Source organism: Tachypleus tridentatus, chromosome 2, assembly GCF_004210375.1.
Source record: "Tachypleus tridentatus isolate NWPU-2018 chromosome 2, ASM421037v1, whole genome shotgun sequence".
In the NCBI taxonomy this organism is placed as follows: Eukaryota; Metazoa; Arthropoda; class Merostomata; order Xiphosura; family Limulidae; genus Tachypleus; species Tachypleus tridentatus.
Window position 1 is genome coordinate 81,455,546 of NC_134826.1, and position 72,089 is coordinate 81,527,634.

At 34.8% G+C, this 72,089-nt stretch overlaps 5 protein-coding genes across 5 annotated transcripts; 4 read left to right on the forward strand and 1 right to left on the reverse strand.

Annotated features, from left to right (window-relative positions):
* The first annotated feature begins 7,646 nt into the window (after window positions 1–7,646).
* LOC143245542 (protein FAM200B-like) lies at window positions 7,647–7,958 on the forward strand. The gene has a single exon (XM_076491907.1). The coding sequence runs from the start codon at window positions 7,647–7,649 to the stop codon at window positions 7,956–7,958; it is 312 nt and encodes a 103-aa protein (XP_076348022.1).
* A 145-nt stretch (window positions 7,959–8,103) lies between these two features.
* LOC143245543 (protein FAM200C-like) lies at window positions 8,104–8,682 on the forward strand. Its single transcript, XM_076491908.1, has one exon. The coding sequence runs from the start codon at window positions 8,104–8,106 to the stop codon at window positions 8,680–8,682; it is 579 nt and encodes a 192-aa protein (XP_076348023.1).
* A 2-nt stretch (window positions 8,683–8,684) lies between these two features.
* LOC143245544 (protein FAM200A-like) lies at window positions 8,685–11,336 on the forward strand. The gene is made up of 2 exons (XM_076491909.1): window positions 8,685–9,389; window positions 11,130–11,336. Exons 1-2 carry the CDS (start codon window positions 8,685–8,687, stop codon window positions 11,334–11,336), a joined length of 912 nt encoding a protein of 303 aa, XP_076348024.1.
* Window positions 11,337–19,028: 7,692 nt separating this feature from the next.
* LOC143244348 (uncharacterized) lies at window positions 19,029–23,966 on the reverse strand. Its single transcript, XM_076488846.1, has 6 exons — window positions 23,837–23,966; window positions 22,995–23,062; window positions 22,472–22,573; window positions 21,081–21,107; window positions 19,737–19,850; window positions 19,029–19,152 (listed from the first exon to the last, which is right to left on the reverse strand). The coding sequence occupies exons 1-6, from the start codon at window positions 23,940–23,942 to the stop codon at window positions 19,105–19,107; spliced, it is 465 nt and encodes a 154-aa protein (XP_076344961.1). The 5' UTR covers window positions 23,943–23,966; the 3' UTR covers window positions 19,029–19,104.
* Window positions 23,967–37,299: 13,333 nt separating this feature from the next.
* LOC143236044 (uncharacterized) lies at window positions 37,300–39,116 on the forward strand. The gene is made up of 3 exons (XM_076474282.1): window positions 37,300–37,364; window positions 38,284–38,748; window positions 38,979–39,116. The coding sequence occupies exons 2-3, from the start codon at window positions 38,287–38,289 to the stop codon at window positions 38,991–38,993; spliced, it is 477 nt and encodes a 158-aa protein (XP_076330397.1). The 5' UTR covers window positions 37,300–37,364; window positions 38,284–38,286; the 3' UTR covers window positions 38,994–39,116.
* Window positions 39,117–72,089: the final 32,973 nt, after the last annotated feature.

The following is a 72,089-nucleotide window of genomic DNA, read 5'->3' on the forward strand; positions in this document are numbered from 1 at the left end:
GTTGCGAATGTCTAAATCGGCGATTTTAAATATAACAACTAGACCATGCCATAACTTTGTTAATTCGCACAGAGCTTATTTGTGTACTTTTTGAAAATTAAATTGATTTTTTAAACTTTTGTTTTATTTAGATTATCTATTTTATTGGCAAATTGGATAATAACTTTTTGTTTTTCTTTTATTTTAATTAATTACTGTAGTATCTCACATTAATTCCCGTTTGATGTTAGTAAGGTTTCGTGAGATCTACAAGGCCTAAACTTGGAGGTGTCCTTGCAGGTATACTTATCTATATTGTTTGTCCTCCTACCTATTTCTATTTTTCGCAATATAAGAAAATAGATTATTCTTGGTTATTGTGAACCAGCTATTCTTAATGCATATGTAATTTTAAATCAAAGAGCCCGAAATTCTTTCTGACAGGAATTCTCTAGAAACTAAGACTTCGCAATTTTTTTCTCAACAAACAGCATTTTCTTGATGACAGAATGATGAATCGAAAAGTTGGTTGCTATGATCTATATTGAACAGATTCAGCTTATAATAGAGACTGAACCAAAATACTGATTATCATTAGCGATATCGGACAGGTTAACTTCATAACTGAAGATCAAACCAAAATATTGATCACATAGTAATGCTAAATCTCTTAATGACCTAGTTTATATAAGCTACAATAATGAACTAGACCAAACTGAAATACACATTTTTTAAAAAAAATATTATACAGAATGTAACTTTGAAAGAATGTTTTATTTGATATCTGTTACTACAAAATATTTTTACAAACCTTTTCAGTTGCCAATACCCGTCGCACCAAACATGCTCTCCCTTTCAGCCGTGGGGGCGTTATAATGTGACGATCAATCCTAATATTTGTTAGTAAAAGAGTAGCCTAAGAGTTGGCGTTGGGTGGTGATGACTAGTTGCCTTCTCTTTAGTCTTACATTAAATTAGGAATGGCTAGCGCATACAGCCCTCGAGTAGCTTTGCGCGAAATTAAAAACAAAACAAAACAGCTGCCAATAAACTTCGCAGGTACCCAAGGTTACTAGTGCTCAACAATTTCTCGTAAACTACAGGTATTATCTCTGGGGGTTGACCAAAGAAATGAGGTAGCGAATGTCCTTAATTTTTTTATAACGAGTTGAAATTGAGCATTAGAATATTTCAGCCCCAGTTTTAATCTACGTATAATTAGTGTGTTGAAGATCTCTCAATGACAGGAATGAGGAAGACGAATATATAAAAAGGTACTTTTAAGAAAAAATATGCATTTTGCGTTGTTAGACTCAACCATTTATTTGAGTAGAGCTTCGAAAGATGAAAATAAAAGAAAGGAAAATAAAAAACCTTTTTAGCATTTAATTGGGAAAATGTGAACATTATGAAGTTAACCTAAATACCAGCTGGTCAAAAGTTTAAGACAGTACTGAAACGAAGCATTAATCGGTAAACAAGTAACAAAATTTAGTCATTTGTGTCCAAGCATTAGCGTTGTCAATATCTCCCACTGACATCTCCTGTGTTACATTGGGTAAAAACATAGCAAAGGCTAAAAGGTTGACAGAGTTTGAACGTGGCAGAATTGTCGAGCTGCAAAAGCAAGGTCTCTCTCAGCGTGCCATCGTTGGTGAGATTAGGCGAAGTGAAACTGCTGTTGCAAATTTCTTAAAAGACCCTGAGGAATACGTAACGAGAATTTCGACCCAAGAAAATTTCGCCGGCGTTGAGCAAGACGATTCGACGGGTTGTCCGGCAAGATACCAGCCGATCGTCGAACAAGATTAAGGCCCTTATGGACGCAGAATGCAGCTCAAGAACAATAAGACGTCATCTACGAGAGAAAGACTTTAAAAATCGTAAACGTTTTCAAAGGCCACGCCTCCTTTCACACCATGAAACAGCTCGGTTAAACTTTGCTGAGAAGCACCAAACATGGGACGTAAAAAAGTGAAAGAAGGTTTTGCTCTCTGATGAGAAAACATTTAACCTGGATGGTCCAGATGGCTTCAAAAGTTACTGGCACGATAAGGATATCCCACCGGAGACATTTACTACACGACACAGTGGAGGAGGTTCCATCATGATCTGGGATGCTTTCTCCTTCCATGGAACAATGGAGCTTCAGGTTATACAGGGGCGTCAAACAGCAGCTGGCTACATTGTATGTTGGAGACAACATCCTTATTGACTGAAGGCCCTCGCTTGTGTGGAAATAACTGAATCTTTCAGCAGGACAACGCTGCAATCCACAATGCCCGCAGGACAAAGAACTTTTTCATGGCGAATAACGTGATTCCTTTGGACCATCCAGCGTGTTCTCCCGAACTGAACCCCATGGAAAATGTTTGTAGGTGGATGGCAAGGGAAGTCTATAGAAATGGACGTTTATTCCAAACAGTGCATGATCTTTGTGAAGCCATCTTCACCACTTGGAATAACATTCCAGCCAGCCTTTTGCAAACGCTTATATCGACCATGCCAAAGCGAATGTTTGCAGTTATTCGCAATGACGGCCGTGCAACTTAGAACTGAGACTTCTTGTTGGATATTTCCTTCCCTGTTTAGGACTTCTTTTTGGTATGATCTTAAACTTTTGACCAGCTAGTATTTAGGCTAATTTCATAGTGTTAATATTTTCTCTATTAAATGCTAAAAAAGTTTATTTTTATTTTCCCTTTTCTTATTTTCATCTTTCAAAGCTCTACTCAAATAAGTGGTTGAGTCTAACAACGCAAAAATGCATATTTTTTTCTTTATGTTCATTGGCCTTAAGATTTTGGCCAGCAGTGTATGTAAAGAACAAAATAAACAGACAGATAACAAAATAGGGAAATCCTCTAAGTTTTTTTGATCATTCCTTATCATCTTATGATATGACATTTCCACATTAATTGTAAATCTGTTATTTAAAATACATCTTATCGTTGTTTTGAGATGCGAAAAAAAATTAAGCCTAAAAGTAAGCTTCTTTTTTCCCCTCAAAAACTTCAGTTTATTTTTCGGCTTTTTTTTTCTTCATTTTAATACTGTGTTTTGTTGTATGATATCTGTTACTTCACATACCTGATCGCATATATCTGTACTATTAGACTATCGTTTACTTAATTCACGATGTCAACTACATAAACTGCATAACCTTTCGAGGTTCCATGGTACGTTTCCTTTTACCACTCTCTTTCTCCTTACCCACACTAAAAACATGGTCCACGTTTATGGACTGTAGATGTGTTACACGTGCGACAGAAATTGGTTTCTTTCAGAGACGGTTAGCGTAAATTACTTCTGATCACGTTGCACTGCTTGTAAATCAATACACATCATTAATAAAATTACGTATATTGTAAAAGACTAGTGAGACTTCTTTAAATATCTTCTAAAATAGTATTAAAGGTCACTGTATGTTTTAATGAGGAACTTCAGCCAATCTTCCGAACCATGTTTGTTTTTCGTTCAATACGTACGTCAGGCTTTTTTAGTTACATGTTCCTGGAAAATAGTAAATCAGAAGTGTATAACAAAGTAGTGCTATTTAAATAGTTGATAGTCACATTTTCTTGCCAATGTCGTCAACTATATCAAAGACAAGCTTATAAAGATAAGTTAACTTAATTCTGTTTTAAAACCGGTTACAGAAGAAAAAAACACGTATGCTAATTAAAACTGTATCGAGAAATGACATTTTTTTTTAGTTTTAGCCCTATTCTTGTGTTGTTCAACTATTGTCAGGGCTTTCTGTAATATGGTAAAATTCAGGGGTCTCGTGCAAAATTTTAATTTTTGTGCTTAAAATGATAAAAAGCAAGATCCCTCGAAAACAAACCAAAAAATTTAAAATGAACACACTTACACAAATAATCTAGTGACATTTATCCATTGGATGAAAGTATGAGTATGGTCGTAACAGTAAGTACCTTAACTGTAATGTAATACGTTCGTGAGACAAACACTTTAAATGATTAGCTGCTTTAGCAAATAACATGTTTATCATGAATACCTCGGTATTTTCAACTATTTGTGAGTCATTTGTAAGGAATACTTAGACGTTAATTTTTTTTCCCACCTGTCAATATTTTATAAAGAAAGTATTAGAAATAGAATAGCTTTACATTGATACATAGTTTATCAGAATGTGCTTTACTGAGATATAAAACTAACAAAGTATGAATATTGATTCATAACAATTATCCCTCCTATAAATGTCGTTATAATAATAATTCACTACTCGAACGTATTTTCGTTTTGTTTTGACGAACAAACTCAAAGTAGAAAGGACTGAATGCATGAAATGATTCGTACTAATTACGGTGATTTTGCGAATTTCATGATAATGAATGAACAAAATTAACAAATATATTTATATGCCAAATACTTGTTTGTTTTTTTAAATAAATTAATTTGCAACCAGATAATTTGATGACTTACAATTATTTTCTCGAGTAAATAAAGGAGTTGAATATGCCATATGGTCAAAAAAACTAAATTCGATTCAGTGTTCCTCTTATTTTATGTCAAATTTAAGTGTATAAAAACTGTGTTAAGCACCTGATTTCTGGGCGTTATAAACACGTTATTTTTTGCAATATTACAAAAAAGTAACAACTGAGAATGTATTACGAAATATTGTGAACTTATCATAAGGTTTAGTTTACTTTGGGGCCCGGCATAGCCAAGCGTGTTAAGGCGTGCGACTCGTATTCTGAGGGTCGCGGGTTTGCATCCCGGTCGCCCAAACATGCTCGCCCTTTCATCCGTGGGGGCGTTATAATGTGACGGTCAATCCCACTCTTCGTTGGTAAAAGAGTAGCCCAAGAGTTGGCAGTGGGTGGTGATGACTAGCTGCCTTCCCTCTAGTCTTACACTGCTAAATTAGGGACGGCTAGCACAGATATCCCTCGAGTAGCTTTGTGCAAAATTCCAAAACAAACAAAAAAGTTTACTTTGGAAATCCGGACTACTAGGCAATTTCAAGGAAGCTCGTAGTGAGGATGTTGAATTAATGTGTAGAGTTAGCAGGTTGAAAACTGGCCTAGCTAAAGCTGAGGAAATAAAGAAATATAGTGTGGGAAATGACAGCATGACCTCAAGAGGAGCTTAAGCTTTTACCTACAATTAAGGAATCAACTCAGCTTAACAATGACATTCGGGAAGTTAGAATTGTTTGTTTTTTGAATTTCGCACAAAGCTACTCGAGGGCTATCTGTGCTAGCCATCCCTAATTTTGCAGTGTAAGACAAGAGGGCAGGCAACTAGTCATCACCACCCACCGCCAACTCTTGGGCTACTCTTTTACCAACGAATAGTGGGATTGATCGTCACATTATAACGCCCCCACGGATGAAAGGGCGAGCATGTTTGGCGCGACCGGGATGCGAACCCGCGACCCTCAGAATACGAGTCGCACGCCTTAACACGTTTGGCCATGCCAGGCCGGAAGTTAGAAAGGGTAGTATTAGGGTTAAGAATGGTGAAATTAATTGTAAAGACCCTACTGACCAACACATTCAAACCCCTGGCTTATGTAAAAGAGGAACTATTTTGAGGGAAGAAAAGGAATAGGAAGCATATGAATTATGAACTTAAATATGTTATAGGTGATTCCTTGACGCGGCAAGTGCGTAGAATAATCTGTGGAATAAATATGGAGAAAAAGAGTTAAATTATGTCACTCTGGGTCACAGGAGTAAGACATAACTGCCAGAACACGAGAGGACTGGCAATTATGCACTCTTTGTTTTATGCGTAGGGACTAACAACATAAGAAATATAAATAGTTGATAAGAGCATTTAAATATATTAAAATATCAGTTCTGTCGATCGTACAAACTCCAGATAGAAGCTTTATTTCAGCACTGAAATATTATACTATCGATAAATGTCTTACTTATTTTCTTCTGAGGAACAGGACAATGAAATTTACATCTTACCTGTTGTCGAAAAGGCCATGTTGTAAGTAGATATAAATAATAAATAAATGTTATGCTAAATAAATCTCTTGAGTCACTATTTATTTTGGAATGATACCACTAACAGGGTACTTTCCTACATATAATAAGTAAATTTTGATTTAAAAACAATTACGAACCCTTCAGAGAAGGCTTCATATCATGTTGGAATGTGTATTGTACGAGTGGTGTGAAGAAAGGTTTTATACTTCTTCACCAACACAATATCTGTATAGGAAATTTATGGATATGTGTGTATGAGCAACGGAATTACTTTTAGTGTATTAATTATATACATAAGGTATGCCACTGTCCAACAAATAAACGTATGGAATAGTGTATTATTTATATACATAAGGTATGCCACTGTCCAACAAATAAAAGTATGGAATAGTGTATTATTTATATACATAAGGTATGCCACTGTCCAACAAATAAACGTATGGAATAGTGTATTATTTATATACATAAGGTATGCCACTATCCAACAAATAAACGTATGGAATAGTGTATTATTTATATACATAAGGTATGCCACTGTCCAACAAATAAACGTATGGAATAGTGTATTATTTATATACATAAGGTATGCCACTGTCCAACAAATAAACGTATGGAATAGTGTATTATTTATATACATAAGGTATGCCACTGTCCAACAAATAAACGTATGGAATAGTGTATTATTTATATACGTAAGGTGTGCCACTCTCCAAGAAATAAACTCTCCAGTTTACAGCTTTATGCCGAGATGTGCTTGTTTCGGAATTTATCAACTTTCGTTACTGATCTCGTAGAATATGTGAAATATATATATCTACTTATGTATAATAGTCGTTCTTAACCTGGGGGTCGTTTGAAGTTTCTTGGGGGATCACAGAAGGTTTGGGAATTATTGGGGAAATCACAGAGCAGTTTGTAATTTTTGTGGCAAGTGCTTGTAACTGCCCACCAATGAGAAACACGCTGAAGTGCGGCACTTGAATCGCGTCGAGATGCTAGTTGCGCAACCACCTGTCTAATTTTGAGTAAACATTTTCATATATTACAACGTTTTGAATTGCCTACATTTGTTAACTATATAATATTAATACATCGAACTTAAAATTTAAATATCAAAATTTCCATCGTATTTAGTATGTTTTCTCTTTATATACATATATATACTTGAAACGTAAAATGTTTGGCAAGATAATTTGGCCTCTGAACCATTCGTCTCAAGGGAATTCGTCCTCAAGATAATTAGGTCTTGAAATAATTGAATATCAGGATATTTCTGCATTAATTCACTTGACCATCAAAAATTTGCCTGATAAACCTCAGCAATTAAAAAGAGAATTAATTTGTCCACAAAGAAAGATAAAATTTTACCATATTATATATATAATGTATATATATTGACTTTTTATTTAATTTATAAAAATAAAATATATTTCGTAAATATATATATATATATTTCAAGTCTTTGACTGATTAGTGAAATATCGACTCCAACTCCTATAAAATTGTCTCGACTCCATGACTCCGACTCGAAGCACAAACTTTTACTTCTGTGAAGTCAACTGTCACTTCAATATTTTATTAAATACCACTTGTATATTTTTGACGTCACAACCTTTTTCTCACTGTTTTATATTTTTTTATCTGAAACGAAATTTTATTTTCTTTGCAGATACACTTCTGATTTCTGTTCGCAATATGTCTGCAAAGAAGCGTACATACAATGAAGCCTTTCTCAAGATGGGTTTCACAAGTATAGTTCAGAACTCTGTGGTCAAGCCGCAATGCGTCGTTTGCGGAAAGGTTTTGAGTCATGAAAGTATGAAACCAAGCAAACTGAAGGTGCGTTTTGAGTCTCTTCACAGCCAACTGGTGGACAAAAGATTGGAATATTTCAAGCGAAAAGAAACTTCTCTAAAGACCATTTGCATGGACTCCACTGGTCACTTCGCTAGTCGGAACAAAGCAGCGTTGGAGGCTTCATACAGAATTGCTCCAGAAATTGCGTAGACCAAGAAGCCTCATACCATTGGTGAAGATCTGGCTTAAGTCTTGCATTCTGGAAGCAACGAAGGCAATTCTTGGAGAACAGCAGGCACTTCAGTTGAGGGCAATTTCCCTATCGAATGATACAGTCAAAAGTCGGATCTCGGACATGAATGAGGATATTCTGTTGCAAGTTGTGACTGCTGTGAAGAGTAGTCCTGTGTATTCATTGCAACTGGATGAGTCAACAGATTTTGCCTCGTGTTCCCAACTGATTGTTTATGTTCATTATCGTGACAGAGAAGTTATGAAGGAGGGGTACTTGTTCTCTGAGCCAGTGGCCACAACAACTCGTAGAGAAGACATTTTCAAAATCCTAGAAACCTTTCTTCTTAAACATGGGCTGAGTTGGGAAGCACTTGTTGGTCTATGTACAGCTGGGGCTCCTTCCATGATTGGTTGCAAATCCGGCTTCAAAGCCTTTGTGAAGAATGTCGCTCCGTATGTCATGTTCACTCATTACATGATTCACCGTTATGCTTTGGCAATGAAGACTCTCCCACTCGGACTTCAAGAAGTGCTTACAGACGTTGTGAAGGTTGTGGACTATATCCGAGGGAGTGCAACAACTTCAAGAGTTTTCATATTGCTTTGTGAAGAAATAGACGCTGACTTCTCTGTTCTTCTGTTTCACACGGAGGTACGTGGCAAGGTTCTGAATCGGTGCGACAACTTCGAGAGGAAATAGCAATGCTGTTGGAACAAGGTCGTATCTCGAAAGAGAATCTTCTTCATGAAAAGATGCAAGATGACCATTTCGTAACAAAGTTTGCCTACCTGGCTTATTTCTTCTTTGAGGTGAATTCCTTGAACATTTCACTCCAAGGAAATCTTACAATGCTGTACACGGTTCGTGACAAAGTGGCAGCGTTCAAGTGTAAGATTCAACTTTATCAGAAACGAATTCAGGACGGTGACACAACGTTCTTCCCTCAGATGAAAACTCTCTTGGCTTCTATGCCAGAAGCTGAATGCAGTTTCCGTAAAGAGATCTCAGCTCATCTTCTGGCAGTGAATAACGCCATCGAAGGTTACTTCCCAGGATTTGATGACTGCTGTACTGATGTGTGGATCTTCAGACCATTTTCAGTGAAGGAGAGTACCATCAGTGATACTGATGTTGCTGCCAAGGTAGAATTTCTTCAAATTCGTGAGGATACTCAGATGAAAGTCGATTTTTCTGAACAAGAGCTTCCTATATTTTGGGCAAAACTGAAGTACGACTATCCTCTTCTTTCGATGCGTGTACTGACTATGCTGTTCCAGTCCCCCTCGACCTATCGCTACGAAGCTGGATTCTCAGCAATGATGACTCTGAAAACAACGGCATGCAATAGGCTAGTGATTGACGCCGACATGAGATGTTGTCTGTCGAGCACTACTCCTCGCTTTGATGTACTTTTGGCTGCAAAACAATATCAATCCTCACACTGAGTGAATAAGTAGGCTTTGTATGATGTTCAGTAATTCCATGGATTTTGCATTTGTTTAGCACTTGTAGCATTTCTCAAGGTAATTTATTTGTAACATTTTCAATAAATTAGGATCTTTATATAGTTTTGTTTTATTCTACCTTTATGCAAAGTTCATCATTAAAAAAATTATTATAGGGGTCACGGTAATACCCTGGAGAGTCTCAGTGGGTAAGATGATGGAAAAGGTTAAGAACCACTGATGTATGAAATAAAATACACACAGGATGTCATATTTCTCTTACTTACATGTTGTTTTTGAATCAGATTTTGTTTAAATATCTGTAATTCTTTTAAATAATATTTGTATCATTTTAATTTGAGTTGGTTTCAAAATTATATATCTTTATAAAAAGTACTGCTGTTTATAGCTTACGTTATTCGTGAATTTAAGGATTTTTAACAGTAGGTGAAAATGATCGTTAAAATTTACCTCGTAACGACATTTCGATCTTCACAAGTAAAGATGCTTTAAATTGTATAGATAACCAAACTTACTGTTGAGAATAACTTTAATATAAAAATTTAATTTCTACCATTCGTAGAAATGACAGGTCGAAATGAAATGCTCATGTCAAGTACTTGGACATCAAATCATTCCGAAATCTCAGACTAGTTTTCCACAATGAAATGGTGCAATGAACGTTACACGCTCGAGAAACTTGAGTTACTGTTGACACAAGTTTAACAACGCAAAGAGAAGGCCTCATTAACTGTTAGAGTAATTGCGGGATTAAACTTTTTTACGCTTATAAACGCATAATTTGCAGCACATCAGCCTATCATTATGTTGAAAACGGTTTACACATCACGTGAACAGTTCTACCCTTGTTGTGATAATGGTACAATATTTCAACCTTTCATATAACAATCCTTTTATTACTGACGTCCAATGTATGTCGATCTTTTCTAGTTTCAGATGTTCACAATAAATGAAAATTCAAATTGTCGTGCACCCCTTAAATGAATGTACATAGTTCAAAGCTCACAAAGAGACCACGTGGTACGATGAAACCGAAATAAAAGTACAGCATTTACGCCACAAAAAACAGTAAATGAGAAACAGCTGTTTTTAATTTTCACAACGTTTCGGGCTGTCTTTCCTGATAACGTTAATCTTTTTTTTTAAGACAAACAACTTTAGGAATTCATGTTTGTTTAAAATTATTGAAAGAAAAATTTCTAGGCGCGAATCGTTCTAAACACTGAAGATATCTGTTTATTATCAGCCAGTATACATAGAACGTATTTAATAAATTTGCTTTCACCTTCGTGACAAAGTTTATGTAAATAAATAACATAAACAAATTAAGTTTTCTTAGGTTCTAATAAAAAGTTAACTAACAAGCTAAACTCTGCAATAAATTTTGGAAAAAGAACCAAATTTAATTTAACAGTTATAAATATAAAATTTACAAACGAATAAAATATTTAATTGTATAAGTAAAACAAGCCGTAACACATATACTTTGATGTAATACTTGAATTATGTATATATATATATATGTATATATAACACGTTTTTAAACTGTAGGACATAAAATCACATACGAAAACCGTTTTCAGTATGTTGTAATAATTAGAAAATTTGAACACTACGATAAGGCTTTAGAATGGAAAGTTAAACAGCTTAGAACTCGATTTGTCGTTTTTGCTGGTAAAGGAAAACGAAAATTCACCATTATCTTTGTGTGCTTGTGAAGAACCAAGTGAAGCGTTTCCACTTCCAAACAAATCCAGCACCAAGGATGACTGGTTTGTGGAACCAAAAATATTAAACTTCTTGGTTGTTTCTGAACTTCCGAAATCAAAAAACAAAGATGGGTTTGGTGAAGATGGGAAAAAGGAAGTCGAAGGTGTGTCTTCATAGTTCTGGTGTTGAAACATCACAGCTCTGAATTAATCTGGCTCATAAGGCGACTCAGCATCATTCGCAGGTCTGTTTTGTTGAGAAAATATTGGTGAATCTGTTACAGCGCTGCTTCGTTTTTGTGGAAAGGTGGCTTTATTTGTAACAGAAAGGGTTTCTTTTGCAGTAGTTAGGTTTAATGATTGACAATCAGTGATGAAATGCGATCCTGAAAGTTTCCCAGTTTCTTCTTGTGCTGTTGAAACACTTCCTAATTTATCGGAGGATCGTTGGTAACTTTCTTCAAACCTATCAGATGGTTTCAAATCCAACTGACGAACTTCCGTTTGAAACTGGTTAATTCCATCTAAAGTGTTAACAAATGAAGATGGAACTTTTTGAATGTTTTGTGTTTTACACTTTTCATCCTGTTGAATCATGCTTCTACTTTTGTATACAAAACCTGGTGACTTTTTCAACTGATTCAAGATTTCCTGGCATTTCATAAAATTTAAAGGAGAGTGAGGACTCGATGTCATGTCTCCTTTTGCTTTGATAACTTGTTCTTCATTATCTTGAGTTTCATGTATCATATCAGCTGTATTCTTTGTACATTTAGGTGTTTCATAATTGTTAAAATTTAAAAATGGTGTAAGGTAGGTGTTGATTATTTTAGAAATGTTATCTCTATTTTTACACGATTCACTTAATCAAACTTCATATTCATCCACCTTGGAGCTTGAGAACCTCCCATCAGAAACTTCCTTGAACTCCTGTTCTTGTGGAAGACTTTTTATGGAATAGGTTTTCGTCTTGGTCTCCTGTAATAGAGGTAACTGTGGAATAAATAGCTGAAAAATGTTCTCTTTAGTAAGCTTTGGTTTGTTTACACGTGGAGTGTATGACAATGACTGACACTGTTTTGTTCCTGTTGTATCAATACATTTCCCGTTGTCGATAAAAACAGAAGATTGCCCTATCTCTTTCTCTTCATTCATGGCCTTTAATTCACAGTCTTTAGCGAATTCCATTTGACCAATTAAATTGTCTTTAACTATTTCCATATAAAAGGGTTCGTTATTTGTAATGATTTCCATTTGGGAAACTACGTTGTTTTTAATTATTTCTATATGAGAAGGTTCGTTATCTGTAACGATTTCCATTTGAGAAGATGGTATTAGAACCTTATAATTTTCTCGAGTGTGTTTATGTGAATTAATGACCTGAGTAATATGTCCAACTTCCTGTTTAGTTAATGCAATGTCAGCCAAACACTTCTTTGTTTCTACTTTAATTGAAGCTAACGTTAAAACAAATTTTTCAAGATGTTGGAAAACGTTTTCACTGTTTCTTATAGTTCGTTCGCATTTCATACGAAAAAGATCGGCCTGACTTTGTCTCAGCTCAGATTGGTAGATTTTAAGTTGCTCTTCCACTTCCTTTTTTTTCTCAGCTAATTTTTGTGCCAGTGGGTGTCTTTCATATCTCACATAATACTCATTCCATTTCAGCTGATAATGATCCACATTTGTTTTCATGTTTGCAGTCTCTTCAATTATTTCGATTTTTGTCTTTCAAGTTTATCTTTTAAACTGTTAACATGGTTCCGAAGGAATTCGTTTGATCTTCGAAATGCTTCGCAAGTTTCTCTTGATTGGTAAAAGTTTTGTAAGTGTTTCTCGTATCTTCATCTAGTTGAGAGATGGACTGTTGTAGTTCCGCTGTTTCGTGGTTTAGTTTTTCGTATTCTTTTCTTAATATTTCTTGTTTCTGTATTTCCTGTTGAAGTTTCATTCTTATTTGTTTAGTAGAATCGGTAACAGCCGTTTCAAACGACGAAAGACATGTTTCAATGTCGGTAGGCATTTTTATATCTTTACAATATAGCCTATACGGTTAACACTAGAGGAAACTGAAAAATAATAGAGCAAAATATCTTATTCTTTTCAAACCAGAATAATTAACAAGATACAATTTTTGTTTTTTACATGACAATATTGAATTACCATAGGAATGGTGCAAGTTTAAATATCAGTAGCACGTTTACTGAACAAGTAACCTCATTACTCCACTGGCACGACTTTTAACATTTTGTACAAATGCAAAAATACACAGTTTTCTTACTTTTAAATTTAGAAACTTTATGATTGTTTATTCATCATTTGTTATCAATTGTCTTTGTTTTCTGATTAATTGTTGTATTTATCAATGTAGTCTTGTCTCTTGTGAGGTGGACTTACCAAAACAGTAAATGAAGTTTCTACCTGTCAGATATTGAATTAATTAATATTATTTAAAATATAAATAATTCATTACAGTCTTCATTTAAGTAAAACTACTTTCTTTTTGTTTCGATTCAGAATTAATAAAGTGACTAAAGAGTATCTGTGTGTGCGTTTTCTTATAACAAAGCCACATTGGGCTATCTGCTGAGCCCTTTCTTATAACAGAGCCACATTGGGCTACCTTCTGAGCCCTTTCTTATAGCAGAGCCACATTGGGCTATCTGCTGAGCCCTTTCTTATAACAAAGCCACATTGGGCTATCTGCTGAGCCCTTTCTTATAACAAAGCCACATTGGGCTATCTGCTGAGCCCTTTCTTACAACAAAGCCACATTGGGCTATCTGCTGAACCCTTTCTTATAACAAAGCCACATTGAGCTATCTGCTGAGCCCACCGAGGGGAATGGAACTGCTGATTTTAGCGTTGTAAATCCGTACACATACAGCTGTACTAACGGGAGGCGAGAGTCTAGGATAAAACTAAGTATCATTGCATTTCCTACAGTTTACTTAATATATATGGTGACACAAACTATCAAAAATTGTTCCTCAAGATACAAATAATGTCTGAAGAAAAATTAAAAAATACATTTTCAGAGCATATAAACCAACTTTGTATGATGAAAAAGTTTATTTTGTTTGAATTTATATGAAAGATGTGTTAGTACGTCTTAATAAGACCCATTCACTGAAATTGTTTGATTCTGCGGTACAAAAGTAAGAAAAGAGTCTATAAACAGTTAAACATTACTAATGCAATTCAATAATGGTATAATAACTTGAATTAGCTATGTGTGGTGTTAAGTCATAGTTTTGACAATGTGATCAATATCTTTATCCTAACACCATGTACCAAAACTTACAGTATTATACAAAGTGAACTAAAAGTTGGGTTGTTGCAACTTTTCTAAGTTTCCAAGCTTGGTTGAATGGCATCTTCCTCGGATATTGACAAACGTGGCCCTCAGAAATGGGTTCTCAAATTTTCAGATTTGATTTCTATGAATTTATTTTAGGGGGTGTGGACAGTGTTAAAATAGAAGATCAGGGACACATAACACCTGAAACAACAAATTCGTGACGAGTGTCGGACTGCTAACAATGACAACATTCAATAGAGAATTGAAATACCGTCTACAAACTTGTTTCGAATTGTTAAGACAGCACGTGCAACACATTCTGTAAATTTGATTGAAATGTTCATGGTTCCAGACTTGTTAGACACTATATATATACAGTTTAATCCTTTTTGAAAAGTTAACTCGTGATAATAAGGTTGGAAAATATTTAAGTATTAGCATTATGTAACCAGTTAAATCATGATAACAAGGGTGTAAAATACGTGACTTCAATTACAAGTATTATATAAACAGTTAAATCATGTAACAGGATTGAAAAAATTGCGACTTCGGTTAAAAGCTTTATATAAACATTTAAATAATTATAAAAAAGGATGTAAGTTTGTGACTTCAAGTAACAAAATATGTAACACGTGGATATTATGTTTAATAGTTTTTAGGTATTCAAAGTATTACTGAATGTTTTACCTGAACTGGGCGTGATAGCGGCAAAAATATAACATCAAACAATTAGTTATTAGTCACTAAGGGATCCGATGACGATGTGTATGTAGTTTGATTTTATTACAAAATATATGTTGAACATTCTAATAAATGAATTTTGTTTAGTATCTTTGTGGATGAATGTGTGTATGGAGTAACTACCTTTTCCTACTGTCATGCAACTAAGAAAATTCAGTGAAAATTTCTAATTCGTACATTTTGGTTCAGATAGTTTATTGTACAGTTTTACGCTTAACAATAAAAACGTGCATAATTAGTTGGAACTTTTGTTTTTCAGTACACAGATGGCCCCTTTTAATCGAAATTATCTAATGTTTGGTCATTCGAGACATTTAATGTAACACAAACCAACCTAACGTCAAGCGTTTGAGATAATATGATATATAGTAATCCCCTCTTAATGTCAATATATGTATTAAATTAGCTTGTATTCGTTCTGTTGTTTTTAAATATAGGGCAAGCATGGATGCAATTTCATTTTGGATTGCCATTTCTCCTAACAGCATTTCGATGCTAGGTTTCAGGGGCGTAGATTTTTTTCACCCGATGGGGGGGGGATGATTTTTGCAACCACTTATGTGGACTGTTCAATTTGCAAATTGGTAATCTCTGATTACGTGAACCTGAAAGCTGTAAACATGCGGTCACAGAGTAATCTTGTTGCCACGATACTTGCATGTATACTTAGGCCTACTGACTGATACTTAAGAACTATTGCTTAGATCGAAAAGCTTAGAAGCACGCTCATATTAAAGATGTACATTTCGGCTACTGAAAAAGCCTACATCTAGGACTAATTATGTAATTCGACTGGTAAGAACACAAGAATCACAAGAACAAACACACAATTTGTAGGCTTGTGATACAATAAAACAATTCAACAGACCAAACTGTAGGGGGGGGGGAGATTGTATGCACCATACCTCCCATCTAAAATAAAAGGGGTGTAACCGCAATCCCCCCAGGATCTACGCCCCTGGTAGAATAGGATTTGGCGGTAAATCGTCACATTATTAACAGTCAAAACTCAAAGTAGACCTAGCTTATACTTATATATATATTTAATCGTAAAACTATGCATATTCCTTCTCTTATCATAATTTGCATAAAATCATAATTCTAACTAGTTAAAAAAAACTAATGTTATATTGCTACTGCTAACATTGGTTACAATGTAGCCCTAATGAACTGGGAACCTTTTTTCTTTAATTCGCTGAAACTTTCTTTTAATAGTAAGTATATATTCACTTTAACGTAACCTTTATTGTAATAAATTTAGGATATTTACTTCTAATCTCCAGGCCTAACTTAAACCATAACATAATGTAATTGAGCATACTTTAGCCTTTTTATGCCTAGTACAATAAACATACCGTTGTATATTTAGAACCATGAAATAGACCATTAGTGTTATTTTTCATAGCCATTATGTTTAGAAATATTTCTTAAGTTAGATTTCAGGATATTTCATAAATATATTTCTTGAAATTAAGTTACAAACGTGTATGAATAATATGCATACTACCTTACTGATAGTCGAAGCCAAGGCCTACTAAATATATTTCCAAATGTGAATGTCACATAAATTTGTATAGAAATATATATATACATTCTTGAAGTGTTTTGTTTTCTTGTGTTTGGTTAACTCTGAGTACCAAGCAATCATCATGATCATTTTTAGTCGTTTGATAAAATGTGATACCTAAAATTCGAAGGATTTTGAGTTGATTTAATCTAAATTCGTCAACTGTATTATGATGTTTTTTATTAACTTGTTGCTGAAAATTAAAGTGATCAAAAGTACTATTTCCATAGCAAAATATTTTTTCACCAAAAAATGACATTTAAAGTAAATTACGTTTTGATTATTTTTTTTTTAATTTCGCGCAAAGCTACTTGGGGGCTATTTGCGCTAACCGTCCCTAATTTAGAAGACTAGAGGAGAGACAGCTAGTCATCACCACCCATCGCCACCTCTTGGGCTACTATTTTACCAACGAATAGTCGGATTGACCGTCACATTATACTTCTCCACGGCTGAAAGGGTGAGCATGTTTAGTGTGACGGGGATTTGAACCCGTGACCCTCAAATTACAAGTTGAGTGCCTTAATCTACCATAAGAAGAATAATTAGAACTTCTCTATGTTTTGGTTGAAATATTTTAAACATGTTCTACGCTTATTTTCTATATTATATAAAAATATCATGATCGACTACCTTAATTATTTAATAATCAGATAAAAGGAAGAGAAACAAAATAACATGACGAACACCACATTGAACTTTCAGCTGTCTAAGGTTTTTATAGCTTGAATAATAGAAATCCTGGACCCCTATTGGAAAGAAACCCGTGTAGAACTGTTCGAGAAATGGCACAAGGATTGGGTGCTGGCATTTCCATAATTTTGAATCAGCTATTTGGTACATTGGATCTTTTACGATAACAGAAAGCGATTTACTCAACAATGACGAGGCTTCAAAACACATCCCAAAGTCAGTTACACCAACAGAAGATTATGATCACTGTATGGTGGTCCGTAGCCGGTATTATTACACCTTGCTTAACCATGGCCAGAATATCACTGCAGAAGTTTACTGTCAAGAATTGGAAGAAAGCATAGAAATTTGCATGAAAAAATTAGTCAATCGAAGAGGACCAACCTTGCTTCATGATAATGCTCGGCCACACGTTGCTCAAATGACGCTGCAACAGCTCAACAAAATGGGCTGCGAAACATTGCCTATCCTCCTCATTTCACTGATGTGTCGTCCACCGGTTCCCACTTTTTGAAGCATTTGGACAACTTTTTATAGGGAAACATTCAATAACAGAACATCAGCAGAAAATGGCTGTAAAGAATGTTTTAGTTCTAGGATTTCAGAGTTTTATCGTCATGTCATAAATAACCGCGTTTCTTGTTGGCAAGTGTGTATAGATTCACTATGTTCCAATTTTAATTAATAACATTGTTACACAGTTAAAATTTTAAATCTGCGATTATTTTCGAACACCCTAATACAAACACAGAAACATATTCTCGTTCAACTTGCCGGAATAATGTGGAACTCAACGAAATTATTAAAAATTCTACTTGTAAACCGGTAATTAACGAAATATATCGAGTGAACAATTTATATGCCCAAATTTATTGATTATTTGTAATTAAGCACAAAGCTACATAATGTGATATCTCTGCTCTACCCATAACGTATATCGAAAGCTGGTTTCTTGCAGTGTGAGTCGAGTGAACGATTTATATGCCCAGATTTATTGATTATTTGTAATTAAGCACAAAGCTACATAATGGGATATCTCTGCTCTGCTCAACACGTATATCGAAAGCTGGTTTCTAGCAGTGTGAGTCCGCAAACATACTTCCGTGCCACTAAAGTGTGGGTACGTTTTCTTCAAAGGCGAAAGAACTACATATTGTTTCACTCACGACACTATTACCCTAAGTATTTAATTTTCAGACATTATGAATAAAATTTTAATTTAAATTTCCTTATATATAAAAAACAACAAAAACAAAGTGGGTAAAAATTAGGAATTTCTATGTTGTAAAATTGTTTAAGTAAACTGTTACTAATCTACAATGCTCACTGTCATGTTTACGTTATAACATTTTGTGGCAGCTTAAGAAATTACATAAATCAAAAGTTTAAAAATGTAAATTTCAATGTATTTTTCAATATAATCTTAAAATAGATATTTTTATCATTTGTTTTCGTTTTTTTATCTTCTTGAAGTCTTAATTAAATTATTTATAGTTTACTTTTGATTACCCATCTAGGTTTCCACATAAATATTATTATTATGACGTATAGATCTAAAAGTACCAATCGAAGTTTGAAGTCTCAACTTTATTTTTGAGCAGTTACAAATTCTTGTGACTTATCACATGAAAGTGGAACACCCACCTAAAGATTAGTTTTAAAATTAATAGCAGGATGTTCGACGTAACATTTCTGGAAAAGAAACAATAAAAATGTTCATTGAATAAATTAGCTTGAACATCTAAATGATTCATGTTTAGGTAATAACGAAACTTACCTGAATTAGATTTTCTAGTTTTAATAATTCTATTTTCTAACAATTCTGTAAATACAAAAGTCAAGTATTTTTAAAAATACAAATTGTAAAACTATTAATTATTTCCAGCATTAATAATATATATTATATTATATTGTGTTTTGTTTTACAGTTTTCAACTTCCGTAAGTAAAATAAAATTAAGTATTCAATAAGTTGCCGAGATCAAGCTTTCTTTGCATAACAAGTGATATTTTGATATGAACTGTTGATGTATAAATATATATTTATATATATTGCCAATTTTATTCGGTCTTCTAGAACTAATGTTTTGAAGTTGCCAAATGTTATTGTACAGAAAATTAGTTTTATGAAATACAGGCAAGTAGTGATTGCAAAGCTAGAAAAAACTCCAAACACTGATGTTTCTTCTAATTTTAAAGTAAGATTCCAGTGTGAGAATACGTTTTAAAATTATAGATTAGACCTCTTTTCATACGTTAAATTAACCATCAACTAACCGTCATGATCCATGTTTGGATTATTGTCTCTCTGACGCCTCTCTTCATTCTCGATCCTAACATCATGTCATCATCATCATCATTATAATTGCTATCCATAGTGTTATGCCAAGGCTGCAGAAATGGAAGATATTACAACGTAACACAAGCATCACCAAATAAATATTTAACATGTATCTTATGGAAAAGCAAAATTTGAAAGAGCCTCTATATAGAATAACAAAATCAACACGACACAGACTTATTGTAGGAAGAGTAAAGATTAACGTAACTTACTAATAATGAGCTAGGACTAGCGTGACTTACTAATAAAGAGGTAGGACTAACAAGACTTATTAATAATGAGTTAGGAATGACGTAACTTACTAATAATGAGCTAGGACTAGCGTGACTTACTAATAATGAGATAGGACTAACAAGACTTATTAATAATAAGTTAGGAATGACGTAACTTGCTAATATTAAGCTAGGATTACGTAACTTACTAATGATAAGCTAGGACTAAGAGACTTACTAATAAGATTTTTCCTTTTTGTGAAGCATGTTTCTGGGAAAATTATGTGAAGTTTTTAATCAACACGAAGTTTGATAAAATTTAGCTTTGTTTTGAAACCTCAAAGTAAGAGAATCGTGTAACAGAGAAAGAAAAGTAGTGTAATTAAGAGTAGTGGATAATGTAACAGAAATTATAAAGTTTGATATGTTCTGTGGCAGCAAAGTAAGTGCGGAATATTATACTTTAGTGTAATGCGAAACTAACCATGGTTTGATGGAAATTTCGCGCAAAGCTACATAAAGGTTATCTGTGCTAGCAGTCCGTTATTTACAACTGATAGACTGAAAGAAAGGCAGCTAGTCAATAGTAAGAAGCAAAAGTTATTAGGCAGCTCTAACCTAGTAGTAGGATATGACCATCACTCTTATAAACCATAGAATTCCCCAAAGTGCAAAGCTCCTTTTTACGACACTGACCCTTAAATTCATAGTACAGCACGCTAACCATCAACGCACGACCAGCCCACGGACTCAGAGGAAAGTTTGCCTGCGTACGAGGCTAAACATGGAGTTTCGATACTTGTGGTGGACAGAGCACTTATAGCCCAGAACGTAGCTATGTGCTTAACTACAAGAAACAATAATGCTGAAACTATAGATAGTAAATAACGTTATTCTCCGAAAATTACGAATTTCATTTTCCACATTTCTTTTATGTTTATAAATTTGAACTATAAGTGACGATTTTCGTTGCATAAAATACTAGACAGTTTACCATAAAAATAAACATTAGGTACAAAAACTTGAACAAGTATAACTTTCTAAGCTAAAATAAAATATTGTTCTTACCATGTTAAGGATCATACACTTCTTAAACTGTAAAAAATAAGGAAATAAAAAATATGAGAATAATGTATACATATACCAAAATATACATTTTATAGTAATATTTCATGTTGTTTTGGAAGTTACTTGGAAGTTACATATAATTAACTTTAAGATAACATATTTCTTTGTTTTTTTCTAAATTATCTTTGTAATTGAACAACAATTTTATGACAATAGTTTCCACCTTCCAACTCTTGTCGAAGTACTGATTAATGTGTGAAATTAAGGCTTAAGTAAACTTTTTTTTTTTTTTTTTGCTCTCTCACTCTTTAAACAAGTTGTACATGTTTTGTACTATCAGTTTCGAAACCATTCTGGGAAGGATGATCAGAGACATAAGCTTAAACAGAATGTCATCATCCAGTAGAGTTTATGTAAAAACTAAAATATTTATATGAGCATATTATATATTACTCTTAGAGTAGTATAAACCTCATCAAGCGTTGAAATATAAATATATTTTATTATATTTTGAAATTTGCCTTTAAAACCCATTAGTTTTTTAAACTGAGTTTTGTAAACAGTACAAAACAAGTTGGTAATTTAAGAATTAATACCAGCTTATTGTTGGTTGGGAAAACGTCATTCCAGGTCGTCTTTGTTAATTTGTTGTATAAACCTCAACCCTTATTTGACAGTTCATTCCTCCAAAAAAATTATTTAAATAATGACAATGATTGGAAGTGATAGTTTTGTTTCTTTATGTAGCAAAATAAAAAAGGAGTATTAACTTTGAGGACATATTTTATTGTATTTTTAAAAAGTCAGGTTTATTTTTAATTTGAAAGAAAAGCTAAATAAGGCATTTGTATGCGCACAAAGTCAAACAAATCCACTTAACAGTCTGACTTAACAAGTCATCGAAAAGTTTCAAAATAGTTCCAGCACGAACAAAGTTCCAAAGTATAGGCTATTCGAATTACAAAACCAGTTCAACATGAAAATAAGTTTGTGCAATCGCCTAGTGGGTTGCCCTCCGCTAGTACAGCGGTATGTCTCCAGATTTACAATCCTAAAAGCAAGGGTTCGATTCCCCTCGGTGAGCTCCGCAGATAGTCCGATATGGCTTTGCTATAAGAAAACACACACACACTCACCTAGCAGTTTAAAAACACAAGATATCAGCTTCTGGAATTATGAAACTTATAAGTACTATGATGAGCGTTTTAAAGCCTTCTTGTTCATACGGCCCTAAAAGTTAGCAAGAGTTTTTTATTTCTAGGCTTAATGTTTTTAATCAAGTTTAACTTGAGAGCATTAACATTTAGAAAACCTTCCCAGCATAACAACAGATATTTACAAAATAACGCATTACACAGTAACTTGTCAAAAAGACAGTATAACTTGCTTGCCTTTTTCTCCTTCTGACAATCCGTACAGACGCTGTTCAGAAATTGCAGGTCATCCATCTGGGGGAAGATTTCCTCCCGACACATATTCTTTATGCTTTTTACCTAAAGAAGAGAATAACGAATATTCTAAAAGTTGTTGGTAATTAGAACATTTCTTTTATATGAATGTTTTGAATTATGTGTCAAAAAATGTGTCACAAGACGCTTTTTAACTGAAAAGACATTGTGTAGGCAAGCAATAGAGTATCATATCATACTGTTTTACTGGAAGAACGTATGTGAACATGTGTGGAAAAAACACACCTAATATTTAATATCTGAATCCCCTCTTGTTTAATAACGCATTTATGATATTTGAGGAAAATAACACGTATGTTCAACATTTGAAAGTTCATATGACTTATGTAATCCTCTCTTAAATGATAAATTAGTTGTGATGTACAGAAAAACACCGGATAATTAAATAGGAATAGAAATAAATTAAATTTAAAAATAACTTCTGCAACGATAAAACTAAACAAACCATTTCAGATGTGCTGTTCATAATACATTGATGTCTGTTGAGTTTTATATTGTCTGCAACACCAGGGCCTGAAATTTAAAAAATAAAAAATAAAAAAATAACGGATAACTTACACAAAATGCACAGTACTTTCGTTCCAATACAATCTCTAAGCCTTATATAAAATAAGCAAAGAACACCAGAGGATGAATAATAAGTTTGTTAAGGGAAAAGCTACACAATGGGGTAGCTGTTCTGAAATCATCACTGATACAGTTGCTTGGTTTTTAGCATTATAAATTTTCAAACTTATCGCTGGACAACTAGGGGTGAATAAAACAGTTTGTATCGAGTTTCAGTTCATTGTTGTTAATTTAGCAATTGATATAAAACAGCACGAAAACAGTCAACAATAACAACAACAAAAGATAGACTGCCAGTTTTATTATTGATTAATATCTTATCTTAAAAGCAAATGAACGACGTGAGTTGTGTGTGTTTTCTTATAGCAAAGCGACATCGGGCTATCTGCAGAGTCCACCGAGGGCGACTTGGGAAGAAAAGTGTAAAAGAAAAATCCCCGCATGAAATCGACTTACAAAAAAAGCGCTAAAGAGAACCAACGACAGTTGAGAATAATTATATTTAAGAAAACTACGTCTTTAAATAGTTTCGTTACTCATAAAACCGCCATTTCAGTTATTCTACACGTACTTTCTTACTGAATTATTTTGATTTTTAAACAAAGTGCCGTCAATCGTAAAATTGTCATTTTGTCTACTTACATCTACTTTTTTATCCGGATAATTGTGATCTGTGAAAACAGTTTCGTTAATCGGTTAAACTCTTACATCATCTCTTACCACACATTCCTTCCTCGAACATAACCTCTTGTATTATATGCGGAAAGGTATAAACTCCGCTGTGAAGTGAGAAGACGAAAGCTAAAAGAATGTAGTTTATCATCATTTTGATTGTTATTTGGAGTGTTTCAAATACGCTTCGAGTCGTTATATATAACTGAACGTAGCCTCGTTTTCATTCAAGTGTGCTTCCTGAATGGCTTAGTTTGATACACCTTCCATGAATAGATTTCCTACGCTTAGTTTTCAACTTCATCCAAGGCCACCTCTCAAATACACCCCACCTATACAATCACAAAGTCGAGTAGAATCATGAAAGTTACACTGGTTTCAATGGAAAATTAGCTTCGACAAAGGAAGTATGCCTCTGTTGGCTTTCTCAATGAATGTAAACATTATGATAGAAATCTAAAAGAAATTAAATTTCGATCTGATAAAGTATTGCGTCATGTCACAGTTTTCACTATGGATATCAATACAGTTCTGGTCCAGTTATCATGATAAAGAGTAGGTTCCGTCACATAAACCCTCCAAATTATCAGCTTTCTTATTTTTCTACCTGCGATAAAACGCAGTTTTCTGTCAGAAACCTGGTATATATATAACATAAAATATTCCTTGAAGAATTGGGATGGATACAATATAAAAAAAAGAGGTTACCCAATTAAAATTTTCACGAGCGTGAAATTCACTTATTACTTTGTTTCACAAATAACTGATATCACTTTAAAGATAACACGAATTGGCCCGGCATGGCCAGGTGGGTTAAGGCGTGCGACTCGTAATCTGAAGGTCATGGGTTCGCATCCCCATCGCACCAAACATGCTCGCCTATTCAGCCGTGGGGGCTTTATAATGTGACGATCAATCCCACTATTCATTGGTAAAAAGAGTAGCCCAAGAGTTGGCGGTGGGTGGTGATGACTAGCTGCCTTCTCTCTAGTCTTACACTGTTATATTAGGGATGGCTAGCGCAGATAGCCCTCGAGTAGCTTTGCGCGAAATTCTAAAACAAAAATAACTCGAACTTCTCACTTACAAATATCTAGCTTTATTATTTTCATTAGTTTTAATAATTAAAGTGTTTCAATTGTTCTAAGGATTTTGCAAGTTAGAAATTTAACTTTTGGACATCTTTCAAGTCTGAATTAATGAAACTTTTTAAAGTAAGTTTTTGTGGAGGTTTCTACTAAAGGAAAGTTTAAAGTTGTGGTTAAATTAGATACAGAATTACACATTTGTAAATGCTGCCACTTGGCGATATAAATATGTACTCATCTCTTTTGTATTATGTTGCAAAGACACTTAATATACTTTTGTGAATTAGGCCATACTAAGTGTTTTAGTTGTTATTTCTCCCCAGTCTTACTCTAGTAAGAACAGGTTAAGTTTTAAATGGTAAATATAACTTAAATTATAGAGGCCGTTACCTTCGTTGATGTCAGTTAGGAATACGTTATTAGGGTATATCTCCGTATCAGTTCATAAACACAGATCCAATGCAGTTCTTATCTATGTAATTTTTTTCTAAACGAGATCGTCCAATTATTAAAACACATAATAAAATGATTTAGATGTATTTTACTTCAAAAGCTGAGTTAAAACCAAAGTTCGTAAACGAAGTTATTTAGTAATTATTTATAGCAGAATTAAAAGAAAATTATTAACATTCTGTGAACATTGATAACTACTTTGATGCACTAGAACGTTATTTTATTAGCTGTAACGTTAAAATATTTGAAGGCGATTTGTATGTTTTATGTTTTAAACCGAATCACGTCTTTACAGACGAATAACACCTTATGAAAGATCAGACTAGGCCGCAATGTTTACTTCACTTCTAGATTTTTAAAAAATCATCTTTACAATGTTTGTCAGTGTTTCGTTTATTCCATACATCTCAAAACTAAGACTCTCGAGTGTCAAATATGTGCTGTGTCACAACCGTGAGCGAATCCTTCAAGCATGTGGATGGCAAACCAAGGGAGAAATGTTTAGTTTTATCACTTAATTAAATGCAGATATGTTTGCTAATTTAGAATATTTATATTATTTCAAGTAAAAACTTCAAACGAACGATACCTTGCTTCGATTAGAATGATTCGCACACTTTGAATAAGTTTTCGTTGGATTTTGAATTTCGCGCAAAACTCCAACAGAGATATCTGAGCTAGCAGTTCATAATTTAGTAGTGTAAGACTAGATGGAAGGCAGCTAGTCATCACCACCCACCTCTAACTCTTGACCTATTCTTTTACCAACGAATAGTGGGATTGACCGCCGCTTTAGAATGCCCCACGACTGAAAAGGCGAACATGTTTGGTGCGATGGGGATTCGAACCGCGAACCTCAGATGACCAGTCGAGCGCCTTAACCACCTGGCCATATGTTTCCGTAATTGTGACTAGAAAATAAATTAAAGCAGTGGTGTAGGTTAATCAGTTATTTAATAATGAAGTAGATCACCTAGAAATTAAATTTAAAAATAAACAAAAAAGAGAGAAAGAAATACGTAAGAAACTGAAACGTTTCCAATAAGTACATATGAGTAATACTCTTTAGACCAAGAAGGAAGCACTGTCTTGTAAGAACAGTGATTTTATTAAACATTTACAGTAAATGAGGTGTTTTAGAAACTTGAGTACGTTTCTATAATTACGAGAAGAAAATAGATACAAAAATATTTGTTTAAAATAATTTTTTAAAGAAGGACGAAATGAGTTGTTTCATAATGTAAAAAACTTGAAATACACGAAACAATGGAAAGAAATCAGTATCGTCATTGTGAGTTAAGTTGACAGTTGATATCAAAATTATCTTTTTGGTATAGATACTACTTTAAAATATCTAAATAACGTAATTTTAGCAAATATTTAAGCCGGCAGAATGTTTACAGTATTCTTTGTTTGTTTGGAAGTAAGAGCAAAGCTACACAATGGACTATTTGTGCTCTACCTATTACTGGTATTAAAAACCGGTTTTTAGCGTTGTTATTTTGCAGACATACCGCTGAGCCACTGGGGGTCATTTTGTTATGGTAAGCTATTTCATCATATTCTTCTTCACCCCTCACTACATCAGTTCTACTGTTCTAGCGGTGAGAGTCCGCAGACATACCGCAGTAAATATAATGTTAGTAAACTGACTTAGAGTTTAAAAATCATCTTGATAGTACATGTACGTTGTTTTTAAATTATGTTATTTCCCCGGTAATCCTACATTTATACAGGAATGTAAATAATATGTATCATTAATGTTACTAATTCATTTTTGTGAATCATTTAGTCAACCAAGCTGTTTAAAATATTAAGTAAAGTATCTGAAACCAAGTGATTTATCAATAGTCACCTAGAAATATCTGTTTCAATGAAATCCAAACCTCATCAATAAATTGTGACCATTAAAAAAAGATAAAAGAAAACAAGAGTTGTGGTGAGTATTTTATGGATGGTGTTTTTGATCATACAACCATATTTTTATTGAAATTTGTAGAATATTTAAAATTGGTGCCATTCACTTATTGTTGCGAATTATTCATCCAAACAAGCTGTTTAAAATGATAAAAACTTGAAACCTAATTTACCACTTGTCATTGAGTTACACTGATTACAAAGAATTCCACTTATCATTATCAAAGTTGTATGTTTAATTACATTTTTCTTTAAATTCTTTTTACTTTTGTGTAATTTGAACTTGTATGGGTATTAAAATGGATTCATGCTATCAAATGAGTAATTGTTACATGAAGCTACAAGCCATATCCTTAAACAATCTTAGTATTTTCAAAAACAGAGATTAAAAATTTCTGAGAAATATTTTCTCTATCGTGACTCTGGAAACTTTTAAAAGTAAAGATATCGTAACTTTTAGAAGCGGGTGAATGATTCTCGTGTTATCAATTTGTACCCACTACTTCTGGATTAGGATTCTTCTTCTGTTTGTTTCTACTGTCCTGTCACGAGTGTTGATACATAATCGACGTAGGCAACGTCTTTCATAGCTGTGTTGAATATCGTTTACTATTTCTTTAATGGCTTTAGTGAATTCATTGATAACTGTTTTTGCATTTCTGATTTCTTCCTAGTTAATGACAGCTAACTTGTAAAACTTCATACTTCAAAGTATTAATAGAGATTGTTTGAAGCATGACCAGGTGGTTAAGGCACTCAACTTGTAATCTGAGGGTCGAGGATTCGAATCCCCTTCACACCAAACATGGTCGCCCTTTCAGCTGTGGGGGCGTTATAATGTTACGGTCAACTCACCTATTCGTTGGTAAAAGAGTAGCGCAAGAGTTAGTGGTAATGACTAGTCTTACACAGAGAAATAATAAAAACAACAAAAGTTTGGTCGTGGCCTCTGCTGATGTTTTCGTGCATTTGGAAGTTGGATATGCGAGGTATTAATTCATAGAGAAAACATTTTCAAGTCTGGTATAAAGTAATGTATTATAATTATGAATGAGCGTGAAATGTTACTGTTAGATTTACACCGAGTCTATTTTTTGTTTTAATCATGTAAGATGGAGAATTTTATTAGTATTTATTTGAATGAGGCCCGTTTCAGGGTAGTGGAAGATAATTAATATAAGCAGCATATAAAAAATGGCTATTCCTCTTTTGTTTGGAGACAATGTTGAAGTTAGGATACTATTATCGTTTAGTAATGTTTCACTAAACTTTTATTTTGGTAATTTGTGTTTTTATTACAGCAGGTTAAATGTTTTTTATTTATATTAAGGTTATTATTTGGATTTCACTTCGTGTAAAAGTGATGATAACGAGCAACTTCAATTCTAGTTAATTTTTAAGGGTTTCTATTTAATTTCTTTAGCTTTGGAAGATGTTTTTAATGGAGAGATACACCCATCTGATAAGAGCTTTTATCTCGCTCTTACCAGTTTCACACAAACGGTTAAAATAGTTATCTTTGGTTTGCGTTTTGGCATTATAATTGTGCTTGTTTTTTTTACAAATGCACAACTTCATACAATATTGAAAATTACGTTATTAAATTAAAGGAAGCTGTATTCTTAAGATAGCATGTCATCTGTAAATTTAAAATACCAATATATTTTTTTTTTGCAATATGCTCCACTTTACACTGGCCTTTCCCACATAAAGTGAATAACCCAGTACAGTGGTTGGCTAGGACGATATGAACCTATTGGATCCCTTCACCGACATTCAAGAAATCAATCTTCAATCTCAATTATTAAGTTATTTGATTTATTGGCGGTACTTGTGAAAATATCTGAATTTTAACTGTAAATATAAAGTACTAGATGTACTTCATTCTATTAGTGTGCTCTACAGCTGACGATTTAGATGGTCGTGTAATTATTAAAAACACCTACTCTTGTCATATTGAGAATATTAATGAAAAATTCAAAATGAGAAATATATTTTTAGTTTGCAGTTTTAATACTTTCGTATTAGAGGATTTGTAAAGGAAAAATAATAAATTTGTTTACAATGTATAATTTCAAATATATGCTGCAGATTATGTACTTAACATTTCTTGTACGCTTATGTGTACGTCATAACGTGTGATATATTTTAACACCATTAAAAACAACGTAAAATCAAGAATAATTGGCCTTAAAATTATTATATGAAAGAAACAAGCTATTTTTATTATAAGACTAAATAAGATAGGATAAAGAATCATGATGAGAGTAAACAGATTATGTGGGGAAAGTGACAAATTATTATAAAATAACTTAACTAAATCTGTAAAAAGATGAAAAGAATAGAGAAGATTATCAGAACTATTACAGACAAAACACAGTTAACAAAGAGAAACCTGAGAAATATTCAGAAATAAGGACAGGATTAAGAACATGAGAGATGTCTATAAGTGGGGAAACGTTCAACAGGAATATGAGACAAGTAGCAGGGAAGAGTAAGGGAACTCTGTATAAATAAAAATATACAAAACTGAAAATTCAGGTCAGGCCGAAAAACAATTCTTCAAAGTAATTTTATTTAAAAACTGAAAAATTCCCTCACTCTACACTTTTATAAAGTCAAACATTACACTTTAAAAATACACAATCTGCTCTACCAATATCATCATGAATTTTAAAAAACATTTAAGTATTACACTTTAAAAATACACAATCTGTTCTACCAATATCAGCATGAATTTTAAAAACCATTTAAACCCTAATAAGTGAGACATTTTTAATGTGTCCCCATTCTAAACACTATTCACATGAAATATGTACATACACAATAAAATCAAAACCAAGGATCCTTGTTTCTCATATTAAGTTCACGTTTTCAAGTGCCACACTCAAGGCTTAAAAATGACTTCCGGAGACTGTAGGTAGAGAATAATCAAAGAAGTTGAACTGTTTTCTCCCTTATCTGTCTTTTGTTTTCTCACAGTTTGGTTCAACAAAGAGAATATCACTGACATCAAGTTGATTTTGAAAGGTTTTGTTGCTAATCACACCAGAAGGTGTGCTAATTGCCCTCTTCAAAACTGAAGAAATAACATTTTTCTTTGGAGTATGATGGTTTCGAGTTTTAGAGTGTTCTTCAATTCTGCTGCTATTTCTTAATTCACACTAATGCACACTAATTTCAGGTCAGGCCGAGAACTAATTTTTCAAAGTAATTTGATTTAAAAACTGAGAAATTCCCTCACTCTACACTTTTATAAAGTCAAATATTACACTTTAACAATACACAATCTGTTCTACCAATATCAGCATGAATTTTAAAAACCATTTTAACCCTAATAAGTGAGACATCTTTAAGGTGTCCCCATTCTAAACACTATTCACATGAAATATATACATACACAATCAAATCAAAACCAAGGTTCCTTGTTTCTCATATTAAGTTCACGTTTTCAAGTGCCACACTCAAGGCTTACAAAAGACTTCTGGAGACTGTATGTGGAGAAAAATCAAAGGAGTTGAACTGCCTTCTCCCTTATCTGTCTTTTACTTTCTCACAGTTTGGTTCAACAAAGGGATTATCACTGACATCAAGAGGATTTTGAAAGGTTTTGTTGCTAATCACACAAGAAGGTGTGCTAATTGTCCTCTTCAAAACTGAAGAAATAACACTTTTCTTTGGAGTATGATGGTTTCGAGTTTGAGAGTGTTCTTCAATTCTGCTCCTATTCCTTACTTCACACTAATGCACACTAATTTCATGTCAGGCCGAGAACCAATTTTTCAAAGTAATTTTATTTAAAAACTGAAAAATTCCCTCACTCTACACTTTTATAAAGTCAAATATTGCACTTTAAAAATACACAATCTGTTCTACCAATATCAGCATGAATTTTAAAAATCATTTAAATATTACACTTTAAAAATACACAATCTGTTCTACCAATATCAGCATGAATTTTAAAAACCACTTAAATATTACACTTAAAAAATACACAATCTGTTCTACCAATATCAGCATGAACTTTAAAAACCATTTAAACCCTAATAAGTGAGAAATCTTTAAGGTGTCCCCATTCTAAACACTATTCACATGAAATATGTACATACACAATAAAATCAAAACCAAGGTTCCTTGTTTCTCATATTAAGTTCACGTTTTCAAGTGCCACACTCAAGGCTTAAAAATGACTTCTGGAGACTGTAGGTAGAGAAGAATCAAAGAAGTTGAACTGTTTTCTCCCTTATCTGTCTTTTGTTTTCTCACAGTTTGGTTCAACAAAGAGAATATCACTGACATCAAGTTGATTTTGAAAGGTTTTGTTGCTAATCACACCAGAAGGTGTGCTAATTGCCCTCTTCAAAACTGAAGAAATAACATTTTTCTTTGGAGTATGATGGTTTCGAGTTTTAGAGTGTTCTTCAATTCTGCTGCTATTTCTTAATTCACACTAATGCACACTAATTTCAGGTCAGGCCAAGAACTAATTTTTCAAAGTAATTTGATTTAAAAACTGAGAAATTCCCTCACTCTACACTTTTATAAAGTCAAATATTACACTTTAAAAATACACAATCTGTTCTACCAATATCAGCATGAATTTTAAAAACCATTTTAACCCTAATAAGTGAGACATCTTTAAGGTGTCCCCATTCTAAACACTATTCACATGAAATATATACATACACAATCAAATCAAAACCAAGGTTCCTTGTTTCTCATATTAAGTTCACGTTTTCAAGTGCCACACTCAAGGCTTACAAAAGACTTCTGGAGACTGTATGTGGAGAAAAATCAAAGGAGTTGAACTGCCTTCTTCCTTATCTGTCTTTTGCTTTCTCACAGTTTGGTTCAACAAAGGGATTATCACTGACATCAAGAGGATTTTGAAAGGTTTTGTTGCTAATCACACAAGAAGGTGTGCTAATTGCCCTCTTCAAAACTGAAGAAATAACACTTTTCTTTGGAGTATGATGGTTTGGAGTTTGAGAGTGTTCTTCAATTCTGCTACTATTCGTTACTTCACATTAATGCACACTAATTTCAGGTCAGGCCGAGAACTAATTTTTCAAAGTAATTTTATTTAAAAACTGAAAAATTCCCTCACTCTACACTTTTATAAAGTCAAATATTACACTTTAAAAATACACAATCTGTTCTACCAATATCAGCATGAATTTTAAAAACCATTTTAACCCTAAAATGTGAGAAATCTTTAAGGTGTCCCAATTCTAAACACTATTTACATGAAATATGTACATACACAATAAAATCAAAATCAAGGTTCCTTGTTTCTCATATTAAGTTCACGTTTTCAAGTGCCACACTCAAGGCTTACAAAGGACTTCTGGAGACTGTAGGTGGAGAAGAATCAAAGGAGTTGAACTGTCTTCTCCCTTATCTGTCTTTTGTTTTCTCACAGTTTGGTTCAACAAAGGGAATATCACTGACATCAAGAGGATTTTGAAAGGTTTTGTTGCTAATCGCACCAGAAAGTGTGCTAATTGCCCTCTTCAAAACTGAAGAAATAACACTTTTCTTTGGAGTATGATGGTTTCAAGTTTGAGAGTGTTCTTCAGTTCTGCTCCTATTCCTTACTTCACATTAATGCACACTAATTTCAGGTCAGGCCGAGAACCAATTTTTCAAAGTAATTTTCTTTAAAAACTGAGAAATTCCCTCACTCTACACTTTTAAAAGAGACTGGCCGTGGTCGATGCCACCCTACCCGCGTGTCCCAGTGAAAGCTGGATCAGGCAGACTGGTCCACTTTCACTGCTCTCGCAGAACTTGATCCTGCCTTCGTACATCAGCCATCAGTAGACGACTGTGATGCAGCTGTAACTGGCTGTATTATACAAGCAGCTGCTCAGTGTATTCCTAAAACCTCGACACATTTTCCACGATATCGTCCTCCGTTGGTGGAATCCTGCTTGCAACTTAGCACGGAAGGCTCAAAAACGGGCCTGGGATACTTATCGTAGATATTCCACACTTTCAAACCGCATCGCTTTCCAACGGGCCTGTGCACATGCAAGGTGGGTAAGACGTCAAAGCCAGAAGGAATCTTGGATCAAGTTCACAACCAGCACATCTTCTACCACCAGTTCTAAAATCATATGGGACAGGATTCGAAAGGTTAATGGGCACTACAATTCTGTCCCTCTCTCGATCTTACTCTCTGATGGTCAGGAGGTGGCTGATGTCTGGAGCATCGCTGATACTCTAGGTAAAAGCTTTTGCCGGGTATCTAGCACTTCTGCTTGTTCCTCCACCTTCTTGGCCATCATGACTCGGGCAGAGCGTTCACCTCTTTTTTTTTGAACTGACTGTTTCTTTGACTGTAATTGTCCCTTTACACTGGTGTAACTGAAAATGGCCCTTCATCGGTCTGCCAGTACATCTGTTGGACCTGATGATGTTCATTATGACATGCTGCACCATCTATCTCCTGCTTCTCTTGATGTCCTTCAAATTGTCTTTAACCGGATCTGGCAGGAGAATGTTTTTCCTGATGCCTGGCGCCAGGCTATTATTTTACCTTTCTCTCAGCCAGGGAAAGATCCTAAGATTCCTTCAAACTACCGTCCAATTGCTTTGACGAGCTGTCTCTGTAAGACCTTAGAAAGGATGGTTAATGCTCGTTTTGTTTGGTTCCTCGAATCAAACAACCTCCTCTCGCCCACCCAGTGTGGGTTCCGACGATAGCACTCCACCACAGACCACCTAATTCGTCTTGAAACATCAATAAGAGAAGCCTTTCTCAAACGCCAACATCTTGTATCAATATTTTTTGACATTGAGAAGGCCTATGACACAACATGGAGGTATGGCGTTTTGTGAGACCTCCATACATATGGTTTACGTGGCCATTTACCCATGTTTATTAAAAAAAATTTTAATGGACAGGAGATTCCAAGTTAGTGTGGGTTCAACACTTTCCCGTTCTTTTGTACAGGAACTTGATGTCCCTCAAGGCTGTGTTTTGAGTGTCACACTTTTTAGTATAAAGATAAATCCCATCATTGAACAACTCCCTCTCACTGTTGCGAATGGGCTGTATGTCGACGACTCACATCTCATGTCAGTCTTCGAACATGCGATATATTGAGCGGCAACTACAAACTGCCCTCAATCGTGTACTGAAGTGATCTATGGCGAACGGCTTTAATTTCTCTCTCTCTAAAACCGTATGCATGAACTATTGCCGCCAACGGGGTATTCACCCTGATTCTGAACTTCATATCGGTGAAGTTTCGTTGCCAGTGGTCCCTGAGACCAAGTTCTTGGGGCTTATCTTTGACCGTAAGCTGACCTTTATACGACACTTAAAGCAGCTTCGGGTCAAATGCACAAGAGCACTGAATATCCTCCGTGTCCTCTCTTCTACCAGTTGGGGAGCAGATCGATGTATATCGTGCTCTTATTCGATCAAACCTCGACTATGGCTCTGCCAGACCCTCGGCCTTAAAGATGCTGGACCCCATTCATCACCAAGGACTTCGACTCTGCACTGAAGCTTTCCGTACCTCTCCAGTTCAAAGCTTATACGTTGAATCTCATGAACCTTCTATGCACCTTCGCCGTTTGCAACTTTCTTTACAATATTCTTTGAAACTTCGTTCCTTACCAAAGCATCCCACCTGGAAATGTGTTTTCCTTCCTCGGTGGGCAGTACTTTTTCAGAACAGACGATCTGTCATTGCTCCGTTTGGTCTTCGCATCCGGGCGCAATTGGATGAATTGGGTCCGTCCTTGGATAACATTGCAGATTCCACAGGTCAGCCCATCCCACCATGGCTTATTACAGCCCCTAAATGTGACCTTTCTTTCAGTCACCTAAAAAAGGTGACTCCAGATTGTAAGTACCGTCTTTTATTTAATGAATATCTTTCAAACAATCATTCAGTTCCCATTTATACAGATGGTTCCAAATCAGGTAATTCAGTGGGCTCTGCTATGGTTTGCTGTGGTTCGGTAGTTGCGCGCAGAATCCCCTCTACAGCTTCTGTGTTCACTGCTGAAGTGTATGCCATATCTCTTGCCCTGGATCATATTGCAGCTGAGCAGTACTCCAACTGCACTATTTATACTGACTCGCTTAGTTCTATACTGGCCCTGGAATCGCTACGCGTTGGCTCACACCCTGTTCTCGCTAATATTCAAAACCGACTGACCCATTTCTCATTAACTGCTATTTCTATCCAGTATTTCTGGATACCAGGCCATCTTGGTATTCAAGGCTCGGCTCCGTGCCAGCTGGCAGTCGACTTGGAGTGAGCAACGTGAAAACAAGCTTTTCAAAATAAAACTGTATTGGACTGGCCATATTACTTCCGTGAGAATCGGAAAGAGGAAGTTGTTTTAACTAGACTACATATTGGTCACAGTTTTTTAACTCATCATTTTCTTTTATCTGGAACTGATGCACAAGTGTGTAGTCTGTGTTACACTTAGATCACAATAAACCACATTTTACTTTCTTGCCATTATTACAACTCTCAACGACGGCACCATTTTAAACATGTTCTGTCCCAAAGTTTGTCCATGATGTTAGAGAGTGTTATTGGTGATAATGACACTGTCTACCTTGGTCAAGTTTTTAGTTTTTTAATGGCCATTAATCTTTTTAATGCCATTTAAGTTTTTTAATTTATACATTAAACCTTTTTTCATGTGGTTCCCTTTTAAGAATCACAGCCCATCTAATTCGAGTTGAAATTAGAAAATGACCGTAACATAAAATATCTCAAAACCACTACTGAAAAGGCCAACTTCAAGTGACTAACACTGCTGTTTGAACTACCTGTTAGTCATTCTGGTGAGTTATTATTAAAATTTTGCTACACATCTTTTAAAACTTTTATTACTTTACTTTTCGAAAATGGCCATAACGTCAAATAATTTGGAACCAGGACTGGAAAGGCCAACTCCAGGTGACTGATGGTGGTTTTTGTACTTACATGTTAGTTTTCTTGGCGAGTTATGATAATTACAGTTATGCTGCAGAAAGTCCTTTACAACTTGTATTGATGAAGTTTTTCTCTTAACATTGTAGACTGGATGTAAACATTGGTTTTATGCTATTTATGTTTTGTTTTACCTTAATTTCCTTTTATGAATTTTACTGAATTTGCTTTACTTTTACCTTTTTACCGGATGTTTGACGCAGATAGTCTAGCTGCTTTGTGCCATAAAACCCCAAATCAACCAACCTGCTCAAGGTGGGTAGCATTCACAGTGACACTCCTGCTCAAAGTAAGCAATGTTCACAGTGACACTCCTGCTCAAGGTAAGCAATGTTCACAGTGACACTCCTGCTAAAGGTGGGTAGCTTTCACAGTGACACTCCTGTTGAAAGTAGGCAATGTTCATGGTTTTTGAAGTATTACACTGAGTAAAAGTTAGCATTATTCCTTCACTTGTGTCTACTACGCTGATTAAAGTCTATATTTAGCCAAGTGTATAAAACCTGTGGGTGATAATGTCTGTATCATAATTACTAGCATTTTTGTTATGTGCAAGTATCTGTTAATAACAAATGTAAATTAATGTGTTTTTCATTAGAAAGAAGAAATAAAATGGTTTTGCAGTTACAACTGCACATTAAAATACAAAATATTTATATTTCATAAATATTAAATTCAAGAAGCTGTTATTGAATTAGTTTTTTTTGGGAATAGCTGAGGTTAAAAGAAATTGGTACAGGCTCAGCTAAAAACTGTTTATATGTTCTTTTATCTATGTACCATATAATATGAAGAGATGACAATCTTCTAAATTTAGTAATGTGAAACTTCCCTTGGTGTGTGGCACAAAATATTAATATGGTAAAATCTATACTAAATTCTGCTATATATTATTTTTTAAATGGTATGCTGATACAGAGGTTAATTATTCTGTGTTTTCCCAAAGTCCACTGCTTCCCTTATCTGTTGTACTCTCAGTGTGACCATACTATTGTGTGACACTGTAATTTCTTCTTTTTTTTTTAACAACCTTTACTGAGGAATAATGATGCCAGTCTTACCTCCTCCTTTCAGACTTCCCATAAACCTTGTATCATACATAGCAGAAGATTCCAAAATCAGCTAGAGCTACATTAGTGGACATGACAGGTTTGTAGTTAAATGAAATTATTCTGATTCCACTTCTATTTCATAACTGTAATTTCTTTTATTGGAAGATGACATTGATTTGGATGACATGGGATATATTTTAGGAAGCTTTTGCTGTTGTAAATGCTTGATTGTTCAATTTTATCTGCTCCTTGAAGGATATTAAAGTTTTACTTCATAATATTGTTGTTTAGCTCTAGACCATTTAACAATCTAATATATATATCTTGAGAAAAGCTTTTTGTATCCTTCCAGTCATAAGTCTAGTTGTGGTAGCGTTACATGTTGTGAATAGTTGAAAATTCACCATGAACAATACTTCATTGCTATGACTTGTGTATGCAATGAGTGGCATTATTAAAATCAAGTGCAACTAATGCTGAGCCACAAAACGATGTTGCATAATATATCTTGGATAAGATAATATATAGGATTGTTCAGTTTTGCAGTAGAAACTTAGAAGCCAAAGGATACAAAAGATCAGAATATACTATACTAACATAAAACATTGAACTGTTAAGTGTCCAGTATTAACAACAAAAACACATTACTGCAACAACTGTAAGTTCAAAATGGGAAATTTTAGTTATAAAATGTAACGTTTTTGTGTGTGTGTTTTGGTGTTGAAAGAGTGATAAATGTGACTCTGTTACAACTTCTCTGTACCATTATCCAAACATTATCATGTAATGAACACTTATTTTATGTATGTATTTAACAATTTTTTACTGGTCTTTTGTTTCTATAGTTTGATAACTGTAGTTTATTAAAGTATTGTGAATTATCAATTGTAATTTGGGTTTTTAGAAAACAAGTCTCTTAATTCCAAATATCATAATATAGCTACATGTGTGATAATTTCATATAATATAGAAATCAAGAGGATAATATCATAAAATAAATTTATTTTATTTCTTAGCATATGAAGTTCTTTCTGATCCAGAGAAGAGAAAAAAGTATGACCAGTTTGGTGAAGCAGCATTTGAGAATGGTGGTGAGGCCCGTGATGGACCACATGACTATCAATTTAACTTCAATGAATTCTTTTGACACTTTGACAATGCCTTTGCATTTTGTGGACATTGTCAAAGTCATGATTTCCACAGTCACGAAGGTCATGGCTTCAGGTTTCAGTTTGGTGGTCCACACAGCGGATTTGTTTTATTTTGATGACCTGTTTTCAGACATTGAACCAAATGAAGGACCATTTGCAGGAGGATTTGGTTTTAGTGGATTTGATCATTTTGGTAGTGGAGATTCATACTTTGGCACCAATTTTGGGAATCATCACATGTCTGATCATCAGTTCAGGTCCCACCACAGTCACAAAAGCTTGGTTAAGGGTTTATGGGACACTTTACTATTGTACTATCTTAGTTTTCAGGTAGTTATTATATGACAGAATCTTTATCATATAGAATGTTATAAAAACACACTTATTGCAAATTGTAACAGGTGTTCCATTTTTCTTTTCTGTATAAACCTATATTTCTTTAATAGTTTATCCAACCTGAACCAGTAAAATATTTTGATAATGTTCATGGCAACTAGTTTATGAAATTTCATAATGGCTTCTATTTCTTTTCCATTTGGTGAACATGAACTTGTTACCAGTGTCTGATAAAATAGCAGATGTATGCAGACTGAGACTTCAATAGGGTTTGGTAGTTATATCAAACAGAAGATGATGACTTTCCATTGCTGTAAATTGAGAGTGAATCTTTAGAAGAAAGTGAAAAATTACAACTGTTAAGTCTGTCCAGTTTGGACAGAACCTTGTTTTTAATTTAGAGCTATTGGGTTCACTAACTGTTGTTGAGTTTTCAACTCTGTTGTTTTAGTTGTTTCTCTGCAAATGCTTGTGTGTAGATAGTAACAGTTAATATATCTGAAACACTTAAGTTTCTAGTTAATTGGTTGGAAAAAAAGATGATAGTGGTCATAATATTGGTACATAGTGTAAACCAGCAAGGGTCCCATACACAGAAAGCTAGATGTAGACCTGTGTTACTTATTTTCAGGCTGTCTGCAGCAAGAAAAGATTGTGGTGTGAAACTAAAAATTATTCTGTGATCTGGATTGGAATGGTTAACAAGTTTCATAAGTTAAAAATTAATGTTTGGCAAATATAGACTTTTTATTTTAAATACAGTAATATGTAATATGATCAAGTTGGAAAGGTTATTTCATGAGCAAGTACACTTAGAAGACCTGATGGCATGACCTATACTTTAATACAGTTTGAGTGCAAGAACTACAGTATTATAATATTGATAATTCTCTTATCAATGTTGCAACACAAATTTTGAAACTAACTGAAATTACCAGTCTTTGCTATAATAGGTAATTACCACCTTGTAAAACCCAAACTGTCAATGTTGGAGAAATGCTATAAAACACACTTTGTAAGATGGCTGCATAACTTAAGTTATATCTACGTTTTGACTGACTGAATGGTTTAATAGTTAGATCCAGACTACAGATATCATTAATGCTATTTTTTGGCTAAACTTGAAGTGGGTTCTTTTTTTGTTGTTCAAAAAATTCATACTGTATCCCAGATCATATTCACACTTTGTTACCGCAGCATAAATAACTCCATAATAACAACAGAAAGAGACTGTTGTTTGAAAATAAAGGCCAGTTAACAACTCTTCTTCCTATCCTGCTTTGTTGTATTTTCAGGTTAAATTGATTTCTTGAAATAATATTAAGTAGGTCTGTTTTATAATGGGAGGACTGGTAGGATAAGTAAGTTCTTTCCCAGAACTCTTTCTGTCAAGTGACTTGCTTAAGTATCATGTGTATTTGATATGGAACTTGCAGTGTTTAATTACTAAACATACAAAATTTTATGTGGTAAAAAGTGTTACATTTGAATTGTTTAGTTAAGTTGATGCATCGGTTCCAGTTTAAACAGAGTATATAGAAAGCAACTCATCACATTATGACATAACAGAATGCTGATGAGTTGTATAATACAAAAACAATTATTAGGTAAATTTGAAAATTGATTTGTTATTGCAGATGGTGGTAATTATTTGTCTTGTTGTTTAGTTAAATTAGGTAGAAAATTATATTTTGTGTGAAATTGGACTGCATTTGCAAATTTAATGTTTTATTTAAATATTAATGAAATTGACACTCATTTTCAAATTTTTTTTTTTCAGATACAAATTTAAAAAATTGCTGTTTGTGTTAAATTATGTTAAGAATGTTTAGTTATCTAGAAATCATCTTTAAATTTTTCAAACATTTGAAAGTTTATTAGTTTTAAAGATTGTTAGTTTATAAAAAAATTATAAAATAGTTAATATGCCATTGCATTTTAGACCTGATGCCTTTATTGTTGAAGGTATATCAAGAAGCATGTACTAAATGAAACTTGTTTGTGTGTAGGACAACTGACATCATGGTTGAGATTTGGTGTAACAGTTCTCACGAGACTGAGTCTGATCTGTGGCTTTAGTCTTTAATTGGCAAGCTCTTTAAAGTGAAGGTTCTTGTTTGAACTGTGGCTTTACTTTTAAGTCTTAATGAACAGAATAAATAAACTAGGTTACACACTCATAAGACTTTTTCTCACTTTCATATCTTAATTCCAGGAACTATGGAGAGACCTTGCAGTATAACAGTCATATAATTAAGGTGTGTGTGTAGATTCTTGCTTTACGTTCCAATCTCTCAGTTGCAACATTTAAACTTGTTGAAATGAAATATACATTACTGTACACTGATAATACTACCAATTAAACTAGGAAACAAATTAAGGCATTTCTTTAGTTAAAAGAACAATACTGACCACAAACTGGGAGGACCTAAATTTCTAACACATTTTTTTTGGTTTCTTAGGAATTTTGTTTATCTTTTCAAATGTAAGGTCTCATAAAACATTTGTGTACAAACAACTTGCTTCTTTATCTGAAAATATGTATTATCCCAACATTAATTTCTTAAGAACAAATGAACACCATACTTCATGGCTGTGTACATCTCAGAAGAACTTGAATGTACAAAAAAGTGCTGGTTTATAAATCATATCTTGAGTTACAGACCCAGGTACATATGTTGTGCTAGTGCCTCAGTTATAACCGTATATTTCATGATTGTTTTCTTGTGTCTGGGTTTACTTTATATATAGTTGCATGACTGTTGGTTTTAATTTATAGATATAGTTATGGATGTGTATCTAAAGCTACAGTGCAATAAACAGTCTAGCATGAACAAGGGTAAGGTTTATAAAGTTCTTAACTTCTATTATATAATGCTATTTAAAACATCCAGTTAAAGGGAACTGGGAATCACCATTAAATCAACTGATTCAATGTCACCATGGCCAGTGACACCACTTGCTGCATTCCAGGTTTATTTTGCATAAATTACTCTGTTCAATTGATACAAATATGATGAACATTTGTATAACATGTTGGCAAGCAAGAATGTAACCTGGAGTTCTGAGTTTTGTCAAAATATTTGACAATATTTTTCCCACAGTGAATTTCAAGTTTTGCTTCAGATGGTTTTAGCATTTCTTTATCTTGAAAATGTTATTTACAATAAAATGCTTATTTAATGGCAGGTAACTTTTTCTTACTTTAAATGTCTAAGAATTATGTCGTGGCTGTTATTACAGATTGCTTCCAAAAGTATTTATTACTGATTGAATGTTCTTTCAACAAATTCAAACATTTACCTAGTAACATCTCTGACATGGAGACACATTTTTACATTCTTATTTACTGAGAATTAAATTGAGTTATTTATGGTTGACAAATTACTCGTGGACTTGAACATGTTTAAATGTTTACTGAAGAGAACTGTTAGCTTACACAGACCTCTGATAAAACAAGTATCAACAACAGTTTAAAATAACAGGTGATCATTCAAGGCAGTACTTCATACAATCTACTTCGTGCGGGAACCTTGTACTAAAATAGTGATTCTGAACTCTACAAGTTGAGTTATGGATCTCAAGAGTTGCCAAATTCCATTATTTGCAGATGAAACGAGTTTGAATCTTATTTGATCTTTGTTTTCACTTTAGATAAATTTTCAGTAATAGGAAACTGTGTGTCATTAAAAATTGATAGTTGGTTAAAAACTGAAACTTTTTTTTAATCTCCGAACAATGCAGTACAGTAATAACGACATACCACTTGAATATATATTTGTTCATGATACAAAGAAATAAAATAGGGCCATTAAAGTTAAATGTATCGTGAAAGACCATAATCTAGAAGTGTTCAATGCGCACTTATCTAGATAGGTAGTAAAGCTTCTACAATTTATAGATATATTGACTACAAATTTCAAAAAATCTCTACACAGTTTACTAGCTAGGCATCACTTAGTTTACTGTGTACTAGGGTGCGTCAAAAACCAAAAAGTTGTGACACTCAGTCGCTCGCTTATAATTTGATTCCATTCAATGAAAAAAATATGCTAGCGTAAAAATCAATCCAATACATTAATATTTAGGGGTTGCGCAATGCGCACAAAATAACAAAGTGCTTCCGGAACCAAACGAAAAGTTGGCATTAGTGAAAGGCTAGCTTCGGCTTTAGACAGAACCCAGATCAGTGACCGAAAAGCCGCGCAAATTTTGCTTCCTTTTGCAGCTCATATTGGACATAATATCGAGGATCTTGCCATTATCCCAAGTTCCATAAGGAGGAAACGAATTACTAACCGTACTCTTCTAGCAGCTGAATTGAAGGAAAGTTTTTCTCCAAACGTTCCTTTGACATTACATTGGGATGGTAAGCTGATGCCTGACTTGGTTGGTAGAGAGAAGATCGAACGTTTGGCAATTTTAGTTTCAGGTGAAGGTGTAGAGAAGATTCTTTCAGTGCCCAAGATTGATAGTGGGGATGCAAATTCAGTAGCTTCTGAGATCGGATCAGTTTTAGTAGAATGGAATGTAAAAGACAGAATTAAATCGCTTTGCTTTGACACAACGGCGACCAATACAGGATCCAAATCTGGCGTCTGTCTGAGGATTGAAATGTTACTTGAACGTGAGCTCTTGCACCTTGCCTGTAGACATCACATTTTGGAGATTCTTCTGAGTGCTGTATTCTCTACTCTCGTGACAGAGACATCATTATGTATTTTTGAAACTTTTGTTTTTACCAGCATCAACAGACGGAGAGAGCAATGGATGCTTCCGAACGCCAGATTAGTCTCATGTTTCACATAATTATACGCCAAGAGCAACTGTCTGGAAAGCCAGAAAGCTTAGTGGGTCGCCAAGACTTTTCTCTAATGCCTTTGTTGCAGGACCTACTTTTTCATGATCCTCACAAGGTAATAGGATAAGCTTCCCTCTGGGTGTTATTGGATTCTCCTTAGTATCATTTCCTCTCCCCCTGTGGGCTTATTGTGCAAAATAAAATAATGGATTTATCCTCTAGATTCTCCGGTGTTGTAATGGAAATTACAAGAATGATCAGGCTCAAAAAAAGACTTGAATAGAACTATTTGTTGTATATGCATCAGTATCACATATATGCACTCATGGTTCTCCAGTACACCTTGCATTGGAAACTTTTTACGTATATATTTGAATTTTTGTATTGTGGATTTTGTATCATCAATAACACCGTGTAGTCTTTGTGAGTATGTTTGTGTAAGCCTTTAATTATGAAGACTTTCTTTTTTAGATGAGATATCAGTTATATTTACATTCTGATCTCATCATTTTCAAAGATATATAAATTTTAAAATATTAAAGAACTTAATTTTTATTTTGTTATTTTGTTGTCTTTGGATCTTGTGAGATAATTTAGGGAAAGTTTAGTGTTAAACGAAAAATTGTTTATTCAAGACATGATTTAGTTGAAGGCTTGTATTACCTTTAACTTTTATTCCTTTATTACAGGACGTCTTTTCTATCTTTATTGCAGTGACTGTTTTATGTAACCTTTGTCGTTCAAATCGTACATCATTTTAATTCAACAGTTTACGGCAAAGGGCCGCACCAAGAACGAAGATCAATTTCAGTATATGATTCAGGTGGCAGAAGAACATCGGCGAACATAATGCGAAGGGGGCAGGCAAGATAAAACTTTAATGAAATAAATTTTTCTTTCAAGTTTTTATGTTTTTGCTAATTGTATAATCAATAAATATTAAATAATTTCTTTAAATAATTTAATTACCATTAACAATGTAATGTTGGGTAAATTTAAGGAAAATAGTGAACTTTGCGAGGGATGCGCGACCCCTAAATACTTTGCAATTGAAATGAAACTTTGTCTATGTTTTTTTCTCATGCAGTGGCACAACTGAGCAACTGAGCAAAAAAGTTGGGACATTTTAATTTTTATCCTTTATCCGCTGACGCACCCTACTGTGTACCGTTGTAGTATATTTAAAAAATTATATTAACTTGACGGTAAAGATTGGAAGGATAGCTACTAAGATTCTTCTGGGGATGACAAGATTATTTTATAGAAATTGATGAAAATATTAGGACAAAGGTTCAATTCCCTTTAACTGTATTCTAAAAACATCAGGGGGAAAGTTGTATGGCTTACGTTAAGACTTGTTTTTCTAACACTAACAGCCCCCAATGGCTCAGCGTCTAGGGGCTCGCACTACAAAAAACCCTGTAACAGAGGGTGTCACCTTATAAAAAGTTTAAGGAGGAAGTTGATAATTTCTTTTAAAAATGAGGGAGATTTTAGGACACAATTAAAGGACTACTTATTCCGACTAACAACTTATATATCGTTATAAATTTAATTTTAAATCCTACTGAATGGACTTCTGTTTCGTCACATGTATATTAATTTGTTAGAATATGATTTTTTACAATTGTATATCATAATTCATACAATTTTAATTAAAGTTTTATGTTTAACTTTATCGTAGTGTAAAGTTTGATTTAAAAACAAAGTATAATACCAGCAACTGTTATTAATGTTTAATAGGTAATACTACTGAAGTTACAATAAACAAAACTTCTTGGTCAGAACAAATGGACCATATTCGATAACCAATTCTGATTTTTGAAAGATAGAACTAATATTTAACATATTTACATTTACTGTTTTGTATATGACTAATGAAGTTTTCCAGATTTGCATCGTATCTTAAAATGTTCAAGTTTCTAGAGAAAATCAGTGTTTTTAAAAAATGTTCAGTTCAATTAAGTGTTGAAAAAGAAACCCTAAACCTGAAAGCAGTCACGTTTTACTAGTTTTATCATTTAACGACCTTTTGTTTTCCTGTATTTTTAACGCAGTTTTTTGGTCAATAACCTCAGAAAGAAAAACTATATCTGAAAAGTTATTTTTATCTTCTCTAATATGAAATTTGTAAAATGGTGATGACTAGCTGCCTTCCCTCTAGTCCTACACTGCTAAATTATGGACGGCTAGCGCAAATAACCCTCGAATGGCTTTGCGCGAAATTAAAAAAACAACAACAACCAAACTTAAAACTAACGTGAAACAAGAGCATAAGGTTATAAAAATGTGCCAGGTTTTTGTTATATGTTGTCATGTAAATTAAATAGGAGTTGAAATTGTTATTAAAGTACATGTTTGGCAATAAAACTTAAAATGTTATCTTTATTTATTGATTAAAATTTGTAATCATTGCAGGGTTTCCAATTTGTAATATTAATAATCTACAAAGTAGAAATTAATCAAATGCTGTAGGCGTAAACTTTGTTAGTCTTCATCATTGACAGAGTTGTTCCAGATATTGAACCTGCCAATTTCACTATTCGTTGGAAAAGAGTAGCCCATGAGTTGGCGGTGGGTGATGATGACTAGGTGCTTTCCCTCTAGTCTTACACTGCTAAATTAGGGACGGCTAGCGCAGATAGCCCTCGAGTAGCTTTGCGCGAAATTCAAAACAAACAAACATGAACCTACCATGAACCGGAATTCATGTGTTTCTAGAAACCATCAGTATGTATGTTGCCTTCTGTTGCCTTTGTTTATTTTTACCGTTCGCATATTTTAAATCCAAAGATTTATTTTGAAAATGGAACAAGAAATCAATTTCAGTTAAGTAAGATATATATTATGCTTTTATCTCAAATTCTCCGGTAGGGAAAAGACATGATTAGACTGGCTTCTCAGTTACAATATTTGACACTTCGTTCCTGCTATCTCCTGTATTAGACATTGCCTTTACCACCTAGGTTTTTTGGTCTGATCAAATAGCAGGATTATTGCTCTTGTCAGTAGGGATTAGCTGGATATAAGGCTTACCAATAATAACAACTGACGAACCATAGGCCTCCTGGTCTGGTTGAATGTAAGACTGAACAGGAAATGTTTTAGAAAAATTGTTGTTGTTAAACTGTTGCTAATGTTCTTCATTGACTTTATGGGCTGAATCATGCACTTAATGATTTTTAACTTCTGTTATAAACCCTCTGTCATGTTGTCCAATGTCCTTGTGATAATCTTTGTTACTGTGTTCATGCTCCTTAATGGTGCTGTCATGACGACCAAAACCCTTATCATGGTGAGCCTCTGAAAATATAACAATAAATCATTCTATTGATGACTTCTTTCACAATATTTTAAATGGATAAAGTATGAAAAGAAAACCATTTATGTTGTTGTAAAATCAGATGTATGAACAGCTCCAAAAATTCAGACTGGAATAATTTCGCCAGTATATAAACAATTCTCGTTAAAAGCCTTTACCATTTATATCCACTAACAGAAACCCAAATTGGTTCAGTCTCCTTGTTATTATCTTTAACATCCTTAACTTCAACATGTAAAGCCTCATCTCTTGAGCACTATATCCTTATTAAATAGCCTGTAACCCTGATTTAAAAACAAACAACTTCTATCATCAACATCATCTATATTTAACCATGTTTCAGTTACTCCCATTGCATCAAAATCCTCCATTCCTACCAGTGCTTCAAAGTAATCTATTTTATTTCTTATACTTCTAGCATTACAACAGTAACAATTAAACCTATCCTTGTAACTACTTCTATACTCATATCCTATGGTAAATGTTTTTCTACCTCTTATTATTTTTGCATTTAGTTTCTTCTGGCCCTCACCACTGTCTAATCCTAGTTTAAAACTTCCCTTACAGCTGGGCTAATAACCTTATTAAACAAACCAGCCCCTATTTTACAGACTTACTATTGGACCTCTATGGAAGGTTTTTAAATAATTTATTTCATTGTTTTCTACCACCTACCAGCAAAGTGGTTTGTACTTCATACAAAGCTGTCCCTAATTTAGCAGTGAAAGACTAGAAGAAATGCGGCTGGTCATCTCCATCCACTACCAACTTGTGGGCCACTCTTTTACCAATAAATAACCGTTACGTTATAATAAAGCTACCATGGTTGAAAAATGAACATGTCTAGTGGGACAATAAATTAGAATCCGCAAGTTGAGCACCCTAATCAGTTGACCATGCCAGGCCTACCAGCAAAGTGATCTATTTGACTCATATCTGATGACCAACTCAATATTAATTATTTTTCATTCTTGTCCAGATATTAAACAAAATTATGCGATTTATTTTTGGTTAATTACGAATAAAATTGTTCATTTTAACTTAGTATAACATAGAGGTTAAGGTGTAGGGTTATGTATCAAAAGGTCCAAGGTTCCAGCCATTCTGTAAGTTTTACTTATTTTTACGATAGAATTCTCTTTCTGTTTTTATTTTATATCCCATTTCTTTAAGTCCTTCTTTACTCTTTTTTCGATCGTCGTCCGAGTATAATTTGTCATTTTTATTCTCTAGATGATTTTCCCGCCTATGGATGCCATCTTGGTAAGTATTAGCTTTCCCAGATATTATTCTAAAGAGCAATGTTTTATCTTTATATCGACTTGCCTTGTTGAAATTCTCATGGTCTTGAGAACTATGCTTGAAGCTCGAACAAACCCTTGTTCTTGTCACAATCTCTTTTCCTCTTGGCTTGTTCTTTATCCAAGAAGTGTTCTGTAGTTGAAACGAAAACATATATTGATTTAGAGGTAAAATAAGAATATTTTCAAAACTGAAATAAACAACAAGTTTACCTCTTTCATAATACTGTATTTCAGCTTTTTCCCAGTATCCTTCTTTGGCAAGTCCAGCTTTGTCATGACTTCTGATGTCATGCGTGTGACCTTTGTGGTCTTTTAGGTGTTGATGACTACCTTCTTCGTGTCTGTGGCTGCCACGGTCATGTCCCATTACTGTTTTCTCGTGATCTCGAAGACCTCGGTCATAGCCACTCAAAGTTTTGGAGCGGTGGACATTGTCCTGATTAGTAACTTGAGATTCCTGGTCATGGTTGTTGAAGAGTGGTTTCGCTGCCCTAGGAGTAAATCATGTCATCTTTTCAAGTGTTGTACTAGGTGGATGGATGTTATTAACAAATGTAGATCACAAGTATATGTTTCCTACTGTTGTGGTTTAAATTAACTGTTTAGAAGAATTCAGATAAGGACTCTCCCCTTCTTGTGGGTTGGTGTAGTCACTTGTTGTGGGGAGTTCACATGAGGACTTACTTTTTCTTGTGCGATGGTGTAGTCACTTGCTGTGGATAATTCAGATAAGGACTTATCCATTATCATGGATTGGTATAGTCCCTTGTTGTGCGGGTTACGAATTATAACTTATAATTATAACAACAAAACAATGCTATGAGCTGGTGTGGTAATTTTCTCAAATAATAACTTATCCTTCGTTAGAGGCTGGTGAAGTAATTTGTTCAGATAATAACTTACCCTTTATTATGGGCTGGTAAACTATCTTGTGAAGAATCAGCTGCTTCCTCCAGATCTTCGGGCTGAATGTTTTCTCCAAATTTCCCTCTATCATTGACAAATAAATGTTGGTTTCCCACAGTTGGTTTCTTATCTATTTAGATGATGCAAATACTTGTGATATATTTGAAAAACACTTAGTTTGGATAATTCCATGTTTAAAATACTGTTCTTTCAATCTGATTATTTTCTTATTACGATTGTCTCTACTTTTGTAAAAATGTAAAGGTTTGACCTGTTTATATGCGGTAAATAAAGTGGTGTAAAAGAACAGAGCCAGTAAATAACAAATTATTATAAAATTGTTTATTTAAATATCTATAATTTTTCTCACATATTAAATGTCCGTTACAGCAATTTCTGACTGTAAATGTGACGTCAGTGTTAATTTATATGTAACATGGAACCAGAGTTCTTGCACTATTAATTCTTATTTATTCTCTAAATCACATATATCACAGTTGTACAATGTTTCAGTACACATAAATACCATAACATAAAGAGACATCGGGAAGGTTGGACGTTAAGACCTTGAAACAAAGATCGGGAAAGTTTTATAGTAGAATTATGAAACTGAAGTAGGAAAGGTTGGACAGTGCAATCTTGAAACAAAGGGAAAGTTGTATAGCTGAATCTTGAAACAGACATAGCGAAAGTTGTATCGTAGAATCTTGAAATAGAAGTAGGGAAGGTTAGATAGTAGTATCTTAAAACAAAGATAGGGAGAGTTGTATAGCTGAATCTTGAAACAGACATAGCGAAAGTTGTATCGTAGAATTTTGAAATAGAAGTAGGGAAGGTTGGATAGTAGTATCTTAAAACAAAGATAGGGAGAGTTGTATAGTTGAATCTTGAAACAGACATAGCGAAAGTTGTACCGTAGAATCTTGAAATAGAAGTAGGAAAGGTTGAAGAGTAGAATCTTAAAACAAAAATAGGGAGAGTTGTATAGCTGAATCTTGAAACAGACAGAGCGAAAGTTGTATAGTAGAATCTTGAAACAGAAGTAGGGAAGGTTGTATAGCAGAATCTTGAAACAGAAGTAGGGAATGTTGTATAGTAGAATCTTGAAACAGAATGTTTGGTAGGTTGGATAACAGAATCTTGAAACAGAAGTAGGGAAGGATGGAGACTAGAATCTTCAAATAAAGATAGGAAAAGTTGTATATCAGAATCTTCGGGCCTGGCATGGCCTAGCGCGTTAAGGGGTGCGCTTCGTAATCTGAGATTCGCGGGTTCGCGCCCGAGTCGCGCCAAAACATGCTCGCCCTGTGGGCGTTATAATGTGATGGTCAATCCCACTATTCGTTGGTAAAAGAGTAGCCCAAGAGTTGGCGGTGGGTGGTGATGACTAGAGCTGCCTTCCCTCTAGTCTTACACTGCTAAATTAGGGACGGCTAGCACAGATAGCCCTCGAGTTGCTTTGTGCGAAATTCCAAAACAAATCAGAATCTTCAAACAGAAATAGGGAAGGTTGGATAGTAGTATCTTAAAACAAAGGTAGGGAGAGTTGTATAGCTGAATCTTGAAACACAAGTAGGGAAGGTACGATAGTAGAATCCTGAAACAAAGATAAGGAAAGTTATATAGCAGAATCTTGAAACAGAAGTAGTAAAATATGGAAACAAAGATAGAGAAAGTTGTACAGCAGAATCTTGAAACAGAAGTAGGGAAGGATGGATAGAAGAATCTTGAAATAGGCCTACGGAAAGTTGTAGAGCAGAATCTTGAAACAGAAGTAGGAAAGGTTGGATAGTAGAATCTTGAAACAAAGACAGAGAAACTTCTATAACACAATCTTAAAACAGAAGTAAGAAAGCTTGGACAGTAGGACTTTGAAATAGACATAGGGAAAGTTGTATAGTATATTGAAATAGAAGTAGGGAAAGTTGTATATCAGAATCTTGAAACAGAAGTAGGGAAGGATGGATAGTAGGACCTTGAAAAAGACAAAGGGAAAGTTGTATATCAGAATCTTGAAACAGAAGTAGAGAAGGATGGATAGTAGGACCTTGAAAAAGACATAGGGAAAGTTGTATAGTAGAATCTTGAAACAGAAGTAGGGAAGGATGGATAGTTGAATCTCAACACACACATACGGAAATTGTATAGTAGAGTCTTGAAACAAAGATAAGGAAAGTTGTATAGCAGAATTTTGAAGCACAAGTAAGAAAGTTGGATTGTAGGATTTTGAAACAAAAGTGGGGAAAGGTGGACAGTGGGACCTTGAAATAGACATAGGAAGGGTTGGATAGTAGAATCTTGAAACAGAAGTAGGGAAGGTTGGATGATAGAATCTTGAAACAAAGATAGGGAAAGTTGAATAGTAGAATCTTGAAACAGAAGTAGGGAAGGTTGGATGATAGAATCTTGAAACAAAGATAGGGAAAGTTGTATAGCACAATCTTGAAACAGAAGTAGGGAAGGATGGATAGTAGAATCTTGCAAGAAACACAGGGAAAATTGTATAGCAGAATCTTGAAACAGAAGTTACGAAGGTTGGATAGAAAAATCTTAACACAGACATAGGGAAAGTTGAAGAGTAGAATCTTGAAACAGAAGTAGGGAAGGTTGGATAGTAAAATCTTGAAACAGACATTGGGGGAAGTTGTATAGGAGAATCTTGAAACAGAAGTAGGAAAGGTTGAATAGTAGAATCTTGAAACAGACATTGGGGGAAGTTGTATAGGAGAATCTTGAAACAGACATTGGGTAAGTTGTATAGCCGAATCTTGAAACAGAAATAGGGAAGGTTGTATAATAGAATCTTGAAACAGAATTAGGGAAGGATGGATAGTAGAATCTTGAAACAAAGATAGGGAAAGTTGTATAGCAGATTCTTGAAACAGAAGTAGGCAGGGTTGGATAGTAGAATCTTGAAACAAAAGTAGGAAAGGTTTTACAGTAGGACTTTGAAACAGGAGTTAAAAAGACTAGACTGTAGAATGTCTTGGTAAAACATTAAAGGTTGGGCAGTAGGGTCTAGTGACAGAAGTAGTACATATTAGTTAGTAGATCTGTGTTAGAAAAGTGGAAAACATTATGTTAAAAATGGGAATAACTGGTTGTGGAAATGAAGACAATTGCTGGTGTTTGACATTATGACCTACTGACAAAAATGAAAGAGTTTGGACAGAAGGGCCTTAATACAAGTGTTTGAAAGGTTGGACAATACGTTTTTATTACATGTAGATTTGACAGATGGACCATGAGACAAAGGACGGACATGTTGGATGGTAGAATTCGTGAAAGAACTGGAAAGAGTTCGACAGATGAACCTTGCAAGAGAAATAGGTGAAATTGATAATGGGATATTTTGATATAAATGGACAAAACTGGATATTAAGGCTTAATGGTATATCATTGGACATTAATGGAAAAGGTTGAGGAAATGGTTGGACAGTATTAAAATTATATGTTTTAACACGAGATATTAAATACTAAACAATAAATATTTATAGTGTACAAAATTTTAAAAGTAAATATTCGTGAAATACCGTAACCATGGTTGGGAATATATTGTAACTTTGTAGCCAAACGATTTGTGTGTCACTGTATCGTCCTCTTCAACATGGGACTTGTTTCTTGTAATTTTGTCAAAAACAACATCCTTTGGTGACGATTGTAAGTATGGGATTTCTCGCACGGCTTCTAGAGAATGGACAGCTTGATTAAACAAGTTTTCAGTTATTGAAGTGTCGAAAGAAATTCTAGAATCAGTTTGTAACGGAAGATGGTGCTGTGATTCTCTATAGTTCGAAATAATGCTCACTTCATCGATCAGCTGAGCAGCTTGTATGAAAAACTTTGGTAAAATAAAGAGGAAATATTTCTATCATAAAGACCTTAACACAGAAATATTTTGATCATAAAGATCTTAACACAGAAATATTTTGATCATAAAGATCTTAACACAGAAATATTTGTATCATAAAAATCTTTGTATCACAGAAATTTTAGTGACACAGAAATATTTTCAGAATGAGACCCAAAACTCGAGAGCTTTCGAATAATTGACTATTCTATGAAGAAGAATAGCGCTCGACTTTCGAATCTCGTTTTGAAAATATTACAACTTTTGTAGGTGATTCTATGTGCTAACTACTTAACCTGAATTTATCACAGAAATCGTAACATAAGAATATTCGTATCATAGAAATCTCTGTTGTTGCAAATATCCAACATAAGTATTTTAATTAAATGTAGACAAATATATACCACCGTTTCTCTTATTATTGTGTAATTCACAAATAGAAGCATTGACGGCACTAAAATATTTATTAAGGCACTGACAAAGGCTTTACACTTGGTACAGCAATGACATCAGGCTAGATACTTAGTAAAGTAGTGACGGCGTGCTTAGTGCTAAGCAAGGTGGTGATGTCAGGATAGATAATTTGTAATGCAGTGAGATCAGGCTAAATACATAGTGAAAAAGCAATGTTAGAATAGATACTTGGTAATGCAATGACGCCAGGCTAGATACTGTGTTGAGATGCAGGCTGTGTTTTCAATGTAATTAAGTGCACTAGAGAAATTCTAGCACGATATGAATGAATACTTGGTAGGTATTTAGGTTAAATTATCATTTCGTTCTTCAAATTGTCGAACGAAAAATAACCAGGGGCGGTCAGAAACTATTGTTTCTCTTCACCCCGCACAAGGCAAGAATAAATTAGTCAACTGATCACGGAGATAGTTAAGTGAATTGGAGTGGCATGTTAGTTATTTATCCAGAGCGATGGTCACGAATGACCTAGAAGTTGACAGATTATTGTATTTAATTGAGGAGCGTCGGGAGGAGCTGAGAAGCGGTTCTGCCGGCCGGAGAGACAACGAAGGACGACGGGGAAGGTTCAGCACCACACTCGGAAGTGTTCGAAGAATTGTGTAGTGAAGTGAAAATATGGTTGACGTGGAGTGAGCAGAGAGATGCAAACAGTACGTCAGCTTGGTTAAAACTCGTGATTTTTATACTAAAATATTAAAATTTGGAGATGAATAAGATGTGCTCAGACTGGCCTCTTTTCAGGGCTGGGATCTATAAATCTTAAGTAACAAGAATTTTGATGTGGGGGGAAAAGAGAGTACCCCGAGAAAACCCACTTTCACTGGTGAGGCGCCGAAAGAAACCAGCCCCACCAGTGTCTAACGCTGGAAGTAAAAAAAAAACATAGATGGTTAGTCAATTGTGTTTGCATTCAGGGCTTGTATGTAATTATATGGCGAGAAGTATCTCTGCCAAGATCGTGGGGTGGCTACTATTCGTGGAAATTGTCTTGTTAATTGCGTACGGTTGTTTGCTTTTCTGTAGTAATTAGCTGCAAGATAGGTGAGTCTCTTCTTGAGAGACGGGTTGGTGCTTGCTTTATTGATGTATGCTATTGGAGTGTACCTGGGGAGTCGAAGTGCAAGGCGAATGGCAAGATTCTGGGCCTGTTGTAATTTTTTAAGATGGAAGAGGGGTGCGTTTGCAGTGATCATGTTGCCGTATTCAATGATCGGTCGAATGTAAATTCTGTATATGGCGAGAATCGTTTTTGATCTACATCCTCTGACTATATTACTAATTCTTCTGAGGTAGTAGATTCGTTTATAGACTTTTGAAAGAATGACTTTAAAGTGATTTGTCCAGGTTAGCTGCTTGTTGAACGTAATGCCAAGGAATTTTATAGTCGACGAAAATTTGAGTTCAGTATTTATCATTTTAAGTTTAACTTTAGAGATAGATTTGTTTTTTCTCGCGATTCTACGTTTGAATATTATAGCCTGTGTTTTAGTGGCATTAAGCGCTACCCGCCATGTATTACACCAGGTGGTAATGCTATTTAGTGTGGATTGGACTTTAACGGTGGCGAGGAGGGTTTCACGTGACATACTCCATACAGCGATGTCGTCGGCATATTGCGACGCATAGGTGTATTTGAACTTGGGAAAGGGGATGTCATTAACATATAGTATATACAACAGAGGACTTAGTACTGAACCTTGGGGAACATTTGCTGAGAGATGAACAGTGTGGGATGTAGCGTTGTTGATTCTTACTTTAGCCGTTCTATTATCAAGAAAGCTGGCTATCCATCTTGTTAGAGTGGACGGGAGGTTAAATTGAAGGAGTTTAAATTTAAGCCCCTGGTGCCAGACAAAATCAAAGGTTTGTTTAACGTCCAAAAATAAGCCGACAGTGGTGTGATTTCTATTAAAACCTTGGATAACGGATTCGGTTAATCGAACTAAATGATCGCCCGTCTGTCTTTTCTTTCGGGAGGCATTTCGTATTTCAGAAAGTAGCATATTACTTTCCAAATTCCATGAAATGCGAGTGGCTAGTATTTTTTCCAATAATTTACCAATATTATTAATTAGGCTGATGGGTCTGTAGTCTTTGGGATTGTTGGATGCAGAGTTCGTTTTAGGTATTACTTTGATTATGGCTGACTTGCACTGAGGCGGGTAGTACCCTGAATAAAAAGAGAGGTTGAATAAGGCTGCTAGATGGCTTAAAAATGAGGTAGTACGATATGATTAGATGTACCTTATTTAACTGAACAAAGCGACACCTGGCACAAGCAGTCTGCATCACGTAAATCTAATTAACCATTCATAAAAGTGAAACGAAAATTAGATAATTTATTACGAAAACCAGCGCTCTCTTTCTTTAAATTTCTTTGTCCCAGGTAAAGAGCAGTATAAGAGTCGACGGTGGGCAGTGGTGATCAACTGCCCAAATATCACTTCTAAATTAAGGATGGCTAGCGCAGATAACCCTAGCGTAATTTTACGCGAAACTCAGCACGTAAGCAGGGATATCAGAAAACAAACAAAGAATGACATCTTGTCCATTTGGAAGGGTATAACTTATCGTTTATTATTATTAAGGTGTTTTATAAACATTTGTAGCAAATGTTTAAGGCAATCAAGTAGTAATTAGTCATGCTTTGAAACCACTATTTTGTAAGAACGAAGAAATTAAACGGGAAAGCACTGCTCTCAAAATAAACAAAATATATCACAGCTTTTCAGTTAGAACTATTACTGTTAATAACTGAGTGATATCCAAAGAAGAATAAAAACTAAAAACTGAAAATTGATTTGAAATTCAAATAATAAAGTAAAAATATAGACAACAGAAATAATAAGATAAAAAAATATATAGACAACACAAATAATAAGATAAAACTGTTCACATCTCTACTACTAAAGACCCAACTTTTCTTTAATAACTCTTTTAATTTAAAACTGGATTCAAGAATGTATAATATGCAAGCTTTCATAAGATTCTTTCATGTTCACAGCATGACCAACAGGAATTGATGGCTCAGTATTCCAATTGTACAGCTTTCAGTCTGACTTTAGACGAGTCGATAAAAAGTCTCTTTTTTGTTTAAATAATGTCAGTGTCTAATTTTTCCGTTAATGTATGAACATTTGTACAGAAATACAAGTATCTAGCATGTTGCAGTGAGAAGCAATACTTTGATGGCGAGATCAGTAAACTGAAACTATTGTTCCTGGATATAATAAATTGTTGTAAATGAGATCCAAATACCTCTTGCTGCTTTAATAAAGACAAGTTATGAATCAGATAATTTAGCTGTTTTTGTGTAATCAAATGATATAACTTATGTTGAGGTGTCACAGAAATGGAATTACTAGATGAAGATGATTTGTTGTATTCTTCACAGATAGCAAACCTAATATATCTGTGAGGCCTATCGTCAGTGCTCAAAACTCACCTTGCTATCAACTGGCTAATTTCCTAGTACCTATCTTATCTCTACTGTGAGGAAACATTGAACATCACATTCAAATCTCGACAAATTTCACTGGACAACTCAGAAAGCTACACATCAAATGCCAAGACATTATAATCAGTTTTGACGTCACAGATCTATTTATCAAAGTTTCAACCTCAGAAACCCTTCACATCACCAGACAACGACTGCTGAATGACAACTCTCTACCACACAGAACATATATGAAAATAGACACCATTATGGAACTAGCAACCATTTGCCAACAATAAACATATTTCTAATACAACGAGGAATTCTACGAACAAACAGATGGTCTAGTCATGGGATCACCACTCTCCAAACTTAGCAGACATTTTCATGGAAGACCCTGAAGAAAGAGCCCTTTTGTCCACACCTATAAAACCAAGTTTCTATAGACGTTATGTCGACGACACATTCGTTATTTGGCCCCACGGTCATGAAATCTTACCAGTCTTAGAACATCTCAATTTCGTAGACAAAATAATCCACTTCACTATGGAAATATAGAGCCCCCCAGTGGCTTAGCGGTATGTCTGCGGACTTACAACGTTAAAATACGGGTTTCGATACCCTTGGTGGACGGAACACAGATAGCCCTTTGTGTAGCTTTGAGCTTAATTCAAAACAACAACTTCACTATGGAAATAGAGGAACACAACAGGCTACCGTTTCTTGACATTCTCATCAGCAAACAAGCAAGACAAATACCAAAACTGTATACAGAAAACCCACCCACACGGACAGATTTCTACACTTCCAGTCCTGTCATTCAACCTCAATAAAACGTGATATAATCCAATGCCTAAACAAGAGAGCAGAAAACATTTGCGATAAGACATTCATCGAACCAGAACGCCAAAAGATCGTAGAGAATTTTCAACAGAATGGTTAAACCTCCTCCTTCATAAAAAATTCTAGAAGAAGACCACAACAGAAAGAAAAGATGTCACTACCACTACTACCATTTACCTACCATACCTACAACATTTCAGTTAAAAACTCAAATGTATAGCCAAGAAATTCGACATAGAAGTCCTGTGGAAATCCTACAATACCTTAAGGTACATTCTGATAAAAAAACAAAACAACAACGACCTACCAAAGATAATCTCAAAAACGTCATCTATGAAATTCCGTGTTCCTGCAACAATACATATATTGGAGAAACGGGAAGAAAACTCTTGACAAGAATAAAAGAACAAAAAGACAGTACCAGACTCATGAAAACACAAAATTCTGTCATTGCAGAGCACACCATGTCAACTGGACAAAGAATAAACTGGGAGAAAACTAGAATAATCGATATAGACAAATTCCGGATGACAAGAAAAATCAAAGAATCATTTTATATTAACACTATTAAACCTTCACTAAACAGATTTCAGATTAAAGGTGAGTAACCTGTGGCTGCCACTGGTTTAATCTACAGGAAATATCTCCTCCAATCAGAAACAGTGATAATCCAACCAACCACAACACGTTCTCCACAATCCACCAAGACACTATAAAAGACCGACAACACCTACACACACACACATCCATAAATCTTTCTACCCTTATCAAAATAGCAATCCTAGGAATCTATATTTCCCCTTCCACCACCCCCGACACGAATTTACTCCTCCAAGTAGTCAATAACTTCCCGTACTCAATTATTATTGGCGATCTCAATTCCAAACATCGCAATTTTAATTGTAGGTCAACCAACCGTAATGGTGTAATTCTTAACGATTTTATTTCTAAGCATGATCTCATATTAGGCAACAATAATATCCCAACTCATACTCACCATGATGGGACCCAGGACATACTTGACCTTGCACTATACACAACTAGAATATCCCCCTACATTCAGGATTTCACAGTTCACCATGATATCGGTAGCGATCATTACCCCATATCTGTAACTTTAAATATCGCAGATTTTCGAACCCCAAATACTCAACCATATCTGTTTGATTTCTCTGCCACTAATTGGCACTCTTTCTGGGAATTTCTTGACCGAAATTTACTTCCAGTCATGACTCAGGCTAACGACCCTGAATCCATCAACGAATATTTACACTTCACATCACTGACGCAACAACTGATGCTATGCATAAAATAATTCCCAAACGTCGTATCGATAATCATCCAAATTCATGGAAACTAACCAGAGAAATACATTTACTGATCACCAAAAGGCGCAGACTGAGACGCCAATTTACAACTTCCCGAAACCCCAGGATTAAAACTCAAATAAACCGTGTGACCAACCTTATCAGACGTCGCATTAACGAACAAAGAGATCAAAACTGGACCGAGTTTTGTGAATCTCTAGATAATTCTTATAAACACCCGGCCATATTCTGGAAAAAGTTTAAAAGTATTTGCAACGACAACTCAACCAACAGGATTCCTAATTTAAAACATAATAACACTGTTGCAACTAATGACCTCGAGAAAGCCAACCTACTAGCTGAGTACTATAAGCAGGTTTTTGCCACTCCCAACTCGCCGTACTTTAATCATACTCATCTGTGCACTGTCCAAAATTTCATTCAAAATAATATGGAAGCATTTAGTTCGCATTTCCCGTGCTGTTTACCCCACAGTAACCCTGTCTACAGCACTGCCCTTCAAAAACTAGCCAAACCAATTACACAAGCTGAGATAAAACTGATCATTAAAACTTTAAAAAATAGCGCCCCAGGTGAGGATGGCATACGAAATATCATTCTCAAAAAAGCATCACCTTTATTCTTAAAACACCTAACAGCCTTATTCAACCTTTCCTTTTATTCAGGCTACTATCCACCTCCGTGCAAATCCGCCATAATTAAAGTAATACCTAAAACCAACCCGGCATCTACCAATCCCAAAGATTATCGACCCATTAGCCTAATCAACAACATTGGTAAATTGTTGGAAAAAATATTAGCTAATCGGATAACATGGTATTTGGAAGATGAAGAGCTACTCTCTGAAATACAAAATGCTTCCCGGAAAAATAAACAGACTGCTGATCACTTAGTTAGGCTAACCGAATCAGTTACACAAGGTTTTAACAGAAATCACACCACAGTTGGCCTATTTTTAGACGTGAAACAAGCCTTTGATTCTGTCTGGCACCAGGGACGTAAATTTAAACTCTTCCAAGTTAACTTTCCGCCCACCCTAACTAGATGGATATCCAGTTTCCTCGATAATAGAACCGCTAAAGTAAGAATCAGGAACGCTACATCTCATACTGTTCACCTCTCAGCAGGGGTTCCCCAAGGGTCTGTACTCAGCCCTCTGTTGTATATTCTCTATGTCAATGATATCCCCTTCCTGCCGCTCAAATATACTTATGCGTCGCAATATGCCGACGATATCGCGGTATGGAGCATGTCACGTGACCCCATCCTCGCTGCCACGAAAGTTCAAGCCACATTAAATAGGATTATCGCCTGGTGTAATACCTGGCGGGTTGAACTTAATGCCTCTAAAACACAGGCTATAATATTTAAACGAAAAATTACGAGGAAAAATAAATCTCTCTCCAAAGTTAAACTGAAAATGATGAATACCGAAATTAAATTTTCGTCTACTATAAAATTCTTGGGCATTATATTTAATAGAAAGCTTACATGGACAAATCATTTTCAATCTATTCTTTCTAAAGTCTATAAACGTATTTACTACCTAAAACGTATTGGTAGTATAGTCCGTGGATGTAGATCCAACACGATTCTCGCTATTTACAGAACCTACATTCGACCGATAATCGAATACGGTAGCATGATCACGGTAAACGCTCCCTCTTCCCATCTTAAAAAATTACAACAGGCCCAGAATCTTGCCATTCGTCTTGCGCTCCGCCTGCCCAGATACACCCCGTTAGCATACGTCAATAGAGCGAGCTCCATCCCGCCTCTCAAGAAGAGACTCATTCATCTTGCAGCCAAATACTACAAAAAAGCACAGAATCGGACATCATTAACAAACGAAATTCCACGATTAGCAGCCACCCCACGCTCTTGGCAGCGATACCTCTCGCCTTATAATTACATACATGCCCTGAATGTAAACTTAAGTGTCTAATCATTCATGTTTCCTTTTTCATTTCCAGCATCGGGCACTGGTGAGGTTGGTTTCTTTCGGCGCCTCACCAGTGAAAGTGGGTTTTCTCGGGGTACTCCCGTTTCCCCCCACAACAAAATTCCTTTTTCCTTGGATCTATAGATCCCAGCCCTGAAAAGAGGCCTGTCAGAACACACATTTTAGTCTATCCAAAAGTTTAAAAGTTTAAGATGTTTAGGGCAAAATTAGAAGATATGACTTAACTCAGATGACGCACTGCTTGCATCTCTCGGCTCGCTCACTCTGAGAAACCGTCGACGACCACTTCTTTTATGAGGTAATTCTTCGAACTTTGGTGGATGTGATGCTGAACCTTCCTCGTCATTCTTCGCTGTCTCCACTGGCCGGCAAATCTTCTCAGTTTCTCCTGACGCTCCCCATTAACATTCAGTAAACCATTAACTTCCAGTTTAGTTTACTTGCGACCGTCGCGTTAGTTACACAATCAACATGCCACTCTAGCCTAATCTTCCTCTCCCGTAATCAGTTTGTTTATTTATTCTTGTCTTGTGTGGGGTGAAGAGAAACAACAGTTTCTGACCGCCCCTGGTTATTTTTCGTTCAAAGAACGAAATGATAATTTAACCAAAATCCCTACCCTGATCTGTCTGTACACACACACATATATGTATGTTCATGTTTATATATGTTTTCTTTTTCCAGTTTTGGGCACAGGACAGGTATAATATTCGGCGCCTATCCTGTGAAAGTTGGTTTTCTAGGGGCACTCCCGTTTCCGCCCACAACAAATTCTGAGGCACTTGAATTTATAGATCCCAGCCACTCCGTGGCCCTAACCACGGTCATTCCATCGGGGTTGGTATGGGGCTTGCTTCTTTTCAGTCTGCAGGCTCCAGCCTTGTATTCTTCCTTTTTGCCGCCTTGGTCTCGCTCGGCATTCTCAATCGACATTTTCGTACTGCCCCACTTTACTTCATTGCATCAAACAAATCAAATTAAAATATAGGAAAACCCCCACGCACAGATAAATAATCTTCCACGAGCGGAGAAAGAGGAATTGCAACGTTCCTGAACACCCCTGTTGGGGAGAGTATTCGTCAGACTTCTCTTTCTCTCTAAACTAAACCCCTGCTACGGTTTTGTTCGTTCGTTGTACACACACCAGACATACCAAACAAGCCACTAAATTCCTCAAGATAGTTACAACCTCTAAGCACAGTGCCGACTACATTTTACGCAAGAGCCAGCCACCGATTTACCGATCAGCCAACAACCAGTCTCAACCTCTAGCTACTATCATATATTCCACTTCAGTGCTGAACGCCCTCGTCGTCACTCCACCAAGCCATGGATATCTAAACCCCCCAGACAACCATAACATAGACAATTAACTGAAGACTTCCCACAGCCAGCCACTGATTTACCGTTCAACCAACAACTAGCCAGGAAAAGCACACATACTTATTCATGCAACTCTGCATTGATGCCGCTAACTTCCATTGAGAGAAGCATCCCAATACTTATACCAGGACCAAAGACAATAACACTCAGACTGGCGACCTCTTCAACCTCCAGCTACTACCTAATTTAAAGAAGAAGAAATGTAACAGATCCTGCCAGACCCCAAGTTCAAATCCATGTGTTACAACCACATGCTGGACTCAAAACACTCAGAAGTCACAAACTAATATTGCAAAAAAGACACAAATTATCCCAGATTGCTGAAGAACAATACAACAAAGAAGAACATCCAGTGGACTCACCTCCACCCTCACGATCGTCTCTATCACCTCTAGGCATCAGATGTAAACACAAGTTCAACCTGAATTTCCTCGCTGTTTTACAAGATCACAGCAAGTCGTTTTCCAAGTTACCATCCAATCAGCTACTTCTATATTTTTGCCTTAAGTCTTATGCGTTTTATTCCTGTATGTATTATTAACCTAGATTTCCTTTCCAGCTACTTCCGGGCACAGCCTAGGTAGATTATTCGGCGTCCTGGCCGTAAAAGTGGGTTTTCTCGGGGTACTCCCCTTTCCCCCCCACACCTAAATCCGAGGCATTGAATCTCTAGATTCCAGCTAGGGCAACTTGATCCATTGATCCTTGCCTGGCCCCGAATCGTGTCATTTGGGTTTATGTTTCGTCTTGTCTGCCGTCTAACTTTTCGGACTGCGGACACCGGTCTTGTCTACTTCCTTTATGCCGTCTTCGTCTCGCTCGGTGTTCTCACTTGAAAGATTCATACTGCCCCACCTCACTTCATAGCATCAAACAAACCAAATTAAAATATAGGAAAAACCCCACACACAGACGGATAAATAAACTTCCACAGGCGGGGACGAAGAGGAACTACAACGTTCCTGAACACCCCTGTTGGGGAGAGAATTCGTAAGACTTCTCTCTCTCTGAACGAAACCCCTGTCACGGTTTGTTGTTGTTGGACATACACTGACCTGGAGACGAAAGGCGGAATTCTTTTGAAACGTTGTCCTCTATTCTTGTGTCTCCACAACAGGCAGTTGCCGTCCATTCTACAAATTTTCAGGTATGAATTCTATTAGAAAAAACAGTGTTAAACAATTACGAAGAGACATAGAACTGCTACAAAAACCAGTAATATAGAAAACAATATAAAACTTCATTCCAACGCTATATCAATCCTGGCGAGAGGTCCAAACTTTGTTTTACATAGAAACTTATATAAAAGACCCGTCTAGTGATTTTAACATCACTTGTTAAAGACATATATAGTGTCCACTGGAGAGAACATTATGAAACTAAAGAAGCAACAAACACCTAAAAAAGCTCCATACTAAAAAGACATAAGTGAAATTACCGATGACACCCCAGACAAAGTTCGTTTATTCTCTGCCAACCAACACCCAACAGAAGACACAATTAATCAAGAAGATATCACTTGTCAACCAACAATCACCCATTTGACTCACAGAAATATAAATTGTTTAAAACGACAACAGCCACAGAGCAAAATATCTCCTTCCTGTGGAACCAGATAAAACATATCCTAACTATACATGAAATCATCATGAAAGATCTCACTAGCAGAAAATGCAGCTTAAAAGAGCTCCGAATAAACTATAATCTAATAATAAAAGAATCAGAAAAAGGAAAAAGTTTTGTAGTCTTAAGGAAAAACGTTACCATGATAAAACTGAGGAACATCTTATCCCCTATGTTACATTAAACACAAATTCAACCTAGACTGTCGAAGAAGCCAGAAAGATACCGAAAGAGGAAAGTGCTTTGTTAAATTTCCGAAAAAATACTGTGGGAATTTAAACCTTCTCATAGCCGTATACCTGATACATAAGAAATCCTTAAAGACCATAAACAAAATTTACTTTTAAGACCCATAGTGTCAGGGTAAGACCATATTCTACTTATCGGTTAAACATTACTAAAATAGATTCCATCACCCTTAACTAACACTAATTGTCTATTACACTTTTCTACACAAACAGATGCATTGACTTCATTCTATTTTCCTTAAACGTAATCGCCTTGTATCCACCCATACCCATAAAAGAAGGTATAGATAGTACCATTAACTTCACATCTTCACTTGATCAACACATTTTTCCAGGGAACATCACATTAGAAACCATAAACATTGCTCGATTTTGTCCTATACAACAGTTATTTTAAATGTGTTGATACAAACAAACGAAAGGCAGTTACGTTTACTATAATGTTCATGCTCGCATTAGAAACCAAAGCTCTTGGCACATATAGACAAAACAGAAGTTTAATACCACTAACACTAGAGCAGTTGTAATATTTCCACCCAACAGACAAGTTCACTCTAAAACTACCCAACACAGAAGGATACTTAACGTTCTTAGACGTGATCCTAATAATCCAAGACGTACAAATATGGAGCTTTATACATATAACAAAGAATGTAAGAAGTTAATATTTCTTCATTACAAATCACACCATCCAGAACGAATCAAGACGGGAATAATAAAAGAAGAACTATAGAGAAATAAAACAAATCTACTCTAGGCCGAATGTTATTCAAACAGTACAAAATAGTTTTAAAACGCTTCTATTACGAAATAGATACTCCAAATATTACACCAAAAAGGTTTTCAAATTACATATATAAAAATATATACTCTTTTCTTTCATAAACGAGACAATCACAACAAAGATTTGTAACGCCATTAATTTTATGGGTAATCTTTGTAAATAAAGTAAAACATTTGGACGTAATTTAAGAACATTTTATAAAAATGTTAATAATGTTTTTTTAAAATATTAAATACGAAGTACATTAAGTACAAGTAAATTAAGCGTATTTGTTAGCTGCGTTTGAATTCAAAGGCCAATTTGAATATTAATTTTAAAACGCTATTTCAAGGCATTTTCTTTTGGTCAGTTTATCTTTTTCAGATTCAAATGATTTATATGTATGTTTAAACTATACTTCGATGGAGTTGTGTCATATGCAGTACTTAGGAGTTTATTTCACGTTAAATAGATTCATCGTTAATTTCGTTTAAAGTCATAATGTTTTTCAGGGATTTTATTTCATGTATGTAACGAATATTTTATTCAGATGTTCGTGTGAATATTTCATATGTTTCTATAAGAGATGACTAAAATTTATAAGTTTAATAAAATTGTCTACATGTAGTTATATGCTTTGTTTTGTTTTGTTTGTTTTGGAATTTCGCACAAAGCTACTCTAGGGCTATCTGTACTAGCCGTCCCTAATTTAGCAGTGTAAGACTAGAGGGAAGGCAGCTAGTCATCACCACCCACCGCCAACTATTTTACCATCGATTAGTGGGATTGACCGTAACATTATAACGCCCCCATGGCTGAAAGGGCGAGCATGTTTGGTGTGACGTGGATTCGAACCCGCGACTCCTCAGATTACGAGTCGAGTGCCTTAACCACCTGGCCATGCCGGGCCAACAGCTGGACAAGATTGACCTAGACAGTTAGTTATCTTGGAAGGTTATCAAGGATATTGCATGTGCTACAGAGTTTCGCAGGTAAAGCAACGTGTCTCTATTTACTTTAGTTAGACAGTTGTTAAATGTCTAATTAATAAAATATTCTTATCCGCAACGTTCTTTCGTCTTTTGTTGCGTAGAGGCTGAAGTGTTTGTTGCCAAGTTTCGCATCATACGTGTAAGTGAATAGTATAAGAGTTTCTTTTGTTCGTGTTCAAATGTTTTTTTAATTCAAACTGCTTGGTAGCGTTCCGTGGAACTACTTTAGTCTGTTTACAACAGGTACATGTAAACCTATAAACAACGTACGATCGCTATAGTGTTGGAATCATATATGTTATCTCAGTATACCTTTAATAAGTAGCCTCCTCACCGCCTGCCAACGAGGATCAGCAGTAAATGTGAGAGTTCACATTGTAGGCACAGAACAAAAACCCAACTGTGTAGTTGTGGGTCTAACAACAAACAAACACTTTAATGCGCAATTCAGTTTAAGGGTAATTTTCAGTGAAATTTGTCGATAAAAAATTTCGAAATGTTCAATGTTTTATATTTATTGTAAAAATTAAAGAACCCATAACTGGTAAGATTGTTGTATGTGTGTTACTTTGTTAGAACCCATAACTGGTAATATTATTGTACGTGTGTTACTTTGTTGTTAAGCGCGAAAACCACACAATGTATATCTGTGCTATGTCCACTGCAAGTATGGAAACCCTATTTTTAACGGGTTGTTAGCTTTCAGATTTACCCCTGAGCCCTAAGTGAATATTGTAGGAATTCGTTTATGTGTTTCGAGCACTAGAGCTTTAGTAGTGTTCTCTTTTTGCATTACGTGTTACGGTTTCAAATAGCTGGAAATTTTAATTTATAAGTTAATTGAATCTCGATATGTATCAAATTTATTGATATTTACCAACAGTATTGATGCACAATATTTTCTTTCTTAACCCAAATATATTTTAATGCACAAACAACAATACAATTTATAATAACGGTTATTAGAAATTTTTATCACAAATAATAATTTATATACAACAGTTTTACAAACGAAAGCCTCGGTAGACTCAGTAGATAGCTCGATGTGGCTTTGCTGAAAGAAACACACACACACACAAACATACGGACAATACTGAGTTTGTTGTGTTCGAAATCTACAAATGTCCCTGGCCAAGTTCTGTAGTTTTCCGATTAATAAGCATTAATCACAATTATACCTCCCAAGGATTATAGTATATTGATTGTGGCTAACCAGTAATAATAGCTGTCTCTCGACGCGTCGATCTTATATACTAATCACGCGAGATCCTCGAGCTTTCAACAATGTTCGAAAACACCTTAGCATTTTCGTAAAACAAATATTATTGATTCTTACTTTCGAGAATCTTCTACAAATGTTGAGAACAGGCGGTACTTGCGCAATACACATCAAGCAATAAACGCCACATTGATCAAACTTAAACACTAAGGTATAACAATAAACATAACGGTAAATCCGTTACAATAGCTACTTTGCTTATGTTCTGATTGTGCTTAGTAATAAAATAATGGAAGGGCCTACCAATTTCAACAACGAAGGTGGTTTTACTTTTTATGCATTCTAGTTGGTACATAATATTTTTAAAGCACACTTTCCTTCCATATTTAAGAAGACAGTGAAATAGTGTTGTTTTTTTGCACTGGGTATTAGATCTAAAAGTAGATGCAGTAAGAAGCTGTTTTAGAGTCATATCGGTTTCAACATAATTCTAATTAGGAGACTGGAGAGTATCACAATTTTAATGATACGCGATATCATCTACGAAACGGGATAGTTTTTATACTCTTTGATTGTTTTTCTTGTTAACTATTGAGAAGATTTCTTCACAGCATCTCTCTTGCGTGTTTTTGTTTAGTTGTTGAATATGTTTGTTATGCATGTATTCGAGTAGTTGTTTTTTTAGAATTGTTAATGTTCTCACCTCGCAATCTGCGGGTCGTGAGTTCGAATACCCACCGCACCAAACATGTTCCCCTACTCAGCCGTGTGGGAAGGGCATATTAATATGTCAGTCAGCTCCACTATTTGTCAGTAAAAGAAAAGCCCAAGAGTTGGCTGTAGATGGAGTTGACTAGCTGCCTTTTCTATATGCTATCACCGCTGAATTAGACACAGTTAGTCTTTAATGAGTTTGGCACAAAACTCAAAACAAATCATACGGTGATTTTGCGTCTAAGCACGTTCTGTGTATCCTAGGTAGTTGACTCACAATCACCCCTTTGCTTAAAGAGTGAGGATGGTGTAACTCGCAATGTAGAATCGTTAGTTTCTTATGATGTTCCTTTGAAGAGATATGTGTGTGTATATTTTTTCCGTTAATGAGGACAAATGTAGACGTATCGTTTGAAGTTTGAAGCTAATTTTTGGGTATATCTCACTGACGTGTATACGTAGATCAATTAGGTGTTCTATCCCAAGATTCCAAGCATCAAATACAACGTCTATGTACGATAGCACACTTCAGAACTAAGCTTAGTTTAGTTTCCAAACTAATAAGGCTATCTTCTCAAGCTTGAGAGCAACAGAAACAACGACCACAACCTTATTTCCTGTGGCGATATGTTGGATTTGTTAGTAATTGGAAATAACTGTCATGAATACAACAAAGAGCCATTTCCATTAAATCAATAGATAAGCCTAAATCGTCTATGGTATTAGGATTTTCTTTCATGTATTCAATTACAGCTCTTATCACTTCTTCAATAGGTGTGGATGAAAGTAATGTAATCAAATCAAAACTGAACATAATATTGTCCGGCTGTAGGTTTAGCTGAGCATATGCAAGTTTATGTATGAAATCTTGGATATTATGTAAGTGGCTAAGTACAAGTGTCAAAGGTTTATGTAAATGTTTTCCATTTACCTTAACGAACTTTTTATGGGTGATTCATGCATTAAAACAATGTATCTTACAAGCTAGTCATCACCACCCACTGCCAACTCTTGGGCTATTCTTTTATCAACGAACAGTGGATTGACCATCAAATAATAACATCCTCATGGCCGAAAGGGCGAGCATGTTTGGTGTGACGGGAATTCGAAAGCCCTAACCACCTAGTCATGCCGAGCTTAGTCAGGTATTACCTGAAGGTCAGTACAATAATAAAAAATGAATATGTAACGTTATAATACTTAAGCTAATTAGCCTAAACTTTTGTATTTTCATGTTATATTTTATCGTCATTCTAGCACGAAAAAATGCATAATTTATATTTCTTAATTTTTTATGACGATTACGAGGTCGGTGAAATTGATATACCCCACATAGTTAGAGTAGAAAAAAAAAAAAACATAATATAAAACCTTACTCGATACAAACGCCTGAAAGGGCAAGCATGTCTGGTGTGACAAGAATGTTACAGATTAGGAGCCAAGCGCCCTAACCACCTGGCCATAACGGACTAAAAAATTAAACAAACACGATATTAAGAATTAATTTAAAAAGTGGAATAACGATTGTCAAAAATGTTTCGAAGCAAGTTCAATCAAACTGCAAGGATTATATTTCTAAACATATAACGAGGAATTCCAAAAACAAATAAGCAAACTGTAAATATCATCTACATTATTGTATTAAGTTACAAACCCCTATTTTCACTCCACTAAAACTGATAAGTTCTGTAGACATGAAGTCAAAATAGGAATTTATAGCTTGCAAAAATAATAAACCCTATTTCCAGACTATATAGGCTTAAAAATATAATAGTTGCACTTTGATTCAACTTCTTTACTCTTCTGATGATCCAAATTATCCTTTTTAAGTTAACAGTTCTTAATTATCTTGCATTTAATTGCATTATTTACGTTTGTAAAAGGCGGACGGTGTTTCTATTGAGGTTTTATAGACGTGTGAGTAAAATCTCGTCATGCATGCTTGTCCACCGTTTTGGACGCACCCTGATACACTACGTGCGAGATAAACTCAACAGAGCTAGAAGTGCGATAAATTTTAGCAGGTACTTCACGGAAGACAATATTTAAGGATGTTAAGCATCTCCAGCAAGAAGACCGACACCTTCTGAAATTATAGCTGATGGGCTTGCAAAGTGATCCGTACGTTTTACCAGACGGATTATTTTCCGACATCATGAAAGGCCATCCACACTGACATCAGAAGTAACCTTCTCACGACTTCCTTTTTTACCATATAATTTCGTGTACGAAGAATGACCATATTCTTTGCTGCTAGTCTCTTCTGTGGTGACTTTATGGAAGGAAGCAATATGGAAACATGGTCAGGAGGCAGTGGATGACCATTTTTAATCAAGTTACATGTACTGGCAGCCTGTCTGAGACTATTAATATTATGATGCAAAAAATAATTATTCATGAAAAACCGAATTAAAGTGAAACAATATCTGATTTGTTTGACTCATATAGTAAAATTTCCAAACTTTCAGAAAACTTCTAACGTTGCAAAGTCATTTATATACAGTTGAAAACAATTAAAATGTGATGGACTGACAGTTTATTGCATGCCAGCTCTATGTATGTATGAAACTATAACAAAATATTATTTAAATATCATACCGAAATGACCATGGAACTTCTAATCCATGTGTGAGACCAACTGCGAAGGTTTTTGTTGTGATTTGTATGTAATTTTGTAATATAATGCAGATTGATGCTCTCTTATTTGATAACCTTTAATAAGGCTTTGAGACTGGATACTATTTAAAATTTTATACCATAGTATAAAAAATGCGTTAAACTGACATTTATCTATAAGTTATTGAAAGATTAGTACATCTTATTAGTAATTAGTAAAATGTTCGTTAGACAGATGCCTGTAATCTCATGGCTCCTAGTATTTCTGATCGATAGCTGAAATCCACCGATTCTGACGCTTTTTTGTTATAAAAACAGGATAAAGCAAAGACCGAGCTTTTGTACGTGTTTACTGCTACATGAAAAAGCACAACAAGCAATTACCATGATGGTATCTGATTAAACCAAGGCGTTATGTCGCTTAAGACAAGTTCACGTCTTGACGTCATATTTGGACGAGACTCTGGGATTTCCCACCTCGTGCTTTCACGCGTAAAACCTCATTTGCCAGAAAATGTTACAATAGTACTGCAGAACTATACTTTTTGATATACAAGGCTGTTTAATTTAAGAGTTATTATTTAGTTCATTTAATGATTAATATACATAATAATATTTTATTTTCATAATAAAAGTGTTAAATTATTTTAAAGACGATAGATATAATAATTTTCATTACGTAACACTGTAAGAGTCACACGTTGTGTACTTCAACTGTTGTAAATTGACGTCAATTTACTTGAACCTTCTGTAAATAAATAAAGCCATTTGTTTTTTATTGACTTGAGAATCAATTTGATACACAGTTAACAAACTGGCCAGATTTTACGTCTACATTTAATTTGCATGACATGCTTTTTGTATTTACCGTTGTTTTATATGTAAAACTCGCATCACTAATTCATTTCTACAATTAATATATTGTATGACATTAAACGATGTAGTCTATAAAAAAAGAATTTTTTTCAAATTTTAGAAATTATTACACTTACTGTACAATATCTAACATTAAAACATTAAAAATAAGTTATATGTATCGAACAACGGAAAACAAATTTTGTATATTACTCAACTTGACAATTAGTAAAAAGCGAACCTATATATTCTTCCTCTTTACGTAACAATGCAGAAGGATAAATGTACATTTATGGCATTCTTAAAATGTCATTAGTAAGTTATTTTCTGTTTTAACATGAATCATACGAGCCATGAAGGTCTTTCTACTATGGGTTTGTTGACCAGACTTTTTCCAATGCAAAAACCGTCTAGTATATTAAACCAAAAAGCTCTCAGAACTTCTTAAATCAAAAACTGAACAAGTACTTCAGTAGTTCTGGTTTCTTTGTTTCCAAATGGATGCGAACAGTAGAGCACGATGGCATGGTAATACAATTACTGTGGGTTGGTAGTTATTTGACCACATTCAATAAATTAATGACTTAAGTTGATAATTTATTGGGAAATCATCATTGCAAATGTCTTTATGCTGCGCCTCTTGAGTTCACGGGCTGCATTTTTATATGTAGTTCAATTCAGATATCAAGAGG

What these genes read in the sequence shown, in the direction of transcription:
- LOC143245542 (XM_076491907.1), top strand. Translation starts at nt 7,647, where the DNA reads ATGTCTGCAAAGAAGCGTACATACAATGAAGCCTTTCTCAAGATGGGT.
- LOC143245543 (XM_076491908.1), top strand. Translation starts at nt 8,104, where the DNA reads ATGAATGAGGATATTCTGTTGCAAGTTGTGACTGCTGTGAAGAGTAGT.
- LOC143245544 (XM_076491909.1), top strand. Translation starts at nt 8,685, where the DNA reads ATGCTGTTGGAACAAGGTCGTATCTCGAAAGAGAATCTTCTTCATGAA. An exon ending in GCACTACTCCTCGCTTTGAT is followed by an intron (nt 9,390 to 11,129) that starts GTACTTTTGGCT and finishes TTGCTGGTAAAG; the next exon opens with GAAAACGAAAATTCACCATT.
- LOC143244348 (XM_076488846.1), bottom strand. Translation starts at nt 23,942, where the DNA reads ATGATGATAAACTACATTCTTTTAGCTTTCGTCTTCTCACTTCACAGC. An exon ending in ATTGTCAGAAGGAGAAAAAG is followed by an intron (nt 21,108 to 22,471) that starts GCAAGCAAGTTA and finishes TATTTTTTACAG; the next exon opens with TTTAAGAAGTGTATGATCCT. An exon ending in AGTGTATGATCCTTAACATG is followed by an intron (nt 19,851 to 21,080) that starts GTAAGAACAATA and finishes CCATTTCTGCAG; the next exon opens with CCTTGGCATAACACTATGGA.
- LOC143236044 (XM_076474282.1), top strand. Translation starts at nt 38,287, where the DNA reads ATGAAGTTCTTTCTGATCCAGAGAAGAGAAAAAAGTATGACCAGTTTG.